At 37.1% G+C, this 72,089-nt stretch overlaps 1 protein-coding gene and 1 non-coding gene across 2 annotated transcripts; one reads left to right on the top strand and one right to left on the bottom strand.

Annotated features, from left to right (window-relative positions):
- The first annotated feature begins 27,952 nt into the window (after positions 1–27,952).
- On the top strand, positions 27,953–28,059 carry LOC135152530 (small nucleolar RNA R71). The gene has a single exon (XR_010291705.1). It is a non-coding gene; the product is annotated as a small nucleolar RNA R71 (small nucleolar RNA).
- A 33,086-nt stretch (positions 28,060–61,145) lies between these two features.
- Positions 61,146–63,053, bottom strand: LOC135152115 (uncharacterized). The gene has a single exon (XM_064091951.1). It carries the CDS (start codon positions 63,051–63,053, stop codon positions 61,146–61,148), a length of 1,908 nt encoding a protein of 635 aa, XP_063948021.1.
- Between the last annotated feature and the right edge of the window lie 9,036 nt (positions 63,054–72,089).

The raw sequence follows: 72,089 nt of genomic DNA, 5'->3' as shown, positions 1-72,089 counted from the left end.
AGGCACATGTTGTTTTCAACTTCAAACGAGTCTGGAATGAAACTACAAGTTGTTTTTAACTTCAAACGAGTCTGGATGAAGCTACAAGTTGTTTCCAACCTCAATCTACCAATAATGAATCTACAAATTGTTTCCGGGCTCAAACGAGTCAAGAATGAAACAACAAGTTGATTCCAATTTCAAACAACCGAAAATGAAACTACAAGTTGTTTTTAACTTCAAACGAGTCTGGAGTGAAGCTACAAGTTGTTTTCAACCTCAATCTACCAATAATGAAGCTACAAGTTGTTTCCGGGCTCAAACGAGTCAAGAATGAAACTACAAGGTTATTACAATTTCAAACAACCGAAAATGAAACTACAAGTTGTTTTTAACTTCAAACGAGTCTGGAGTGAAGCTACAAGTTGTTTCCGGGCTCAAACGAGTCAAGAATGAAACTACAAGTTAATTCCAATTTCAAACAACGGAAAATGAATGTACAAGTTGTTTTCAACTTCAAACGAGTCTGGAATGAGGCTAAAAGTTGTTTCCAACTTCAATCGACCAATAATGAAGCTACAAGTTGTTTCTGGGCTCAAACCCGTCAAGAATGGAACTACAAATTGATTCCAATTTTAAACAACCGAAAATGAAGGCACATGTTGTTTTCAACTTCAAACGAGTCTGGAATGAAACTACAAGTTGTTTTTAACTTCAAACGAGTCTGGATGAAGCTACAAGTTGTTTCCAACCTCAATCTACCAATAATGAATCTACAAATTGTTTCCGGGCTCAAACGAGTCAAGAATGAAACAACAAGTTGATTCCAATTTCAAACAACCGAAAATGAAACTACAAGTTGTTTTTAACTTCAAACGAGTCTGGAGTGAAGCTACACGTTGTTTCCAACTTCAATCTACCAATAATGAAGCTACAAGTTGTTTCCGGGCTCAAACCAGTCAAGAATGAAACTACAAGTTGATTCCAATTTCAAACAACAGAAAATGAATGTACAAGTTGTTTTCAACTTTAAACGAGTCTGGAATGAAGCTAAAAGGTTTTTCCAACTTCAATCTACCAATAATGAAGCTACAAGTTGTTTCCGGGCTCAAACGAGTCAAGAATGAAACTACAAGTTGATTCCAATTTCAAACAACCGAAAATGAATGTACAAGTTGTTTTCAACTTCAAACGAATCTGGAATGAAGCTACAAGTTGTTTCCAACTTCAATCTAGTCAATAATGAAGCTACAAGTTGTTTTCGAGCTCAAACGAGTCAAGAATGAAACTACAAGTTGATTACAATTTCAAACAACCGAAAATGAACCTACAAGTTGTTTTTAACTTCAAACGAGTCTGGAGTGAAGCTACAAGTTGTTTCCAACTTCAATCTACCAATAATGAAGCTACAAGTTGTTTCCGGGCTCAAACGAGTCAAGAATGAAACTACAAGTTGATTCCAATTTCAAACAACGGAAAATGAATGTACAAGTTGTTTTCAACTTCAAACGAGTCTGGAATGAAGCTAAAAGTTGTTTTCAACTTCAATCTACCAATAATGAAGCTACAAGTTGTTTCCGGGCTCAAACGAGTCAAGAATGAAACTACAAGTTGATTCCAATTTCAAACAACCGAAAATGAAGGCACAAGTTGTTTTCAACTTCAAACGAGTCTGGAATGAAGGTACAAGTTGTTTTCAACTTAAAACGAGTCTGGAATGAAGCTACAAGTTGTTTCCAACTTCAATCTAGTCAATAATGAAGCTACAAGTTGTTTCCCGGCTCAGAAGACTCAAGAATGAAACTACAAGTTGATTGCAATCTGAAACAACCGAAAATGAAGCTACAAGTTTTTTTCGAATTGAAACTAGTCTGGAATGAACCTACAAGTTGTTTACAACTTCAATCTAGTCAATAATGAAGCTACAAGTTTTTTCCGTGCTCAAATGAGTCAAGAATGAAACTACAAGTTGATTACAATAACAAACAACCGAAAATGAAGCTACAACTTGTTTTTAACTTTAAACGAGTCTGGAATGAAGCTAAAAGGTTTTTCCAACTTCAATCTACCAATAATGAAGCTACAAGTTGTTTCCGGGCTCAAACGAGTCAAGAATGAAACTACAAGTTGATTCCAATTTCAAACAACCGAAAATGAATGTACAAGTTGTTTTCAACTTCAAACGAATCTGGAATGAAGCTACAAGTTGTTTCCAACTTCAATCTAGTCAATAATGAAGCTACAAGTTGTTTTCGAGCTCAAACGAGTCAAGAATGAAACTACAAGTTGATTACAATTTCAAACAACCGAAAATGAACCTACAAGTTGTTTTTAACTTCAAACGAGTCTGGAGTGAAGCTACAAGTTGTTTCCAACTTCAATCTACCAATAATGAAGCTACAAGTTGTTTCCGGGCTCAAACGAGTCAAGAATGAAACTACAAGTTGATTCCAATTTCAAACAACGGAAAATGAATGTACAAGTTGTTTTCAACTTCAAACGAGTCTGGAATGAAGCTAAAAGTTGTTTTCAACTTCAATCTACCAATAATGAAGCTACAAGTTGTTTACGGGCTCAAACGAGTCAAGAATGAAACTACAAGTTGATTCCAATTTCAAACAACCGAAAATGAATGTACAAGTTGTTTTCAACTTCAAACGAGTCTGGAATGAAGCTACAAGTTGTTTCCAACTTCAATCTAGTCAATAATGAAGCTACAAGTTGTTTTCGAGCTCAAACGAGTCAAGAATGAAACTACAAGTTGATTACAATTTCAAACAACCGAAAATGAAACTACAAGTTGTTTTTAACTTCAAACGAGTCTGGAATGAAGCTACAAGTTGTTTCCAACTTCAATCTAGTCAATAATGAAGTTACAAGTTGTTTCCAACTTCAATCTACCAATAATGAAGCTACAAGCTGTTTCCGGGCTCAAACGAGTAAAGAATGAAACTACAAGTTGATTCCAATTTCAAACAACCGAAAATGAAGGCACAAGTTGTTTTCAACTTCAAACGAGTCTGGAATGAAGCTACAAGTTGTTTTCAACTTAAAACGAGTCTGGAATGAAGCTACAAGTTGTTTCCAACTTCAATCTAGTCAATAATGAAGCTACAAGTTGTTTCCCGGCTCAGAAGACTCAAGAATGAAACTACAAGTTGATTGCAATCTGAAACAACCGAAAATGAAGCTACAAGTTTTTTTCGAATTGAAACTAGTCTGGAATGAACCTATAAGTTGTTTACAACTTCAATCTAGTCAATAATGAAGCTACAAGTTGATTACAATAACAAACAACCGAAAATGAAGCTACAACTTGTTTTTAACTTCAAACGAGTCTGGAATGAAGCTAAAAGTTGTTTCCAACTTCAATCTACCAATCATGAAGCTACAAGTTGTTTCCAGGCTCAAACGAGTCAAGAATGGAACTACAAATTGATTCCAATTTTAAACAACCGAAAATGAAGGCACATGTTGTTTTCAACTTCAAACGAGTCTGGAATGAAGCTACAAGTTGTTTTTAACTTCAAACGAGTCTGGAATGAAGCTACAAGTTGTTTCCAACCTCAATCTACCAATAATGAAGCTACAAGTTGTTTCAGGGCTCAAACGAGTCAAGAATGAAACTAGAAGTTGATTCCAATTTCAAACAATGAAAAATGAATGTACAAGTTGTTTTCAACTTCAAACGAGTCTGGAATGAAGCTAAAAGTTGTTTTCAACTTCAATCTACCAATAATGAAGCTACAAGTTGTTTACGGGCTCAAACGAGTCAAGAATGAAACTACAAGTTGATTCCAATTTCAAACAACCGAAAATGAAGGCACAAGTTGTTTTCAACTTCAAACGAGTCTGAAATGAAACTACAAGTTGTTTTTAACTTCAAACGAGTCTGGAATGAAGCTACAAGTTGTTTTCAACCTCAATCTACCAATAATGAAGCTACAAGTTGTTTCCGGGCTCAAACGAGTCAAGAATGAAACTACAAGGTTATTACAATTTCAAACAACCGAAAATGAAACTACAAGTTGTTTTTAACTTCAAACGAGTCTGGAGTGAAGCTACAAGTTGTTTCCGGGCTCAAACGAGTCAAGAATGAAACTACAAGTTGATTCCAATTTCAAACAACGGAAAATGAATGTACAAGTTGTTTTCAACTTTAAACGAGTCTGGAATGAAGCTAAAAGGTTTTTCCAACTTCAATCTACCAATAATGAAGCTACAAGTTGTTTCCGGGCTCAAATGAGTCAAGAATGAAACTACAAGTTGATTCCAATTTCAAACAACCGAAAATGAATGTACAAGTTGTTTTCAACTTCAAACGAATCTGGAATGAAGCTACAAGTTGTTTCCAACTTCAATCTAGTCAATAATGAAGCTACAAGTTGTTTTCGAGCTCAAACGAGTCAAGAATGAAACTACAAGTTGATTACAATTTCAAACAACCGAAAATGAACCTACAAGTTGTTTTTAACTTCAAACGAGTCTGGAGTGAAGCTACAAGTTGTTTCCAACTTCAATCTACCAATAATGAAGCTACAAGTTGTTTCCGGGCTCAAACGAGTCAAGAATGAAACTACAAGTTGATTCCAATTTCAAACAACGGAAAATGAATGTACAAGTTGTTTTCAACTTCAAACGAATCTGGAATGAAGCTACAAGTTGTTTCCAACTTCAATCTAGTCAATAATGAAGCTACAAGTTGTTTTCGAGCTCAAACGAGTCAAGAATGAAACTACAAGTTGATTACAATTTCAAACAACCGAAAATGAACCTACAAGTTGTTTTTAACTTCAAACGAGTCTGGAGTGAAGCTACAAGTTTTTTCCAACTTCAATCTACCAATAATGAAGCTACAAGTTGTTTCCGGGCTCAAACGAGTCAAGAATGAAACTACAAGTTGATTCCAATTTCAAACAACGGAAAATGAATGTACAAGTTGTTTTCAACTTCAAACGAGTCTGGAATGAAGCTAAAAGTTGTTTTCAACTTCAATCTACCAATAATGAAGCTACAAGTTGTTTACGGGCTCAAACGAGTCAAGAATGAAACTACAAGTTGATTCCAATTTCAAACAACCGAAAATGAATGTACAACTTGTTTTCAACTTCAAACGAGTCTGGAATGAAGCTACAAGTTGTTTCCAACTTCAATCTAGTCAATAATGAAGCTACAAGTTGTTTTTGAGCTCAAACGAGTCAAGAATGAAACTACAAGTTGATTACAATTTCAAACAACCGAAAATGAAACTACAAGTTGTTTTTAACTTCAAACGAGTCTGGAGTGAAGCTACAAGTTGTTTCCAACTTCAATCTACCAATAATGAAGCTACAAGTTGTTTCCGGGCTCAAACGAGTCAAGAATGAAACTACAAGTTGATTCCAATTTCAAACAACCGAAAATGAAGGCACAAGTTGTTTTCAACTTCAAACGAGTCTGGAATGAAGCTACAAGTTGTTTTCAACTTAAAACGAGTCTGGAATGAAGCTACAAGTTGTTTCCAACTTCAATCTAGTCAATAATGAAGCTACAAGTTGTTTCCCGGCTCAGAAGACTCAAGAATGAAACTACAAGTTGATTGCAATCTGAAACAACCGAAAATGAAGCTACAAGTTTTTTTCGAATTGAAACTAGTCTGGAATGAACCTATAAGTTGTTTACAACTTCAATCTAGTCAATAATGAAGCTACAAGTTGATTACAATAACAAACAACCGAAAATGAAGCTACAACTTGTTTTTAACTTCAAACGAGTCTGGAATGAAGCTAAAAGTTGTTTCCAACTTCAATCTACCAATCATGAAGCTACAAGTTGTTTCCAGGCTCAAACGAGTCAAGAATGGAACTACAAATTGATTCCAATTTTAAACAACCGAAAATGAAGGCACATGTTGTTTTCAACTTCAAACGAGTCTGGAATGAAGCTACAAGTTGTTTTTAACTTCAAACGAGTCTGGAATGAAGCTACAAGTTGTTTCCAACCTCAATCTACCAATAATGAAGCTACAAGTTGTTTCAGGGCTCAAACGAGTCAAGAATGAAACTATAAGTTGATTCCAATTTCAAACAACGAAAAATGAATGTACAAGTTGTTTTCAACTTCAAACGAGTCTGGAATGAAGCTAAAAGTTGTTTTCAACTTCAATCTACCAATAATGAAGCTACAAGTTGTTTACGGGCTCAAACGAGTCAAGAATGAAACTACAAGTTGATTCCAATTTCAAACAACCGAAAATGAAGGCACAAGTTGTTTTCAACTTCAAACGAGTCTGAAATGAAACTACAAGTTGTTTTTAACTTCAAACGAGTCTGGAATGAAGCTACAAGTTGTTTTCAACCTCAATCTACCAATAATGAAGCTACAAGTTGTTTCCGGGCTCAAACGAGTCAAGAATGAAACTACAAGGTTATTACAATTTCAAACAACCGAAAATGAAACTACAAGTTGTTTTTAACTTCAAACGAGTCTGGAGTGAAGCTACAAGTTGTTTCCGGGCTCAAACGAGTCAAGAATGAAACTACAAGTTGATTCCAATTTCAAACAACGGAAAATGAATGTACAAGTTGTTTTCAACTTTAAACGAGTCTGGAATGAAGCTAAAAGGTTTTTCCAACTTCAATCTACCAATAATGAAGCTACAAGTTGTTTCCGGGCTCAAATGAGTCAAGAATGAAACTACAAGTTGATTCCAATTTCAAACAACCGAAAATGAATGTACAAGTTGTTTTCAACTTCAAACGAATCTGGAATGAAGCTACAAGTTGTTTCCAACTTCAATCTAGTCAATAATGAAGCTACAAGTTGTTTTCGAGCTCAAACGAGTCAAGAATGAAACTACAAGTTGATTACAATTTCAAACAACCGAAAATGAACCTACAAGTTGTTTTTAACTTCAAACGAGTCTGGAGTGAAGCTACAAGTTGTTTCCAACTTCAATCTACCAATAATGAAGCTACAAGTTGTTTCCGGGCTCAAACGAGTCAAGAATGAAACTACAAGTTGATTCCAATTTCAAACAACGGAAAATGAATGTACAAGTTGTTTTCAACTTCAAACGAGTCTGGAATGAAGCTAAAAGTTGTTTTCAACTTCAATCTACCAATAATGAAGCTACAAGTTGTTTACGGGCTCAAACGAGTCAAGAATGAAACTACAAGTTGATTCCAATTTCAAACAACCGAAAATGAATGTACAACTTGTTTTCAACTTCAAACGAGTCTGGAATGAAGCTACAAGTTGTTTCCAACTTCAATCTAGTCAATAATGAAGCTACAAGTTGTTTTTGAGCTCAAACGAGTCAAGAATGAAACTACAAGTTGATTACAATTTCAAACAACCGAAAATGAAACTACAAGTTGTTTTTAACTTCAAACGAGTCTGGAGTGAAGCTACAAGTTGTTTCCAACTTCAATCTACCAATAATGAAGCTACAAGTTGTTTCCGGGCTCAAACGAGTCAAGAATGAAACTACAAGTTGATTCCAATTTCAAACAACCGAAAATGAAGGCACAAGTTGTTTTCAACTTCAAACGAGTCTGGAATGAAGCTACAAGTTGTTTTCAACTTAAAACGAGTCTGGAATGAAGCTACAAGTTGTTTCCAACTTCAATCTAGTCAATAATGAAGCTACAAGTTGTTTCCCGGCTCAGAAGACTCAAGAATGAAACTACAAGTTGATTGCAATCTGAAACAACCGAAAATGAAGCTACAAGTTTTTTTCGAATTGAAACTAGTCTGGAATGAACCTATAAGTTGTTTACAACTTCAATCTAGTCAATAATGAAGCTACAAGTTGATTACAATAACAAACAACCGAAAATGAAGCTACAACTTGTTTTTAACTTCAAACGAGTCTGGAATGAAGCTAAAAGTTGTTTCCAACTTCAATCTACCAATCATGAAGCTACAAGTTGTTTCCAGGCTCAAACGAGTCAAGAATGGAACTACAAATTGATTCCAATTTTAAACAACCGAAAATGAAGGCACATGTTGTTTTCAACTTCAAACGAGTCTGGAATGAAGCTACAAGTTGTTTTTAACTTCAAACGAGTCTGGAATGAAGCTACAAGTTGTTTCCAACCTCAATCTACCAATAATGAAGCTACAAGTTGTTTCAGGGCTCAAACGAGTCAAGAATGAAACTATAAGTTGATTCCAATTTCAAACAACGAAAAATGAATGTACAAGTTGTTTTCAACTTCAAACGAGTCTGGAATGAAGCTAAAAGTTGTTTTCAACTTCAATCTACCAATAATGAAGCTACAAGTTGTTTACGGGCTCAAACGAGTCAAGAATGAAACTACAAGTTGATTCCAATTTCAAACAACCGAAAATGAAGGCACAAGTTGTTTTCAACTTCAAACGAGTCTGAAATGAAACTACAAGTTGTTTTTAACTTCAAACGAGTCTGGAATGAAGCTACAAGTTGTTTTCAACCTCAATCTACCAATAATGAAGCTACAAGTTGTTTCCGGGCTCAAACGAGTCAAGAATGAAACTACAAGGTTATTACAATTTCAAACAACCGAAAATGAAACTACAAGTTGTTTTTAACTTCAAACGAGTCTGGAGTGAAGCTACAAGTTGTTTCCGGGCTCAAACGAGTCAAGAATGAAACTACAAGTTGATTCCAATTTCAAACAACGGAAAATGAATGTACAAGTTGTTTTCAACTTTAAACGAGTCTGGAATGAAGCTAAAAGGTTTTTCCAACTTCAATCTACCAATAATGAAGCTACAAGTTGTTTCCGGGCTCAAATGAGTCAAGAATGAAACTACAAGTTGATTCCAATTTCAAACAACCGAAAATGAATGTACAAGTTGTTTTCAACTTCAAACGAATCTGGAATGAAGCTACAAGTTGTTTCCAACTTCAATCTAGTCAATAATGAAGCTACAAGTTGTTTTCGAGCTCAAACGAGTCAAGAATGAAACTACAAGTTGATTACAATTTCAAACAACCGAAAATGAACCTACAAGTTGTTTTTAACTTCAAACGAGTCTGGAGTGAAGCTACAAGTTGTTTCCAACTTCAATCTACCAATAATGAAGCTACAAGTTGTTTCCGGGCTCAAACGAGTCAAGAATGAAACTACAAGTTGATTCCAATTTCAAACAACGGAAAATGAATGTACAAGTTGTTTTCAACTTCAAACGAGTCTGGAATGAAGCTAAAAGTTGTTTTCAACTTCAATCTACCAATAATGAAGCTACAAGTTGTTTACGGGCTCAAACGAGTCAAGAATGAAACTACAAGTTGATTCCAATTTCAAACAACCGAAAATGAATGTACAACTTGTTTTCAACTTCAAACGAGTCTGGAATGAAGCTACAAGTTGTTTCCAACTTCAATCTAGTCAATAATGAAGCTACCAGTTGTTTTTGAGCTCAAACGAGTCAAGAATGAAACTACAAGTTGATTACAATTTCAAACAACCGAAAATGAAACTACAAGTTGTTTTTAACTTCAAACGAGTCTGGAGTGAAGCTACAAGTTGTTTCCAACTTCAATCTACCAATAATGAAGCTACAAGTTGTTTCCGGGCTCAAACGAGTCAAGAATGAAACTACAAGTTGATTCCAATTTCAAACAACCGAAAATGAAGGCACAAGTTGTTTTCAACTTCAAACGAGTCTGGAATGAAGCTACAAGTTGTTTTCAACTTAAAACGAGTCTGGAATGAAGCTACAAGTTGTTTCCAACTTCAATCTAGTCAATAATGAAGCTACAAGTTGTTTCCCGGCTCAGAAGACTCAAGAATGAAACTACAAGTTGATTGCAATCTGAAACAACCGAAAATGAAGCTACAAGTTTTTTTCGAATTGAAACTAGTCTGGAATGAACCTATAAGTTGTTTACAACTTCAATCTAGTCAATAATGAAGCTACAAGTTGATTACAATAACAAACAACCGAAAATGAAGCTACAACTTGTTTTTAACTTCAAACGAGTCTGGAATGAAGCTAAAAGTTGTTTCCAACTTCAATCTACCAATCATGAAGCTACAAGTTGTTTCCAGGCTCAAACGAGTCAAGAATGGAACTACAAATTGATTCCAATTTTAAGCAACCGAAAATGAAGGCACATGTTGTTTTCAACTTCAAACGAGTCTGGAATGAAGCTACAAGTTGTTTTTAACTTCAAACGAGTCTGGAATGAAGCTACAAGTTGTTTCCAACCTCAATCTACCAATAATGAAGCTACAAGTTGTTTCAGGGCTCAAACGAGTCAAGAATGAAACTATAAGTTGATTCCAATTTCAAACAACGAAAAATGAATGTACAAGTTGTTTTCAACTTCAAACGAGTCTGGAATGAAGCTAAAAGTTGTTTTCAACTTCAATCTACCAATAATGAAGCTACAAGTTGTTTACGGGCTCAAACGAGTCAAGAATGAAACTACAAGTTGATTCCAATTTCAAACAACCGAAAATGAAGGCACAAGTTGTTTTCAACTTCAAACGAGTCTGAAATGAAACTACAAGTTGTTTTTAACTTCAAACGAGTCTGGAATGAAGCTACAAGTTGTTTTCAACCTCAATCTACCAATAATGAAGCTACAAGTTGTTTCCGGGCTCAAACGAGTCAAGAATGAAACTACAAGGTTATTACAATTTCAAACAACCGAAAATGAAACTACAAGTTGTTTTTAACTTCAAACGAGTCTGGAGTGAAGCTACAAGTTGTTTCCGGGCTCAAACGAGTCAAGAATGAAACTACAAGTTGATTCCAATTTCAAACAACGGAAAATGAATGTACAAGTTGTTTTCAACTTTAAACGAGTCTGGAATGAAGCTAAAAGGTTTTTCCAACTTCAATCTACCAATAATGAAGCTACAAGTTGTTTCCGGGCTCAAATGAGTCAAGAATGAAACTACAAGTTGATTCCAATTTCAAACAACCGAAAATGAATGTACAAGTTGTTTTCAACTTCAAACGAATCTGGAATGAAGCTACAAGTTGTTTCCAACTTCAATCTAGTCAATAATGAAGCTACAAGTTGTTTTCGAGCTCAAACGAGTCAAGAATGAAACTACAAGTTGATTACAATTTCAAACAACCGAAAATGAACCTACAAGTTGTTTTTAACTTCAAACGAGTCTGGAGTGAAGCTACAAGTTGTTTCCAACTTCAATCTACCAATAATGAAGCTACAAGTTGTTTCCGGGCTCAAACGAGTCAAGAATGAAACTACAAGTTGATTCCAATTTCAAACAACGGAAAATGAATGTACAAGTTGTTTTCAACTTCAAACGAGTCTGGAATGAAGCTAAAAGTTGTTTTCAACTTCAATCTACCAATAATGAAGCTACAAGTTGTTTACGGGCTCAAACGAGTCAAGAATGAAACTACAAGTTGATTCCAATTTCAAACAACCGAAAATGAATGTACAACTTGTTTTCAACTTCAAACGAGTCTGGAATGAAGCTACAAGTTGTTTCCAACTTCAATCTAGTCAATAATGAAGCTACCAGTTGTTTTTGAGCTCAAACGAGTCAAGAATGAAACTACAAGTTGATTACAATTTCAAACAACCGAAAATGAAACTACAAGTTGTTTTTAACTTCAAACGAGTCTGGAGTGAAGCTACAAGTTGTTTCCAACTTCAATCTACCAATAATGAAGCTACAAGTTGTTTCCGGGCTCAAACGAGTCAAGAATGAAACTACAAGTTGATTCCAATTTCAAACAACCGAAAATGAAGGCACAAGTTGTTTTCAACTTCAAACGAGTCTAGAATGAAGCTACAAGTTGTTTTCAACTTAAAACGAGTCTGGAATGAAGCTACAAGTTGTTTTCAACTTAAAACGAGTCTGGAATGAAGCTACAAGTTGTTTCCAACTTCAATCTAGTCAATAATGAAGCTACAAGTTGTTTCCCGGCTCAGAAGACTCAAGAATGAAACTACAAGTTGATTGCAATCTGAAACAACCGAAAATGAAGCTACAAGTTTTTTTCGAATTGAAACTAGTCTGGAATGAACCTACAAGTTGTTTACAACTTCAATCTAGTCAATAATGAAGCTACAAGTTTTTTCCGTGCTCAAATGAGTCAAGAATGAAACTACAAGTTGATTACAATAACAAACAACCGAAAATGAAGCTACAACTTGTTTTTAACTTCAAACGAGTCTGGAATGAAGCTAAAAATTGTTTCCAACTTCAATCTACCAATCATGAAGCTACAAGTTGTTTCCAGGCTCAAACGAGTCAAGAATGGAACTACAAATTGATTCCAATTTTAAACAACCAAAAATGAAGGCACATGTTGTTTTCAACTTCAAACGAGTCTGGAATGAAGCTACAAGTTGTTTTTAACTTCAAACGAGTCTGGAATGAAGCTACAAGTTGTTTCCAACCTCAATCTACCAATAATTAATCTACAAATTGTTTCCGGGCTCCAACGAGTCAAGAATGAAACTACAAGTTGATTCCAATTTCAAACAACCGAAAATGAAGGCACAAGTTGTTTTTAACTTCAAACGAGTCTAGAATGAAGCTAAAAGCTATTTCCAACTTCAATCTACCAATAATGAAGCTACAAGTTGTTTCAGGGCTCAAAAGAGTCAAGAATGAATCTACAAGTTGATTACAATTTCACACAACCGAAAATGAATGTACAAGTTGTTTTCAACCTCAAACGAGTCTGGAATGAAGCTAGAAGTTGTTTCCAACTTCAATCTAGTCAATAATGAAGCTACAAGTTGTTTCCGGGCTCAAACGAGTCAAGAATGAAACTACAAGTTGATTACAATTTCAAACAACCGAAAATGAAGCTACAAGTTGTTTTTAACTTCAAACGAGTCTGGAATGAAGCTACAGGTTGTTTCCAACTTCAATCTAGTCAATAATGAAGCTACAAGTTGTTTCCGGGCTCAAACAAGTCAAGAATGAAACTACAAGTTGATTACAATTTCAAAGAACCGAAAATGAAGCTACAAGTTGTTTTTAACTTCAAACGAGTCTGTAATGAAGCTAAATGTTGTTTCCAACTTCAATCTACCAATAATGAAGCTACAAGTTGTTTCCGGGCTCAAACGAGTCAAGAATGGAACTACAAATTGATTCCAATTTTAAACAACCGAAAATAAAGGCACAAGTTGTTTTCAACTTCAAATGAGTCAGGAATGAAGCTACAAGTTGTTTTCAACTTAAAACGAGTCTGGAATGAAGCTACAAGTTGTTTCCTACTTCAATCTAGTCAATAATGAAGCTACAAGTTGTTTCCCGGCTCAGACGAGTCAAGAATGAAACTACAAGTTGATTGCAATTTGAAACAACCGAAAATGAAGCTACAAGTTTTTTTCTAATTCAAACTAGTCTGGAATGAACCTACAAGTTGTTTACAACTTCAATCTAGTCAATAATGAAGCTACAAGTTTTTTCCGTGCTCAAATGAGTCAAGAATGAAACTACAAGTTGATTACAATAACAAACAACCGAAAATGAAACTACAAGTTGTTTTTAACTTCAAACGAGTCTGGAATGAAGCTACAAGTTGTTTCCAGCTTCAATCTACCAACATTATGCCATAAATGGCTTTCAGCAACATTACAAATACGTTGCCAGAGGCCCACAAATTGTTGCAGCGGGCTGGAAATTTGCAATGGCAACGATTTTGGGCTGTTAGTATTTTTGGCGTTGCCTTAGCCTACAAAGGCAATAGTTTTTGCAACATCCGAAATCTGTTGCCAAAAAGGCACAATTTTGCAAAAAAAATGGGACCCACCAAGCACTGCTTGGTGGGTCCCACTGCCACGTGGCACAACTGCCATGTGGCGCCACTGCCATGTGGTGCCACTGCCATGTGGCGCCACTGCCACATGGCTCACTGCCACGTGGGGCCCACTGCTGACTCATCTTTTTGGCAACAGTTTTGGCAACAGTTTATTTAATGATGAGAACAGGTTTTTATATTGTTTACAACATTTTTTTTATAGCTACTGCAACAGTTCTGTAATGACCGATTTGAAATGTACTATTTATATATGACAGCCCAGCACATTATAGTACTTTTTTCCAATCAAAATCATCAAACACAAAAGAATAAACTAAAGATGAACTGCTCCATCTAAACAATTCTAAGTACCAAAATATTACAGTTGCAAATCATGTTCAACTACATAGATAAGTTTTAAGAGCAAACACCTCCGTTCATCAGACTACCATTTTCAACAAAAATAAATATCCATAATAATACTAGATAAACATCGACATCTAATAAATATTAAGTACCAAAAGATCACTTAGTGTACTATGATAACTGCATTGTCGTTATCACTAGAAATGGTGGCACAAAGATCTTCTAAATTAATTTGTAACTTTGGTTTTGCCTCGCTTAACTTTTTTCAGAACCACGTACATCCATCTTTGAGTCTACTTCTTCCTGGACATCTTTTTTTTTTACCTTGGCGTGAATTTCCACTTCGAGAGAAGTGACCCCTGCATAACAGAAAATCATACAAAATCACGTAATGATGTAAACACCTGATATTACATAACCTTGTATTTCAGAAAAGCAGAACAACTTATTTAAATCTCCACCATTACTGTAAGCTTGTACCATCAAAATTTCAATCTTCAAAATAACTATCACGAGGTCTTACTTATGAATATTGGCTCTTACCGACTTAACCGCGTGACAATTATTATGAACTATATGGTGGTCAATTAGTTACCTTTCCAAATGACTTGTTAACGCTAGCATGGAATGCCAGGGTAGGATGTTCCTTTGATAGAACCCTTAGCAAGCTTTTTGTTACCCAAGCAGGAACCATATCACACTAGAAAAAGCAACGCAAAATGGTTCGACACTTTTTCAAAATAAGTTAAACAAGAAACAACACGCCATACTTCTACAACGTCAAAATCACAAGAAATAACCTTATTTAAAAGAAGAATCATGTGTTTGTGCTTGAAATTCCCTTTCAAATATTTTTCCAGGTGATAGCATCTTGTACCCTGAGGATCCCTGGCATCCAAGACATGTGTATTGCAATAGAAAAATATTGGCTTTTCTGTTTTACCCTCCACTGCAAGTAGTTGTAATTTTGATGACACCACCATTTGACAATTAGAAAACGACAAGGGAAATGAGTATATACCAATCAAAAAAAATGTATATGGTTTCCTCAAACCTTGTGGTGTGATACTCTTACCAGTACAACACACAGAGCTGTATCTACAATGTTTTTTCTCACTTCAGTACTTTATCATGTATTCCCGTGCTTAGAATTAAAACAAATTGAGAACTCAGAAACTAGTAACATATTGTTACCATCATTCAATGTATCAATGATGATATAAAAATAGTTAATGGTGGTAAGACTATAATGAAGTGGTGCGTACCAAATTCATAAGCAAGAGCGGTGAAAGAAGAACAACCAGGGCTTCCAGTGATCCAGAGAATAAGAGGATCATTTTCTGGATTAGCCCGGGACTTGACGAAATAATAGAACAACTGCACATCCTCGTCTTCATCCACCCCAACATACCTATAAATTAAAAACAAATGTCACATACCATCTCTCAATAGAAACCAAACAACTTTAGAGTACAATATGAATCATGCAAGTATCAACATTAATCACAACTTTCCTATTTGTGGTAATCTGCATATTGCAACCTAAAAAACAGGCTAACAATTTGGCAGAATATAGTAAATAATCTTACCTATTCAACACCTTTTCAGGACTAAGAAGTATATGTGATTGCACAAGTCCGTTGTGATTCTCAAACAATAATCATTCAAAAGGTATGATACTAATTATAATATTAGGACTCGTTCTTCAAAAATGCATCATATGTGATATTACATAAGACGTGCTAAAATATCTATACTAGGCAGCTCTGGAAAGTATATAATTACCAGAAATTTAGACCATATTTCTGGAAATGGAATTCAAGAACAATGCTTTATTTACACTTCTAACACCACCTCTTGACAATTAAAAGACCTGAGGCTATCCAAATCGATCAAAAGAATATATACCAGATAGTTTATTCTAAAATTTAATCTACAGTATACCAACTAATATATCACGACGCTCCCAACAATGAGAATATAGGAAACATTTGTAGATGGGGGGAAAAGATGACTTAAAAACAGGAAACCTGAATAACAACATCTGATGAATCTGATACTTTGTAAAGCTCTCCTCATATTCGTTTACTTTGACCTTTATCAAACACATTATGCTGAACCAGATCTCTATATCCATCTTCACTTGCTTCAAAGGCACTGGAAGAATAATTCTCTTCGAAAGCATCTAAAGATGACACAAAATGCATCAGTGAAGGGCTCTGTGTCAGGAAGATGAACTCGTGCTTGCTACAAGAACATAGAAAATGGATCACACTCAGCTAATTAACCAAAAGACCTAGAACTAATGTCAAATAACAAGCATTTGGATTATTTAAGTAAAAATGTGTATAATCATAGAGTCACTCCCCTGATGAGCCATCTCAGTGGCACTGATGAGCCATCTATAAGAAAGAGAGAGAGGGACAGAGAGAGAGAGAACGAGAGAGAGAGAGAGGGGGGGGGGAGAGAGAGACATAGAAAGAGACAGAGCGAGAGAGAGAGAGGGAGAGGGAGAGAGACAGAGAGAGAGCGAGAGACAGAGGGAGCGGGAGAGAGAGAGAGTAACAGATCCACATAGGTATACACACAAAATTAACAAATAAAGCAAGTTATACACATACACAGGCATATACATATACAGAGGGAGAGAGACAGAGGGAGCGAGAGAGAGAGAGAGTAACAAGTCCACATAGGTATACACACAAAATTAACAAATAAAGCAAGATATACACATACACAGGCATATACATATACACATACAAGATACAAAATCAAGTAAGAATGTACCTCAAATCAAAGATGAAGATCATATTTAGCCCTAATTGAAGAACTAATAAAGCTTTAACCCTCCCTTAGCTCTGAGCTTGAAGCTTTCTTCCATTTTCCAACTCTCCCTTTGCATCTTTCGAACCCTAATTTTCACCTCTTTCAAACCCTAGTTTTCAGCTCGACTTTGAGAAATGAGGGTCAGTGTTGTGCCTCTTTAAATTGGAGCTACAATTTTCAGAAACGCGCCTATTAGAAACTAAAATTGTTAAATTGTCTTTTGTTTAACTAAAAAGAGATATGTGGTTATATCTAAGTCATGTGAAATAATAAATAACCACACTTGTGGTGTAGTGGTATGTGTTGTATGCTCATCTGTTGGAGGTCATGGGTTCAACTCCCATGACTTTCTAATATATAATCAAGTTTTTACATTTACAGTCACAGCGTGCCACATAAGCAGTAGGGTCCCGTATGGGTGACTCATACGCCACATCAGCGGTAGTGGGTACGGTAGTGGGTCCCTTATGGGTGCCTCATATTCCACATGAGCAGTAGTGCGACACTCATGTGGGACCTGCATATATAAAATACTGATTTCAAATAATTTTTATTTAAAAATATTTTTTTTTGCTTATACAACTTTTTGGCAACAGTTTATTCATACCAATGCTAACATAATGAGAAATTGTTGTAACATCCTAGATTAATGTATAGCTATGGCAACGTCATCTACAGCAACGTTGAGTAAAATTGTTGTCGAAGGCCAGTTATGGTGTAGTGCAATAATGAAGCTACAAGTTGTTTCCGGGCTCAAACGAGTCAAGAATGAAAATACAAGTTGATTCCAATTTCAAACAACCGAAAATGAATGTACAAGTTGTTTTCAACTTCAAACGAGTCTGGAATGAAGCTACAAGTTGTTTCCGGGCTCAAACGAGTCAAGAATGAAACTACAAGTTGATTACAATTTCAAACAACCGAAAATGAAGCTACAAGTTGTTTTTAACTTCAAACGAGTCTGGAATGAAGCTACAAGTTGTTTCCAAATTCAATCTAGTCAATAATGAAGCTACAAGTTGTTTCTAGGCTCAAACGAGTCAAGAATGAAACTACAAGTTGATTACAATTTCAAACAACCGAAAATGAAGCTACAAGTTGTTTTTAACTTCAAACGAGTCTGGAATGAAGCTACAAGTTGTTTCCAACTTCAATCTACCAATAATGAAGCTACAAGTTGTTTTCGGGCTCAAATGAGTCAAGAATGAAACTACAAGTTGATTCCAATTTCAAACAACCGAAAATGAATGTACAAGTTGTTTTCAACTTCAAACGAGTCTGGAATGAAGCTACCAGTTCTTTCCAACTTCAATCTAGTCAATAATGAAGCTACAAGTTGTTTCCGGGCTCAAACGAGTCAAGAATGAAACTACAAGTTGATTACAATTTCAAACAACCGAAAATGAAACTACAAGTTGTTTTTAACTTCAAACGAGTCTGGAGTGAAGCTACAAGTTGTTTCCAACTTTAATCTACCAATAATGAAGCTACAAGTTGTTTCCGGGCTCAAACGAGTCAAGAATTAAACTACAAGTTGATTCCAATTTCAAACAACGGAAAATGAATGTACAAGTTATTTTCAACCTCAAACGAGTCTGGATTGAAGCTAAAAGTTGCTTCCAACTTCAATCTACCAATAATGAAGCTACAAGTTGTTTCCGAGCTCAAACCCGTCAAGAATGGAACTACAATTTGATTCCAATTTTAAACAACCGAAAATGAAGGCACATGTTGTTTTCAACTTCAAACGAGTCTAGAATGAAGCTACAAGTTGTTTTTAACTTCAAACGAGTCTGGAATGAAGCTACAAGTTGTTTCCAACCTCAATCTACCAATAATGAATCTACAAATTGTTTCCGGGCTCAAACGAGTCAAGAATGGAACTACAAATTGATTCCAATTTTAAACAACCGAAAATGAAGGCGCATGTTGTTTTCAACTTCAAACGAGTCTGGAATGAAGCTACAAGTTGTTTTTAACTTCAAACGAGTCTGGAATGAAGCTACAAGTTGTTTCCAACCTCAATCTACCAATAATGAATCTACAAATTGTTTTCGGGCTCAAACGAGTCAAGAATGAATCTACAAGTTGATTACAATTTCAAACAACCGAAAATGAAGCTACAAGTTGTTTTTAACTTCAAACGAGTCTGGAATGAAGCTACAAGTTGTTTCAAACTTCAATCTAGTCAATAATGAAGCTACAAGTTGTTTCCGGGCTCAAACAAGTCAAGAATGAAACTACAAGTTGATTACAATTTCATACAACCGAAAATGAAGCTACAAGTTGTTTTTAACTTCAAACGAGTCTGGAATGAAGCTAAAAGTTGTTTCCAACTTCAATCTACCAATAATGAAGCTACAAGTTGTTTCCGGGCTCAAACGAGTCAAGAATGGAACTACAAATTGATTCCAATTTTAAACAACCGAAAATGAAGGCACAAGTTGTTTTCAACTGCAAACGAGTCTGGAATGAAGCTACAAGTTGTTTTCAACTTAAAACGATTCTGGAATGAAGCTACAAGTTGTTTCCAACTTCAATCTAGTCAATAATGAAGCTACAAGTTGTTTCCCGGCTCAGACGAGTCAAGAATGAAACTACAAGTTGATTGCAATCTGAAACAACCGAAAATGAAGCTAAAAGTCTTTTTCAAATTCAAACTCGTCTGGAATGAACCTACTGTTAGGGTTATACTGAAATATTCATTTGAAGTATATAACAATTATTTGAGAATCTTGAATGCATGTTTTCACATTGTCTGTATATTATATATTGTAGACAATCTAGTATCAAATGGGATAGCAGAAGATTAGATTGTCAGACTCCTTATATAATATAATAAAGGTTCACAGTCGAGGTGGTGTTAGACAAACCACTAGAACGGCTGAAGTATTATTTGGAAATAGTTTATCTTGACTATTGAATAATACTTATCACCACCGCTTAGCCACCATCATAGATCTTGATTCCGGCCACGAACCTCGAATTTTGTTAACTACCAAATTCCTCTGTTAACAACATGGCAGATAGTACTGTACCAGAGATTCAGAGAACCGATCTTGCTAATGTTTTTTGTTTAAAGAGCTTAGGCATTAGTGACGTGTCATAGTTCGACTTCTTGACAATAGTTCTGGGTTGCGACAACAAAAGACAGGGAGTTGGTATGCACGTGTTCGGAGCAAGGAAGTCTGTTCGATTCCGGCAACAGCCATACATGCCTCTGTTAATTCTAAAGTCTCGGAGTAATGGAAAAGTGCAGAGAGCAGAACTTGGTCGTGATCATAATCATGAATAACCAAGCTCATACGGGAGATAAGTTTTTCTTTTTTATTTATTATATACTTACAATTATGTATATACATGTATGTGTTGTCGTGTGAGGGCAGAATCCACCGGTGCGAGGCATACAAGCGACAACAATACGTTAATATGTATGGAAGTATTGTAAATATGCGTAGGAAACAGGTCCACGTACATACTTTATTTGACAAAAGAATACGGCAAAGAAAGAGGAGTAGTACAGTAAGATGAAGAACCCACATTAAGCCCGAGAACCATAAGAAGCTAGCTTCACGAAGGTAGAAGTTTGGAAATTATAATCAACATTGACTTGAGAATTACAAAGGCTCCTCCGAAAAAAAGAAAGAAAAGATAAGTCTTCTTTTACCCTTGTGTTTATTTAGTTAATTTTAATTAATGTTACATGGGTTTAAAATTTATATTATGACCGTTTATACTGATCTATTGACTTTGCATTAAAAATTATATATGCATATAGAATTTGTGGTAGATATGTGCAGAACGCAAGATCACAGGAATAAACGAGTGAGGTGGACTAGCAAAGGGCTACTAACAATTTACAGTTTGCATGGGGAAAACGGCTTGATTATATAGGAGCAGTTGACAACATTTTTAAAACGCAAAAAAGAGCAGCAGCGGATGGAAATAATACGAAAGTCAGGCCCCAGATTTAAAAAAAGGCCGGCCACGTTTAAAGATAAGAGATAGCAAGTCAGCAAGATAGCAAGGTACATAAATTAATGAAGGTGAGGACGAGCACAGGATGACGAAAAGAAAGCCAATAAGTTATCTGGGTGATACAGAGCAAAGTATGACTACAGTCCTTGTTTGGTTCAAAAAGATTTGGCTCGGTACAAAATTAAGATAAGTGTTTCTTTTCTTATTTATTATATTAATTCTCATAATTACTTAGATAATGAAACCAGTATTGAGATATGCCAGGTACGAAAGATATTATGTATCATCGAGATCCCAAGTGAGGTACAATTATTTAATATTTCGAATAATTTAGTATTAATGTATTTTATGCAGTGACATGTTAAATATATCTTTAAAGTCATGCGTCAATTGTGTCACTAGTTTTTACGTATAAAATAGTTTATTGGCATAAAGGGCGCATGTCTAGAACTTGTTATAATTACTATTATACATGTTTTAATTTTTATTCATGATTATTGATTTTAATATTTATTGATGACTAACCTGGCTAGACTAATATCAATATGTGCAGAAGATTCTTGATTTATATATATGCAGGTTCTGTCGGTGGTGATTTATGCACCGATTAACTGACGATTGTACGCCGGATTAAAGAGTAATCTATAACATGAGGAGAATTAAATCAATCTAACTGCAGCCCAAAGATAAAAGCTAAGTCGTCTTTCTCTTTCTTTTAGATTTTTTAATTACACATCCGTATGTCATGCACAAAAATTATTTGTATATTATAAAATTAGGTGAAGCTTATACCTTATATTTTTAAAAAAATGTATTTTCTAATAAAAAGTGTTGTATGCATTTTTATATTTATTAATATGCATGAATCATGTTAACATTATGTATGTATGTAACATTTACAACTTGGACATGAACTAATAGATTTCATAGACACAGTCGCATCCGTAGGAACTAATATTTTGCAGGGAAAGAAAATCTTGATGACCGCAGAGGACATGGAATACCACCATTAGGGAAGATGATGGGGTCGAAGAAATTTGATGGTATATTCTCATATAATTTAGATCAAGAGAAGGCTGGCACACAAGCTAGCTATATAGCCCAGTCGCATAATTATAAAACTCTGGCTAAAGATAAGTTTTTCTTAATTTCTATTTTATTTTTCATAGTATATTAATTTAAGCTCATGCATAGGATTTTGTTATGTGACATATATTATTATATTAATTATTGTGTGATACACGTACGTGATTAAATTAATTTGGTACTAAAAGATGTACGCGGAGACTTTTGAATTGTGATACGTGCAGATAGGGCAGGTGAAAGCATGGAATCTTTTCGAATATATGTTTCCGAACTTGACACAATGAAGATAAGTTTCCTACTTTTTTCTTTTAATTTATCTACTTTGCAATTTTATATAAATTTATGCCATGCATTATTATGTTATAAATGTATTGTTGCTTTATATATTCTACAAATTCATATAAATTATTGATAATTAAGATATATCGTGTCTCTGCATTTAACCCCTAATATTTTATTTATAATAACTTGCTCTTAGCATAAAAGTGCAGGTTTCCCAACATGAGTTGCTTAGAGGTGCTACCTAATATTTAGGATACCAGTGGTTTCAATTGATTGTTTTGCAGAGAAGAAATTTCTAAATGGACGTGTTTCTAAGTATTAACTAGTATTTTAATTCTAATATACTCGTTAGTTGAAAGTTTTGTAGGATGAAAATAATGTGAATGGATAAGGAATAGGATATTTACAAGACGTGTCTTCCCTTAACAGGGCACGTCACGAGGTAAGTACTAAAACTCTTACTATTTTGTATTACAATTTTCTGTATGTGTAAAGTTTTATGCAGGTCCTCTTGAAATTCTCGAGAGCCGCACCTTCCCCTAACAGGGCGCGTCATAAGCACTGTATTCTCCAACCTGCATCTTCAAGTCAAGCTCATACTCCGAAACTGGGGGGTGATCATACAGATTAGAAGAAGGATTTGGATAAGAAGGGCGCGCCTCATCCTCATCTAAGACGTGGTAGAAGGCACGTTCTTCTACTTCATCCTCGGCTTCCGTGGCCTCATTTCTCCTTCAGCCTTGGCTTCTGCGGCCTCATCTCTCCTTCAATCTTGGCTTCCGCGGCCTGTTCGCAAAAATCTACATGCAAGCGCACGTGATCATAAGTAATATATTTGTTCGTTCCCACAGAGACTGGTGAATTAAGAATACGCACCTATGCAACAATGTATGAGTAATTTTCACTGCCAAGACAATTAACAAGGATGCGTTCTTTTATACTAATAACTAAATTTACTAATCAAATTCAGAATAGGAAAACACATGGGATTCTAACTTCATTATCGAATTCGTCTAGAATTGAAATTACTGATTAACATGCGACTGTTGATCCTAATCAGACAACACGAAAGTAATACATGCCAACTCTCGTTGCACACATATCATACCAATCAAAATCCGCAATTAAGACAGAAATCTCATGGACACCAACAAAGCTCAGACCCTATATCTCTATAGCGGTAGTGTAAGCAGAGAGGTTTAATAACAGGTCGTCTATCGTGATTACACAGGGTGATAAAAATAGTTCAAGTCTACCACAAATTATGTTTCATTCACATAATCCTATGTTTACATGGCATAGTTCTAAATTCAATCATCCACTCTCGCTTCAGAAAGAATTAACAAACAACTTAGAAGTTAGCTACGCTCCTAAGAAGAATAAGCACGGCTCATGCAAAGAAATCAACGTACGTCACAAAATCAGCAATTAATATTCTTTACTAGACTACATCGATAAATCCATTAGATTCCCATGAAGGCGGTTAGTTCATAATCGAACTAATCGACATCATGGGTTCTAATGAAAACATGATAAATAAAAGACGAGAATTAAGCGGAATAAAAGTACTTGAATTAATAATAAAGAACACAACGTTACAGATTTGATGTTCACGATCTCGCTCGAAACTGTCACTTCCTCGCGAAGAACGATCCAATACAAAACTGATAATGTGCTTGATTACAAGAGAAAAACTGATAAAACTATAATCCGATATTCTACGAAAAAAACTACTTGGAGGCTAGGGTTTTTCACATGAGAAATTAAAATACATTGACCAAGTCAACCGGGCCTCGACCGCTGCTAAAATCCATCAGAAAAGCTTCAAAAATCGGCCCGGGACACTTCTGCTGGGCGCGGCCGCGCTAAACTAGCGCAGGCGCGCTAGTGGGGACAGTAGCTAGCGCGGGCGCGCTAAGCTTTAGCGCGGGCGCGCTACTGTCTGCCACTGGCAGCCCGTTTCTTCGTTTTTTAGCTCGTTCTCGCGTGCATGCCCTTCCTCGCTCTAGTACCACTTCCGTAGGTGATCACGGTTGCATTTAGCACATGCAACAAGCCCTTTAAACCCCTAGATAGCTCTAGTGGACGAGTGTGTTCTCGTGAGGGTTTGTAGAAGATGTACCCACAAAATCCCAAGTCGTGATGAATCCACAATTCTCTATTCTTGCAAATAATGCACCAAAAACAACCTAAAATGATAGAAAATCACTTCATCACCTCAACTCGTGACCTGCACAGAAAAACACTAAAAACACATCAAAAGACACTAAACACTTAAGTACAACCAACCAATTTAAGTGGAAATGAAGGCCTATAAGTGTGTATAAATACCACTTATCACACCCCCAAACTTAAACTGATGCTTGTCCTCAAGCGTCAACGACACTATACAATAATACAATGCAATGCATGAATGCAACTACGTGATGAATGAGTGAACTATGAAGTAATTGCCTTGCCAATTATAATACCTCAGATTGTGCTAATGTTCTCGAATTTCATCTCTCTCGCTACTAAGTCAATTACTCCTCTATTTACAAGTGTGGAGTGCCAGTGTGTGCAAGCATGCTCTTTTATTGAGACAAGACAAAAACTACTACTTCCACAGAATCCCCATCAAGAATCGTAAAAGTTTAGAACTAACACCCCGTCACTCAAGTCCAACTAAAAGCCAAGGTCCCAAAGAATGTCCACACCCTTCTATTTTATTCACTATTTTTTTTTCTTTTTATTTTTTTTATTGGTGATTAATTGCTCGGTCTAAGGTCAGAGCGCTTCGCAGTGTAAATGCGTTACGAACACCACAAGACTTCACACACCAATTATTCACTCTATTCTAGTGGTTTATTTAACCGTGCAATGGTTGAGATCCCTAAAGAATTATGCACTAGTACCCATGTAGCGAGTGTTGGGTCAACAATCCCAAACCACGAAGGGCTTTAGGTTGTTAGGCACAAAGTCCCCTCAGACTTAATTACTCGAGTACTAATGAGCTCAACCTAGTTAATTCTACCACTTATTTTTCTAGTGAATTTTATTTACTACTATTTTTTTTTTATTTTTTTTTCTAGAAAGGTATATCTACTCCTCAGTTCCCCCAAACTTAAGATTTACAGGCCTAAGCTGAAGGGTGCTCAATTCAATCCTAGAATTCATGGAATTTCGTCTAAATCCTATCTCAAGAACATATGTGAATTACAATTTCCAACACAAGCAATTTCCAAGTACTAACCTAGCATTGCAATTGAAATTACTAATCAAGAACTACGCACATAACTCATCATAGGCAATTAACTTGGCTTAACTTCATAATTCATGCAAATGCTCGTGATACTAACTACAACAATTACTACTAAACATGTAAAATAAAAAAAATTGAGAAAAATAGAAAAAAACGTGAGAAATAATCAAAACAAAATAAAAAAAACGTGAACTACATGTACTAACTAACACATGCAATAATAAACAAAATTACAATAACATGCTCTTCCTTAGATTACCACCCCCAAACTTAAAATTTTCAATGTCCCCATTGAAGGTGATAAAAAGGATCGAATGTACCTAGAAGTCGGGAGGATCACCCTCCTCGGGTGGAGGATCAGGCGGTCGAGACACCATGCCATCTCCAAACACTGGCCAATCAACCTCAACACCAATGGCTCGAAAAGCACTCCCAAGAGCTTGAGTCAAATTCTCTGCAAAACGGCGGTGAATGTCATGCATGTCATCTATGCGCCGTGACAACCTTCTAAACTGCACCTCACTTAAGAGATCCGGTGGTAGTTTGAGTTCGAGATTAGGAGCTTCTTCAATAGATGGTTTAAGATGCTCCTGAAAATTTTTAAACTCTACTAATCCACGAGACTCGAATCGCATATCGAACCTCCTTTTCCATGGGGATGCATTCAAGAACTGAAGTTTCTCTACTTCCTCTTCATCTCCGAATTCAGCTTCACCTGTTAGAACCCTTTCCAAGATGTCAGTTTTCGGCCTCTGGTCAATTTTCGAATGAGCTGCAGCTTTTATTGGCTCCACCTTAAAGCATTCTTCTTCGTCAGTTGGAAATTTCATTGCGTTGAACACTTTAAAAGTGACACTCTGATCTTGAACTCTCATTGTAAGCTCTCCTTTTTTCACATCGATCGAAGTTTGGCCTGTAGCTAAGAATGGCCTTCCCAAGATAATGGGAATCTTCTCATCCTCCTCGAAGTCTAGAATGACAAAATCAGCAGGGAAGATGAGCTTATCCACCTTAACCAAGACATCTTCCACTATACCTCTCGGGTATGTGATGGACCGATCAGCCAGTTGTAAGTACATGGTTGTAGGTTTTGGCTCCGGCAAACCAAGTTTCTTGAAGACAGATAATGGCATCAGATTAATGCTAGCTCCCAAGTCACATAAACACTTGTCGAATGACCATGGTCCAATGGTACACGGGATTGTGAAACTTCCCGGATCTTTCAGCTTCGGAGGCAATTTCTGCTGCAGCACCGCACTACACTCCTCGGTCAAAGCCACAGTCTCCAATTCCTCAAGTTTGAGTTTCCGAGATAGAATACCTTTCATAAATTTAGCATAACTCGGCATTTGTTCTAGAGCCTCCGCAAAAGGTATGTTGATTTGTAGTTTCTTGAAAACCTCTAGAAATTTAGCGAATTGTTTGTCGAGCTTATGCTTCTGAAGTCTCTTCGGAAAAGGTGGAGGTGGATATACTTGCTTGACCCCAGTATCAGTTTTCGGGCTAGACTTTTCGGCTGACTCCTTGCTTGCTTCCTCGTTGATTTTGTTCTTGTCAGCTTCAACAACAGTTTTTCCACTATCAGACTCAGATGAGAGCACGGGTGTTTCAACCCGTCGATCACTCTCTTCTTTGCTTCGCTCTGTTGCTGATTCTTTATCCTTCGTAACCTTTCCGGACCTCAAGGTGACAGCCTGTACCTGTTCCTTCATCTCTTTCTTACCCGGATTGGCCTCGGGAATACTAGGAAGGGTTCCTTGTGGTCTGTTTATCAACGCATTAGCAATTTGCCCAATCTGATTCTCCAAAGTCTTGATTGACACCGCTTGGCTTTTAAACATTAACCTCAATTCTTCCAATTCAGATCTTTCATTGGAAGACTGTCCAGCCACCCCTTGATTTTGTTGCTGGAATCCGGATGGATGAAATTGCTGCTTCGGTGCAAACTGTTGTTGAAAACCAGAAGGATTGAAAGGTCTAGCTCCTTGCTGCTGAAATTGATGTTGCGGGTGTGGCATGAAGTTCTGATTGTTGCTCCAGCCGAAAGTTGGATGATTCTGATTAATCGGGTGATAAGTAGCCTGAGCTGGCTACGGAGATCTCTGAAAATTGCTCACAAACTGAGCGGATTCACTAGATATAGCACACTGATCAGAAGAATGTGCACCCGCACAAAGCTCGCAAGCAATAGGCGGTGGCTGAACTCCCAAGTTAGCTAAGGAATCCACCTTCATAGTAAGAGCCTTAAGTTGAGCAATCAAGGCTGTAGTAGCATCAACATCTAGAATTCTTGTTGCCTTGCCCTGATGAAAACGCTGAGTAGGATTCTGATATTCGTTCGCAGCCATCATCTCGATCAACTCATAAGCCTCATCATAGTTCTTAGCCCATAGAGCTCTACCTGATGCTGCATCGAGCATTGGCCTCGATTGAGGTCCCAAGCCATTATAGAAACAATTTATCACCATCCAATCAGGCATCCCATGATGTGGGCACTTTCGAAGCATCTCCTTGTAGCGTTCCCAAGCTTCACATAAAGTTTCACCCGACAACTGAGAGAATTGAGTGATAGCATTCCTGATTGCAGCTGTTTTGGCCATAGGGAAGAACTTAGTAAGAAATTTCTGAGCCAGATCTTCCCATGTCGTAATAGATCCTGCAGGAAGAGAATGCAACCATCCCTTAGCTTTATCCCTTAGAGAAAATGGGAACAGCCTCAATTTGATGGCATCGTCAGTAACACCATTGAACTTGAAAGTGTCGCAGATCTCAATGAAATCCCGAATATGCATATTAGGATCCTCTGTCGGAGAACCCCCAAACTGTACTGAGTTCTGGACCATTTGAATAGTTCCTGGTTTGATTTCAAAGGCATTGGCTGCGATTGCAGGCCTGACAATGCTTGACTGGATATCATCGATCTTTGGCATAGAGAAATCCTTCAATGCCTTACTGTCTGGTTGTGCTTCAGGTTCTGTCATTGTTTCAGAATCAGAAGAAGAAGAAGAAGATGAATCAATTGCTTCCTTACGAGCTTTAGAACGTGTTAGCATAAACGCGACCCAAGTACCTGAAATAACGAAAAGAAGAAAAGTGAGAAGAGAATAGAATCCTAGTCAGTGAATTTTAATGCACACTGATGACAAGTACATAAACTAATTAATTAACACCGAGTCCCCGGCAGCGGCGCCAAAAACTTGTTCGCAAAAATCTACACGCAAGCGCACGTGATCATAAGTAATATATTTGTTCGTTCCCACAGAGACTGGTGAATTAAGCATACGCACCTATGCAACAATGTATGAGTAATTTTCACTGCCAAGACAATTAACAAGGATGTGTTCTTTTATACTAATAACTAAATTTACTAATCAAATTCAGAATAGGAAAACACATGGGATTCTAACTTCATTATCGAATTCATCTAGAATTGAAATTACTGATTAACATGCGACTATTGATCCCAATCAGACAACACGAAAGTAATACATGCCAACTCTCGTTGCACACATATCATACCAATCAAAATCCGCAATTAAGACAGAAATCTCATGGACACCAACAAAGCTCAGACCCTATATCTCTATAGCGGTAGTGTAAGCAGAGAGGTTTAATAACAGGTCGTCTATCGTGATTACACAGGGTGATAAAAATAGTTCAAGTCTACCACAAATTATGTTTCATTCACATAATCCTATGTTTACATGGCATAGTTCTAAATTCAATCATCCACTCTCGCTTCAGAAAGAATTAACAAACAACTTAGAAGTTAGCTACGCTCCTAAGAAGAATAAGCACGGCTCATGCAAAGAAATCAACGTACGTCACAAAATCAGCAATTAATATTCTTTACTAGACTACATCGATAAATCCATTAGAATCCCATGAAGGCGGTTAGTTCATAATCGAACTAATCGACATCATGGGTTCTAATGAAAACATGATAAATAAAAGACGAGAATTAAGCGGAATAAAAGTACTTGAATTAATAATAAAGAACACAACGTTACAGATTTGATGTTCACGATCTCGCTCGAAACTGTCACTTCCTCGCGAAGAACGATCCAATACAAAACTGATAATGTGCTTGATTACAAGAGAAAAACTGATAAAACTATAATCCGATATTCTACGAAAAAAAACTACTTGGAGGCTAGGGTTTTTCACATGAGAAATTAAAATACATTGACCAAGTCAACCGGGCCTCGACCGCTGCTAAAATCCATCAGAAAAGCTTCAAAAATCGGCCCGGGACACTTCTGCTGGGCGCGGCCGCGCTAAACTAGCGCAGGCGCGCTAGTGGGGACAGTAGCTAGCGCGGGCGCGCTAAGCTTTAGCGCGGGCACGCTACTGTCTGCCACTGGCAGCCCGTTTCTTAGTTTTTTAGCTCGTTCTCGCGTGCATGCCCTTCCTCGCTCTAGTACCACTTCCGTAGGTGATCACGGTTGCATTTAGCACATGCAACAAGCCCTTTAAACCCCTAGATAGCTCTAGTGGACGAGTGTGTTCTCGTGAGGGTTTGTAGAAGATGTACCCACAAAATCCCAAGTCGTGATGAATCCACAATTCTCTATTCTTGCAAATAATGCACCAAAAACAACCTAAAATGATAGAAAATCACTTCATCACCTCAACTCGTGACCTGCACAGAAAAACACTAAAAACACATCAAAAGACACTAAACACTTAAGTACAACCAACCAATTTAAGTGGAAATGAAGGCCTATAAGTGTGTATAAATACCACTTATCACGGCCTCTCCTTCAGCCTCGGCTTCCGCGGCCTCATCTTCATCAACTCAATCTTGGCTTCCGCGGCCTCTCCTTTAGCCTCGGCTTCCGCAGCCTCATCTTCATCAACTCAGCCTCGGCTTCCGCGGCCTCTTCCTCAGCAACCTCGTCATTGTCTCTATCAAGCAAACACTGCCTTCACTTCCGTTAGGCAGAATCATTGTCATCTTCAAACAACTTCTTCAACATCGGATTCAGAGGAAATTTCTTCAACATATAGCGCCTATTTAAAGAACATCAACATCTTCTCCATCAACAAAGAACAACCAAGATAGGACATCTCAGGGGATGAAGGACATCAAGATCTCGTGGACATCTTCAATGCCACCAAGATCTGGGGGGTAGTTGTTATACGCAAAAATCACCATGAAGACCCGGCCCATAAAAGAAGACTATGATGGGCTCAGGAGTGGACCAAGCCCAAGCTAGCCATGTCAGTCAGAAGAGACCACTTCAAGAAGATTGGGCGCGCCTTATATTCAGGGCGCGCCAAGTTGAAGCTTACAGAGAAAGATCGTCATTTGAAGGGCAGAAGTGGACATATTTTACCTAGGGGGACGCCCTTGGGTGTGTATAGATCCTACTGTTAACTTGTCGAAGACTCTACCTTGTAGTCTGAGGAGTTGCCCTCCTTGGGAGATAGAGAATGAAGATTAGAGGAGGCCTTGCTCTGTAGTCTGGCGAGTTGTCCTTGTCGGGGAGCTTGTGGAACCTTCTTGAAGATACACCCTGGAAGGCTCTATCTCTGTAGTCTGGCGGGTTGTCCCTGTCGGGGAGTAGAGAAGCGTCCTTGCATTTGGGGTAAGTCTTGGGTGCTCGAGAGTCTACAAGGCCCAAGACTAGGCCTCATCGTATTGGGCCCCTTTCAGGAGGAAGATAGCAGAAGAGGAAGCCTTATCCTATTAGGTTTAGGTTTTTTAAGGAGAAAAGAACTACGTACTGGCTTGATCCCCTATAAATATAGGGGTACGTAGGCAAATTAGGGGGAAACGAGTTGGGAGCACATGGAGGCAACTCGAAACCCTAATCTCAGCCACCCCTAAAATTCATCGCCACCACTCAGCCACCATTATAGATCTTGATTCCGGCCACGAACCTCAAATTTTGTTAACTACCAAATTCCTCCGTTAACAAGTACAAAATAAATAAGTACACATATATTTAAATACACATACAACTCACAATTCCACGACATATATTTAAATGTGTAAAGTATCTGGTACAACCATATGTTTAAATTTTTTTTATGTATATATATTATAATATTATGCATTATTTATGTGAACTCTATTCGCTGAAAAATCTTGTTACTCATTATGATTAAGCTAATATAATAATTTTGTGAGAAGATCAACCAATCTTATGTTACGCAGATGTGAAGAAGTTTAAAAAATAGTTGAATCACAAAAGTGAAGATGGAAATATTCTAAAATTAAAATTCAAGAAGTTCATGATATTGGAGAAGTTCTAATTTGAGAAGTCAGTGCAAATCTTGAATAAGTAAAAAATAATCTTATTTGAGGAGTTTAAGATTGAAAAAGTTTGCAATACTATTTCAAGAAATTTGGGAACATAGAAGCCTACCATTTGAATGAGTAGTCTAGGATAAGAGAAGTCTACAATCCTTAATATGAAAAATCTTAGATTAACTAATTCAATAAGTTAAGGAGTGGAGAAGGGAAACACACTAAACCAAGAAGCTTGTATAAAGAAATGAAATTAAATTAAGAAATTGAAAACTCCAATAACTAATCTCAAAATTATTGAACAAATGACTTTAATAAAATTTTAATCAATCAGCAGGTAAACCAATAAAATATTATATAAAGAAATAATCAATAAATTATGTATATGGTGGTCCAAATTATGTATTTATTTGATGAATACAAATTACACAACGTAGAAAAGAAAATATAATATTCACTTAATGATTTAACTTACCAATATTACGCAAATTAGTAACATTTTATATATAAATCATACACATTAATAGTTGATTAACATATATAACTTATATTCAACAATATAGTGAATACCATATAAATATACGTAAAAAATATTTCTAGAGAATTACCCGTGCCTTGCACGGGACGTTAACTTCAAAACATAAATGTTGATATTAACTACCATATATTTGATTTATTCCAAATTTGGTGTTTAAATATACAATATATTTAAAAAAGAATAAAAATATATTTACGTTTAGAGTATTCTTATTATGCATGACTAAAAAACATATTTTCACGACAGGATTTAAACAACATATGTATGGATTTGTGGTTATATATTTTGAGAATCTTATATAACTTATTCATTTTCTAAAAACAAATAAATCAATAATCATGATAACTCAGTTCATGTAAACTCATGCATCTGATTAATAGAATTCTTTAGCATGTCATCTGCATACTTGGTGAAAAATATCAATTAACGTGCAAACCGCATACTTGTAGAAAAATATTAAACAACATATACAAATAAACCCGATCTCACTAAAAAGATATTGTCAAACCAACACACATTCATACTCAATGATAATAACTGTTAGGAATCAATAATTTTTGATGATAACATAAACATTTTGTAACATGTCTTACTTAGAATCTTTATCAAATTTCAGTTGTAATTGTTATATTTCTTGTCTTTGGGAATTATCAACGGATGGGTAGAATAGGATGACTAATTGTAAATATCCAATGCCATGTAATTTTATCTAAGTGAAGTGATGTGCTAAAAATCGCAAGTGCACGATCCCGTTTTAGTAATATAAGATTCGTTCCAAGGACTAAAGTTATTTTCGCGAAAACTTAATTTTTAACTTAATCAAATTAGACCATAAGATTTTGAGGAGATTGACTTTTCTAAAATTTAATTTAAAATCTAAAATATACTATGATAATTAAAAACAGATTAGAAAAACCTAAGATTTAAATAAAATAAAACTAAAAACAGAAACTAAGTGCGCGACAAGTAAAATAAACAGACAGGGGACGAGACTGTTTAGTCGTGAAAACCAGAAGAAATGTGAAGGTGAGTGTGACTGTGTGGGGCTCGCAGGGTCAAAAAACAAACCAACCATTACCTTAATCTACCCACGCGCGATGTTTAAAAAAAAAACTGATTATAATAAAAAACAGATTGCGACGCGAGGTTAACCGGACAGACAGTAAGCAGCACGACACAGTTATATAGCATATCATCGGAATCAATGGAGATTGCCCGGAATAACTTAAATCTCGCCGGAAAATTGATTTCACCGGAAAATCTAACTATTCCGAGTATAACAAATAAAAGCCCACTAACCTCTAAACCAAATTTAACACTAAGTTCTACACTAAATAACCCCTAAACTACCCATTTCTTACCAAAACAAGACCCAAATCAAGCCAAAACAACTCCAAAATACACCAAACTTTAAATCTAGCCTATATAAAATATAACTAACCAAAACCCACTAACCTCAATTCAAAATCATAAACTAAAATTTACACCAAAAAGCCCCAAAATCAAGAACAAAGAGAAACACCAAAGCATACCAAACTAACTCCAAATCACACAAAACTTCAAAACTAGCTTATCTACCAAGTCTCTAACAAAACCCCATCAAACTACAAGCTAAAATCAAAATCTAGAATACTAAACCATTGAACCCACTAATAATATTGAGAATTAAAAGGGGCTCAATTTAAATACTAAAAAATGCAAGCTTAAAACATATAGTTAGGCTCCTTCCAATCTACAAACAAATTTGAACCTTTTGTAGTTAGAGGAAGATTTCATAGCCAAAGTAAACATAAAGAACAAGAATGTAAGAACAAAAGATAAAACTTTGCATTAAAATATTAAAGTGTTTACAAAATGAGAAGAGAGCATACAAATTAAAACTAGATCTAGACTATAAAAGAGAGGCTACTAAAAATATGAAATCCTAGGTTGCTAGGTTACTCCTTACAAGTAAAGATAAGGGGGTATTTATAACTAAAGAATTAGGGTTTAGGGGTAGGGTGGCTCAATCTTGACCATCCATGTGCCTTGTGTGTTGGGAAGATTGTGGCCCTCCATGTGTCCCTTAGTTGCCAACTCTTTTTTTCTTCTTTTCTTTTCCCTTTTCTTCTTTTTCTTGCATTTTCTCTTCTTTCTTTATTTACCTACAATTTCCTGAAATAAAATAAATAAGTGATTAATACTACGAAAATAAACAAAAAATAGGCACTTAAATATGCAAAAATATGGACTAATCAAACTTCCCCATACCAATCTTTTGCTCGTCCTCGAGTAAAAATCAAAAGAAAATAAAATAAACTAAGAAAACTAGATGCGATTCCTAGGCTCCTTTTCGTAGGCGTGACGGGTGATTTTAGGTTCACCAACCCGTTAAACTCGTAGACGATCTCTACAAGAGGAGTTTTGTCTCCTAAGGGTTTACAGAAGATATACCCATAAAATCTTCGAGACATTCTAGCAAGTGTCTACTCGACTCTACTCTAATTTCGTTGGTGTTAACAAAAAGCGTTTTTAAGGAAAATACGACTCAAAGACTCATCTACTAATAATCAAGATACAATTGCCTCTAATCCACTTGAATCGACACAAAAATTTACTAGAAATCCAAGGTGTGTAAGTAATTTAAGGCCTTTGATGGATCCTAATTGTCTAAGAACATTTTCTCTTTTTCAACCAATATCGAACTGACCCAATCTCTATCGAAACAAATATCTAGCCAAACTTCACAAACTCTTATTCTTCTCTTTTTTTTTTTTTTTTTTTTTTTTTTTTTTGCTTGACTTTATTTTGTCCGTTTTCTTAGGCAAACAATGTTACCCATGTAGCGAGCTTTGGGTCAGTGACTCCCAAACCAAACGGTCTTAGGGCACTAGGTTTTGAAATCCCCCGACGGACTTAATTGCTCGAGTAACAAAGGCCAAAAAACGAGACTAGCCAATCTACTTTTGCCCATTTATCTAAAGATTTTATCTATAAAGAACAATGGGTATTGAAGTAGTTATTCCTTTTTCTCTTTTTTTTTTTTCTTTTTTTCTATATTTCTTTTCTCTTCTTTTTTTTTTTTTTATTCGCAAAGGTTCGATTCGACATTGTTTCAACATGTGGGTTCTCTCTCAGGTATCGAATAATATCACTAGACAATCTCTCCATCAAAGGTCTTGTGCAAAGTGTGTGTCATCTTGGAATTTAGAGTACAAATCGGTCGATACAAGTTTCAAAAAAAAACAACCTTACTTAACTACGTTCAAATTATCTAAAAGACACTACATATATATACTTTTCGAAAACATGCTAAACACCAACTACTCCTAAAGTTTGAGTGAGGGAAAGACAACTTAGCTAAAAGAATCTCTATTTTTGGATTTTCTAATTTTTTAATTTTTAGGGTTTTTCATTATTTAGAATTACACTAAAGCCCTCCCCATACCTAAATCATGCATTGTCCTCAATGTATGCAAAAGAGAGAATGAGAGAGTAAATAGGAAAAATACCTGAAATGGATATGAAGGGGATTTTTATTTACGAATGAACACTTACATTACTCACACATTTCCTTCCCCATACCTGAATTTCACGGGGGAAGGTTCTAAGACGGAAGCGAATCAGCCAATTCCGGAAGGAAAGATGGGAGGAAGCTTCGAGAAAGAGTCAAAATGTGTATGAAAATTTTTAGGCACAAAGACTTTCTCTAGCATGTGACCATCGTTTACCCTTATAGGACAAGTATCACTAATGTTCTTCCTAAACCAACTTAATGCTTCTTTATTATCAAGCAAATTAGAGATTATGCAATTTTGGTCATAGGATAAATCACTAGGAACGATGTAAGAAACGACGTCATCCTTCCCTAAGGCGCTATGCGAATGATGGAACAACGAGTCAAATGTCGGTGATTCACCTACATGACTCTCTAAATTGGGCCTAGGGTCAACACGCACAATCTCGGGCGGAGTTTCCCATTTTGAACAAATGTCGTTCAATTCTCCTAACAACTCCTCCGAGGTCAACTCTTTCAACGACTCATGATATTTCCTATTGTTCTCGTTGTTGACTTTGAAATCCTCGTTGAGAAGAGACTCAATCTCACTATCCTCAAAACTAGACCATGTGACAAACTTGTTGACCACGTTAACCCCTATAGGTTGCTCATAAAGCTCATTGGGTTCTTTTCCTACATTGAAAATGTTTAAGTCTATGGTCATGTTTCCAAATGTGAGCTTCATAGAACCATTCCTACAATTGATTAAGGCATTGGATGTGGCAAGAAAAGGTCGTCCTAAAATGATAGGAATTTGGTTCTTAGGATTTGAGACGGGTTGAGTCTCGAGAACAACAAAGTCAACGGGAAAGATAAAATCACCGATTTTTATCAACACGTCCTCAATAATCCCCTTTGGCATTTTAATGGAGCGATCGGCAAGTTGAAGGGTCATATTGGTGGTTTTGAGATCGCCTAAATCTAGGGCTTGATAGATCGAGAAAGGAAGAAGATTCACACTCGCTCCTAAATCAAGTAAAGCTTTATCCACAAATTTATCGCCTATGACACAAGAAATTGTAGGACAACCGGGGTCCTTATATTTCACAGGAATTTGATTCGAGAGAATCGAGCTTACTTGCGAGGTCAAAAAGGCTTTCTTAGGAACATGGGTGGTTCTCTTATGGGTACACAAATCTTTTAGACACTTAGCATAAGAAGGAACTTGATGAATGGCATCTAAAAGAGGAATGTTTATCTTGACTTGTTTAAAAACTTCTAAGATTTGTTCCATTTGGGCCGATTGTTTAGGGCGAATGAGTCTTTGTGGGTAAGGAACCTTTGGCTTATACACTTCTTCGTTGGGCTTATGAGAAATGGGCCCAGGACTAGGTTCACTCATAGACTCACGGACTTTTGAACATTCGGGCTTATCATAAACATGGCTTGACAAAGAAGGATTTGTTTTAGGAATCGACTCCTCATTTTCATTAACGTTTGCACCAACTTTGTTATCCACTTGGTTTCCCGACCTTAGAGAGATAATCGCATTAACATTCTCGGGAGGTCTTTGATTGAGAGGAAACTTAGGATTGACCTCGGGTTGACTTGGGAATTTGTTTTTCTCTCGCTCACACAATGCGCTAGCTAATTGACTCAATTGGGCCTCTAACTTAGACACGGCTTGCACATTAGAATGCAAAATTTGCCTATCTTGGGTTAGGGTTGTCATGAAGGTTTGTTGAGATTGAGTCAAATTAGTTTGCGATTTAACTAAGGCTTCCAAACTCTTTTCTAAAGAATTAAGACGTTTATCCGAATCATTAAAACCGGGAGGATTCAAAGGAGTTTGAATTGGGTTATGACATGAATTTGGACCTTGATTTGGGTAAGAGTTTGGGTTGGGCCTTTGTTGAAAATTTGGTTGAGGAGTTGGAAAAGAATTTGGCCCTTGATTTTGAAAAATTTGACCTTGGGTCCATGAGAAATTTGGGTGATTTCTCCACCCGGGATTATAAGTGGGTGCAAACGCATCATTCCTAGGATTTCGAAACATCGCATTTACTTGTTCAAACTCGTGCAAGGGTTGAGTTGCGGGATTTTGAAAATTATAACTAGGGTGCATCGATATTTGTGTGGGAGGTTTACTAGTTTCTAAAGCTTCAAGTCTCCTAGTTAGGGTAGCTAATTTGGCATCGGTTGCCACATTGTTTCCTATCGAGTGCAAACCCCTAGCACTAGACGACTGAATTGACTTTTTGGGCTCCCTAGTTGACTCCCACATCATAGTCTTTTCCGCTAAATCCTCAAAAAATTCCCACCCTTGGTCCTCATCTTTTTCCATGAATTTACCTTGGCACATAGACTCTAATAACGCAGTGGTTTGACTATCTAAGGCCTCATAAATTATCTTGCAAAGTCTCCATTTTTCTATTCCGTGGTGGGGGCATTGTGAAAGAAGATTTTTGAAGCGGTCAAAGAAAATCCAAAAAGACTCGTTTTCCTTTTGATGAAATTGATTTATTTCATTTGTAATTCGAGTAGTCTTATGATTTGGAAAATACTTTTTAAGAAACACCACAACGAACCCCTCCCACGTGGAGATAGAATTAACGGGAAGACTATATAGCCATTTTTTAGCATTCTCCTTAAGCGCAAAATTAATGAGCCTAAGTCTAATTGAATCTTCCGTTAATTGGTGGAGCTTTTGGAGGGAACAAACTTCCTCGAATTCTTGAATGAAAAGATAAGGATCCTCACCTTCATTCCCTAAAAACTTAGGCAACATGCTAATGTGATGTGCCTTAATTTCGAAATTATTCCCATTAACGGGAGGAAGGGTGATGCACGAAGGTTGAGCGGAACGGGACGGGTAACAACGGTCTTTAAGAGACAACGCCATGCTAACTATCGGTTCTGGAACTTCTAAGGTTTCGGACTCGGAAGAGGATGAAGACGGAATCTCGATTATCGGTCTTACTAATCTAGATGCTTCGTTCCTAACCCAAGTAGTTCGCATAAACGATAAACATGTAGCAAATAAGTGCGAAAAAGTAAAACACACAAAATAAAGGGTGTAAAAGAGAAAGAAAAACTTAAGTCTAGGGTTCCCTAATAAAATGAACTAGACCTTGCTCCTAACGTTAAGGACCACCAAAAACTCGATAAATCCAAAATTATTCGGACCGGTCTGGCCAGTTTGGAGCAGGCATTGCCAAGAGGCCAATCTCCGCGCTTAGACACCAAACCTTAATCGGCCAGGTAAGCTTTCGCTTGCCTTAGACACCGAAGAGTCGGAATAATTAAAGATTACCTCGTTCTTTAGGTACCTTCCTAATTGAGCGCGAAACCTATGGGCTAATGTCTAATTCAATTTTATTAAAAGGCTAGGGAAATGCAAAATGTTGAAATTAGTTGTTGTGGGCCAAGGAAAGAGTGATGAAATCCCTCCCCTTATCTTGTGATTGGGTTTTGCCCTTAAATTTTATTTAAAATGATGCTCCACACAACGATATAATTAAAGCTATAAACAATTATGGATGCTCTAAACTACGTGTTTTAATCTAAAGAAAAGAAAGAAATTAACGCACCTTGGGGTCCTCCAGCGATCACCACAAATATAGGTACGAAAATTTAAAAACAAAAAATTAAAATCTAAATGATGTGCCCCTAAGTGTTAAAATGCATGATGCAACAAATATGTATTTCTAACTAATATTTTTGGATTTTAATTTTATTATTTTTTTTTTGTGAGTTTCAATTTTTAAATTTTTTTGTGATTTTCTAAATAAAATAAATTGAAATAGGAGAGAGATACAAGTTACCCAAGCAAGCTTCCAATACTCCAAGAATATTCTCCACTTATTCCAAGCTAGCTCATACTCTTCCAATTTCCTAAAATTCAACAAAAAAAGAAGTGAGAGAATATAAAAAAAACTAATCCGAAAAATTAAAAATTAAGGCGCGAAAATTAATTTTAGTCCCCGGCAGCGGCGCCAAAAACTTGATGTGCTAAAAATCGCAAGTGCACGATCCCGTTTTAGTAATATAAGATTCGTTCCAAGGACTAAAGTTATTTTCGCGAAAACTTAATTTTTAACTTAATCAAATTAGACCATAAGATTTTGAGGAGATTGACTTTTCTAAAATTTAATTTAAAATCTAAAATATTCTATGATAATTAAAAACAGATTAGAAAAACCTAAGATTTAAATAAAATAGAACTAAAAACAGAAACTAAGTGCGCGACAAGTAAAATAAACAGACAGGGGACGAGACTGTTTAGTCGTGAAAACCAGAAGAAATGTGAAGGTGAGTGTGACTGTGTGGGGCTCGCAGGGTCAAAAAACAAACCAACCATTACCTTAATCTACCCACGCGCGATGTTTAAAAAAAAAACTGATTATAATAAAAAACAGATTGCGACGCGAGGTTAACCGGACAGACAGTAAGCAGCACGACACAGTTATATAGCATATCATCGGAATCAATGGAGATTGCCCGGAATAACTTAAATCTCGCCGGAAAATTGATTTCACCGGAAAATCTAACTATTCCGAGTATAACAAATAAAAGCCCACTAACCTCTAAACCAAATTTAACACTAAGTTCTACACTAAATAACCCCTAAACTACCCATTTCTTACCAAAACAAGACTCAAATCAAGCCAAAACAACTCCAAAATACACCAAACTTTAAATCTAGCCTATATAAAATATAACTAACCAAAACCCACTAACCTCAATTCAAAATCATAAACTAAAATTTACACCAAAAAGCCCCAAAATCAAGAACAAAGAGAAACACCAAAGCATACCAAACTAACTCCAAATCACACAAAACTTCAAAACTAGCTTATCTACCAAGTCTCTAACAAAACCCCATCAAACTACAAGCTAAAATCAAAATCTAGAATACTAAACCATTGAACCCACTAATAATATTGAGAATTAAAAGGGGCTCAATTTAAATACTAAAAAATGCAAGCTTAAAACATATAGTTAGGCTCCTTCCAATCTACAAACAAATTTGAACCTTTTGTAGTTAGAGGAAGATTTCATAGCCAAAGTAAACATAAAGAACAAGAATGTAAGAACAAAAGATAAAACTTTGCATTAAAATATTAAAGTGTTTACAAAATGAGAAGAGAGCATACAAATTAAAACTAGATCTAGACTATAAAAGAGAGGCTACTAAAAATATGAAATCCTAGGTTGCTAGGTTACTCCTTACAAGTAAAGATAAGGGGGTATTTATAACTAAAGAATTAGGGTTTAGGGGTAGGGTGGCTCAATCTTGACCATCCATGTGCCTTGTGTGTTGGGAAGATTGTGGCCCTCCATGTGTCCCTTAGTTGCCAACTCTTTTTTTCTTCTTTTCTTTTCCCTTTTCTTCTTTTTCTTGCATTTTCTCTTCTTTCTTTATTTACCTACAATTTCCTGAAATAAAATAAATAAGTGATTAATACTACGAAAATAAACAAAAAATAGGCACTTAAATATGCAAAAATATGGACTAATCATGAAGGATATTCAACTGATGAGATGTAACTATTCAACTGATGAAGACTGGATGATGTTTCAACTGATGAAAATCAAGCATTCAACTGAAGACAAAGTGTTCAACTGATGATGTTGAGGAATTCAACTGATGAGACTGGAACAACATTCAACTGATGGAGTTTGTAATTCATTCAACTGATGAGCCGGGCATTCAACTGATAAAGTCAAGAGCAGTTGAAAGAAACCAGAACTTTCAACTGATGAAGCAAAGAGCAGTTGAAAGTGACTAGAGCTTAAGTCTGACAAATCACATGGATCGAATTACACTAAAATAGACATGGAAGCCTAATTAGGAAAATAAAGAAGAAGCAGAAACATACTTATCTCATGCAGTGCAATCTGGATCAAATCAAGATGATGGTCAAAGATGAAGACATCTCAGAAAGCATGCATAAGACAAAGTTGTGCAGCATTGTTTTTAGATTAGAGTGCATTTTGTAATCTAGCTAAAAGCTTTGTAAAACTTGAGTATATAACCAAGTTAGTAGCATCAGTTGAACTTGTTCAAATTACTTGAGAGAAAAATCTGAGAGTTAGAACTTGTTTGAGTGATGAACCAGCAGCTGTGCGAATTGTAAACAATCCACAGATTCTTCAATATAAAATCTCACGGGTGGATCATTCAATCCACCCGTATTTTTAATACTTGGTGTTTTTCTGTTTACTGTGTTCTTAGTATATTATTCTTGAATCTTTTAAATTTGTAAAAGATTGTATTCAACCCCCCCCCTTCTACAATCTTTCTCTTAGTTGGTGTAAAATAACAATTGGTATCAGAGCGAGGTTCCCAACAAACAGGGAAAAAGATCAACACTGCTAGAGAAAGATGGGAAAGAAGGATGCTGGAGTGAAGATTCCTGTTCTTGACAAAGACAACTATTTTCACTGGAAAGTGAGAATGCATCTGCATCTGTTGTCCATTGATGAAAGCTATGTGAACTGCATTGAAAAAGGGCCTCATGTCCCCATGAAGGTCTGCACAAGTATGGGAGCTGATGGTGAAGACATGGTAGGTAAGATGATTCCAAAACCTATCCATGAATATTCTCAAGAAGATACTGAAGAAGTGCACAAGGACAAGAAAACCATGAATCTTATGTTCAATGGTTTGGATCAAGAAATGATTGATAGTGTTATCAGCTGCACAAGTGCCAAAGAAGTTTGGGACACCATCAGGACCATCTGTGAAGGGAATGAGCAAGTGAGAGAGAACAAAATGCAGCTTCTGATTCAACAATATGAGTCATTTCATTTCAAGGCTGGTGAAAGTTTGAGTGATACATTTAACAGATTTCAAAAACTGTTAAATGGTCTAAAGCTCTTTGGAAGAGTATATCAAGTTAAGGATTCAAACTTGAAATTCTTAAGAGCTCTTCCCAAAGAATGGAAACCCATGACAGTCTCTCTCAGAAATACACAAGAATTTAAAGACTACACTCTAGAGAGACTGTATGGAACCTTAAAAACTTATGAGCTTGAAATGGAACAAGATGAAGAGATTGAGAAAAGCCAAAAGAAAGGGCATTCATCTGTGGCTCTAGTTGCATCTCTAGAGGATACTGTCAAGGACAAGGGAAAGTCTCAAGTTGAAGAAACTGAGAAGTTGGTCAAAGAGGAGAGCTCAGAGTCAAGCAAAGGAAGAAGAAAAGAGAAAGAAGTAGCTGATTCTGGTGAAGAAAGTGATGGAATTGATGAGCATCTAGCCTTCCTGTCAAGAAGATTCTCCAAACTGAAATTCAAAAAGAATTTTAATTCTGCAAAATCTTTTAAAGGCAATCCCAAGTCTGATAGAAGCATGGTAGACAGATCAAAATTCAAGTGCTTCAACTGTGGGAATGCAGGTCACTTTGCAAATGAGTGCAGAAAGCCTAAAGTTGAGAAGAAGTCAAGTGAAAACATTGACTACAAAAAGAAATATTATGAACTTCTCAAACAAAAGGAAAGAGCATTCATCACAAAGGATGATTGGGCAGCTGGAGATGATTCTGATGAAGAGGAGGAGTTTGTCAATCTAGCTCTAATGGCCAACTCCACAGATCAAGAAGAAAACACTGGAAGCAGTAGTCAGGTATTCACTACAAATCTAGTTGAGTTAACTAAAGATGAATGCAATGCTACCATTAATGAAATGTCTACAGAATTGTATCATTTGCATGTTTCTTTAAAATCTCTTACTAAGGAAAATAGTAGAATTAAGGAAGCTAACACCTTTCTTAGTGATAGAAACAGTGTCTTAGAAGCTCAATTTATTGAGTTTGAGAAGCTGAAAATTGAGTGTCAGACAGCCAAGGATGATCTCTTGGTTGTTCTGAAAAGAGAAGAGATCATAAGAAAGCAGCTTGATAAGGAACAAGAGATTATTGCCAAATGGAAATCTGGTAGGGATGTTTCCACCAATATCATTAACATGCAAGGTAGAGAGACCTTTGTAGAGAATGAATGGAAGAGGAATAAGAAAGTGCTTGAGATATTTGAGAACAGTTCAGGTGATGAGAATACTGATGATGATCATCAGTTGAAAAACAAAGTCTCAACTGATGAGAGTCATCAGTTGAACAAAAACTCATCAGTTGACAAGAGTGTTCTCAAGAAGCTTAACAAGAAATATGGTCCTGTTAAAAAGAATTTTGTTAAAGGTGAGAATAGTTCTTCTGAGACCAGTGATAGTGTTCATAACACTCTTAATTCCAGTAACAAGAACAAGAAGAAGTTGGATACCAGTGAGCATAAATCTGAGGAGACTAAAAAGAAGAAAGGAAATAGAAATGGCAAAATAGGAGTTAACAAGCACACCAATTACACTCCCAATGCTAGTGCTCTTAGGAAAACCTGCAGTAAGTGTGGTAGTGTAAATCATTTATCTGCTAATTGTAAAACTGTGATTGCTCCTAATTTATCTTTGCCTATTCCTATGACATCTGTTCCTCACATGAATTTATCTGCTATGAATATGATGCCTGGTTTATTGCCTCACAATCCTTATTCTCAGCCTAACATGCCATATATGTTCAATCCCTATTTTAATGCCTTTAACATGCCTCAATTTCATTCAAATTTGAATGGAATGAACAATGTATGCATGCCTCAAAGGCCTGTGTTTGAAAACAGAGTTGATATTCCAATCTCTCAACCAAAACCAAAGATTGAATCAATTCAATCCAAGGTAAAGGTTGAGAAAGTGGAAAAGATTGCTAAGACTAACAAATCTGGACCCAAAGCAATTTGGGTACCAAAATCAACTTGATCTGTTTGTAAAATGTGTGCAGGGAAACCACAAGAAGAATTTGTGGTACTTGGATAGTGGATGCTCCAGGCACATGACTGGTGATTCCTCCCTGCTCACAAAGTTTGTGGAGAAAGCTGGCCCTAGCATTACCTTTGGAGATGACAGCAAAGGATATACTATGGGATATGGCTTGATTGCAAAAGAGAATGTCATCATTGATGAAGTTGCATTGGTGTCTGGTCTTAAGCACAACTTGCTTAGCATCAGTCAGCTCTGTGACAAAGGTTACAAAGTTAGTTTCACTCCTGCAGCCTGTGTTGTCACCAAAGGAGATGACAACAATGTGGTTCTGATTGGACAAAGGAAAGGAAATGTATATGTAGCTGACTTTAATTCTGTAAAGTCTGAATCTATCACTTGCCTTCTCAGCAAAGCAAGCTCAGATGACAGTTGGCTATGGCATAAGAGAATGTCTCATCTAAATTTCAAAACCTTGAATGAGTTAGTAAAGAAGGACTTGGTAAGAGGTCTACCCAAGCTGGAATTCTCCAAAGATGGATTATGTGGAGCCTGTCAGCTAGGAAAGCAAAAGAGAAGCTCCTTCAAAAGCAAATCTCTTTCATCAATTGTGAAGCCCCTTCAGCTTTTGCATATGGATTTATTTGGACGAGTCAATATAATGTCCATTTCTAAGAAGAAATATTGCTTAGTGATTGTTGATGATTTTTCAAAATTTACTTGGACTTTCTTCCTGCATTCTAAGGATGAAGCTGGGAAAATCATCATCAATCATATCAAGGCATTAAACAACAATCCAGATGTCAAAGTTGGAAGGATAAGAAGTGACAATGGAACAAAATTCAAGAACTCTGTGATGAAAGAATTTTGTGAAGAAGAGGGAATTATTCATGAGTTCTCTGCACCAAGAACTCCACAACAAAATGGTGTTGTTGAAAGGAAGAATAGAACTCTTATTGAACCTGCAAGAACCATGATTAATGAAGCTCAACTTCCAACCTATTTTTGGGCTGAAGCTGTGAACACTGCTTGCTTCACTCAAAACATTTCACTAATTACCAAACCTCATAATCTAACTCCCTTCCAACTCTTCAAAGGAAAGAAGCCAACAATTAGCTTTCTTCATGTATTTGGATGCAAGTGTTATGTTCTAAGAAATCAAGGTGAAAATCTTGGAAAATTTGAGGCCAAGGCAGATGAAGCTATTTTTGTTGGATACTCTGATGGAAAATCATTTAGAGTATATAATCTGAGAACCAACATTGTTATGGAATCAATCCATGTAGTTTTTGATGATAAGAAGATTCAAGGATTCTCAGATGAAGGATTTCATGATAATCTCAGATTTGAAAATGAAGGTGAAGGTGATCTGTATGATAGTGATGATGATGATGATGTTATTCAAAATGTTGGACTTAATCCTGGAATTAATATTCCAACTGATGACTCTATGGTGCAAGAAACAACTGCAATTGGAAATTCAACTGAAGCATCAGTTGAAACTACATTGGAGGGATCAGTTGAAACACCTCAAGGATCATCAGTTGAAAGAATGTCTCAAAGTTTCAATCAGTCTAGAAATAATGAGATGTCAAATTTAGGGGGAGCTTTCCAACATGGAAACCTGAACTTCAATAATGAAGCCACATCATCAAGACAATCACTTCCACCACAAAGAAAGTGGACAAGGGATCACCCTTTTGAGCTAATTATTGGAGATGCAAATGCATCTGTACAAACAAGAAGAGCAACTCAAGATGAGTGTTTGTACAGTGCATTCCTTTCACAGGATGAACCTAAAGTCATAGAAGATGCTCTCAAAGATGCTGATTGGGTTCTTGCTATGCAAGAAGAATTAAATCAATTTGAGAGAAACAATGTATGGAAGCTGGTACCCAAGCCTAAAAACAGAACAATTGTAGGAACAAGGTGGGTATTCAGAAACAAGGTGGATGAGAATGGAGTTGTCACCAGAAACAAGGCAAGGCTTGTTGCTAAAGGATACTCTCAATCTGAAGGAATTGATTTTGATGAGACCTTTGCACCAGTTGCAAGACTAGAAGCAATAAGAATCTTCCTGGCCTATGCTGCTCATGCAAACTTTAAAGTTTATCAAATGGATGTCAAGAGTGCTTTTCTAAATGGTGAACTGGAAGAGGAGGTATATGTCAGTCAGCCTCCTGGTTTTGAAGATCTAGAATTTCCAGAGTATGTTTACTTCTTATTAAAAGCACTCTATGGACGAAAGCAAGCACCAAGGGCATGGTATGACACTCTGTCTCAATTCTTGTTAGATAATCATTTTTCCAGAGGAACTGTGGATAAAACACTATTTTACAGAAATGTAAATGGTGCCTTTATTCTGGTTCAAATTTATGTAGATGATATAATTTTTGGTTCTACAGATGAGAAACTTTGCAAGAAGTTTGCTAATCTTATGAAAAGTCAGTATGAAATGAGCATGATGGGAGAGCTCACCTACTTTCTTGGTTTACAAGTTAAACAAGTAAAGGAAGGTATATTCATAAATCAAACTAAGTACATTTATGATCTACTTAAAAAGTTTGATTTATTGGATTGCAAAGAAGCTAAGACTCCCATGCCAACAGCCACCAAATTAGAGTTAAGTCCTAATGAGAAATCTGTGGACATCTCTAATTATAGAGGCATGGTTGGTTCTCTTTTATATTTGACAGCTAGTAGACCAGATATTATGTTTTCTACATGCCTCTGTGCTAGATTTCAATCTGATCCTAAAGAATCACATCTTATTGCTATAAAAAGAATATTCAGATATCTTAAGGGAACACCAAATCTTGGTATTTGGTACCCTAAAGACTCTGGATTTGATCTAATTGGATATTCAGATGCTGATTTTGCAGGATGCAAAATTGATAGAAAAAGTACAACAGGCACCTGTCAATTTCTTGGTGACAGATTGATTTCTTGGTTTAGCAAAAAGCAAAATTCTGTATCAACCTCTACAGCTGAGGCTGAGTACATTGCAGCTGGAAGCTGTTGTGCACAATTATTGTGGATGAGAAATCAATTACTTGATTATGGATTAAATCTCTCAAAAATCCCAATATTTTGTGACAACACCAGTGCTATTGCTATAACTGAAAATCCAGTACAACACTCAAGAACCAAGCACATTGACATCAAATACCACTTCATAAGAGAACATGTGATGGCTGGTACTGTGGAAATGCATTTTGTTCCAAGTGAAGAACAGATTGCAGATATTTTCACAAAGCCTCTTGATGAATCCACATTCACAAGGTTGGTAAGTAAATTAGGTATGTTAAATTTCTCCTAATTTAGAGTGAATTTTTCTGTAATTTGGCAGCCAGAATTTGATTAATTTTGATTTATCAAAATTGAATTAGTTATAATTCTGGATAAAGTCTATAATATTTCAACTGATGAACTAGTGAAATTGTTTCAACTGATGTTTGAAACAATATCCTCTTGCTTTGTTTTTCATTCAACTGATGATACCAGTTGAAGACGCTTTCAACTGATCTTCATCAGTTGAATAGGAAGTTTAAAGAGGCGCTTATTTCATCCGTTGAAAGTATTATCAGATCTGAGCCGTTGAAATTTCTTTTGTCTCTCTCCTACTTTATACACACGATCGTGTGTGTAATTTTTGTAGAGTTCAATAAGAGTAATTTCTTCTCAACGGTAATTTCTCAGCCAATCACAGCAATTTCCTGAGAAAGTATTTAAGTGTTTTAATTTATTTTCATTTCTTTTCATCTCACTCTTTCGAATTCTCAAAGCTCTCTTCTCTCTCTGTGCAAAAACAAGTTCTAATTTCTCTTCAAGCTTTCTCTGTAACTGCAATGGCACCAATGAAGAAGTATACTGCACCAAGTGGGTTCATTTATGAGAAGAACAACTTCGCATCATTTGTGGATACCAAGGCAGTAGAGGAGAAGGAGTATCACAGGATGATGGAGTTCATCAAGTCAAGCCAGCTCTCTTATGCTATGCTTGAAGCTCCTACCATCTACCATGAAATAGTGGAGGAGATGTGGACCTCTGCAGAGTTTAATAGTGAGCATGAAACTCTAACCTTCTCTGTCAATAATGAAATTCATTCTGTCAATGCAGATGTTATGAAAGCATGTTTTAAGATTCCTGAAGATACTGTTTTATCTTTGCCTAGTGATAATCAGTTGGTTAATTTACTTTATGCCATGAATTATGTTTTGCCAACTGATGCCTTAGGTAAAATAGAAAGAAGGGGTCTTAGGAGAGAATGGAGTTATTTATGTGATGCTTTTATTAAGGCATTTTCTGGTAAAATTAGTAATTTCAATGCACTTACTTCCCAGATTTTACAAATGCTTTACATGTACCTGACTAATGAATATTTCAACTTTGGTGGTTTGATGATCGAAGAAATTGGGGAGAAACTAGGTGATAAAACTGGTAGACCTAGGAATATTTATTATGTCAGATTTCTCATGATGCTAGCTAATCATCTCAACAAAAAGCTAGTTATTACTAACAAGGAAGCCAAGCTTCCTAGTTTTGTGCAGGAAAAGAGAGTCTTTAAAGACCTCTTTAGGATGAATTTATACCCCTCCTTCGAGGTGGTGTACCTGCCAATAATGGAGGCTGGAAAAGAAAAGGAGGTACATGGCTTTCCTACTACTCTCTCTCAACCCTCAACTTCTTTGCTTTCTGCCATCAGGGCTGTTGAAGAGGCCCATCAACAGTCCACACAAGTGGCAAAACCTTCTAAAACCAAGTCTTCTAAACCAACCTCAGATGCCTCCCAAAAGGCATCTGTTGTAAAATCCAAGAAACACAAACCTGAGGGGAGTGTGATTGGAGGATGTGAGGGGGAGGGAAAGGGTGAACATAAAAGAAGCCCTAAGAATAAGGATGGAGAGATGTGTGTTGACCAGCCTGGCCACTCTGCAGTCTCCCAAAAGACTGTAGATGTTAATATGGAATTAAACTCATCCCTAGCAGCATCCTCCCAAAAGGATGTTGCTATTGAAAATAGTCCTCAACCAGGGACACAGTTAAAAAGGGGGAGGGACACCACTTCTTCACCAATAAAAGCTTATGGGAGAAAGAAGATGAGAAGTGACAAAGTTAAGCACTCTACACACACACAGGCATCCATTCTGGATTTTATGCCTTTAACTTCTCAAAGTCAGATTGATGTGACTCCAATAAATGTGGAGTCACAGCCCCCTTCTTCATCTCAACAAATCACCCATATTTATGATCTTACCATCTCTACTACTCAAACACAATCCCCAACCTCTTCTGTGGATGTGGAATTAATTCACACCACACTTGTAAATTCTCCATCTTTGGATTTCATGGAGAAGCCCCCATCTGAGATTGATCATCATCATTTTGATGATTTGTTGGATCTTTCTCTTCCATTTCCTTCTTCTGTGACAGTGTGTTCTGTGGATTTTCCTTTAAAATCAATCACCACAGACTCAACTATCACAGCTTCTAAACCTATTTCTTCATTTTCTTCAACTGATCTCCCTCATCAGTTGAACAGTGTTTGTCCTTCAACTGATCTGCTTAACAGCTCTCATCAGTTGAATGCAACCTCTACTCATGTTTCAACTGATGTCCCTCATCAGTTGACAACTGCTGCTACTTCAATTAATTTACCTTTTTATACAGCAGTTGATCACATGGTAGCACAAACACTTCTAGGATTGAGTGGAGTGAGCTATGGAGTGGAGAGGCAGCCTAGTGAGCTGGCAAAAGGAGAGGGTGTGGAGAGTCTGGCATTTTCTTCTAGCCAGGAAAAAGGAGAGGATAAGAGTGACCCTTTAGTAAGGGTAAGTGAGGGAGAGGTAAGTGGTGTGGTGAGCCAAGGGGAGCCCTTGATGCAAGAAAAGAGAGAAATTGAGAGAAATGCAGGTGTCAATGAAGGGTTTAGTGAACAAGAGTTTCAAGCTGAATACAGATCCATATTGGATAGTGTTTCACTAGACCCTGAGACTTTTACTCATGGGATGTCCTCCATTCAAGAATTTGCCAGATTGGACAATCAAGCAGCTGAGAGGCACCTCAATCTGATTCACACTACATCTTCTATGCTTAGAGCAAAGGAGGCATTTACAGCTCTGCCTGCCAATGCTGGAGATGATTTTCATTATGATGATAGTGATGAAGACCTCAATGATGCTCTTGAGGAATCCCTTGTTGGACAACCTTCAACTTCTCTTCCTTCATGGCTCTCCATGCAGTCTGCCAATGCCACTGTTGTTAGCATGGAGCTGGAAAGGCAAGCCTCCACCATTCTTCAATCACAATCTGGAAGCTCATCCTCCTCTCCAGCCATCTCTGCCACCATTGCCAGTCAAGCTCTGGACAATCTCAAGCTTCACAAATATCAATCTCTCCATTTTCAGCATGAGATAGAGCATCTCAATTCTCTCATTGCCTCTGTTAAGACTGATCTGACCAAACAAATTGATGAAAAGCTTCCAGCTCAGGTTAAATCAGCTCTTTCTGAATCTGAGAAAAAACAACTCCAATTGGAAAAGCAAGTGGAAGCTCTGGAAGGAAATGTCTATATCTTAAACTCTAGAATGGATGAGATGTTGCAGCATCAAAGAATTCAGACTGGACTTCTTCAACATCTTCTTCTTGCCTCTGGTGTTTCACTTCCCAGTCCATCCCCTACACTTGCTGCTAACAAAAAGGGGGAGAAAGAATTACCAACTCCTGCAGAATTGATAAGTCAAATTCCTCCTCCTTTCCACACTGAAAGAGAAAAGCAAAAGATTGCAAAGATGAAAGAATTAGACTCTATTGCAAAGAGAGTGGCTCAGTTAGGCAAGAAACCTTCTACAGCCACTACAGCTCAAATCTCCTTTCCAACCACAACTACAATTCTCAGGGTGATTACACCTGAGATTGTTATTCCTTCCAAGACAGAGAAGGGTGAGCCATCATTTTTGAATGAGTTCAAGGCCATTCTATCTCCAGTCAATTGTGGTTACTCCAAGCCTGGAAAAGATTCAAGCTCAATCTACTTTCCACTAGCCAGGCCTGACAAAAATGAATACAAGCTCTTGGGCCAAGAGATCAAAAGTTACAAAGACTGTACAGATGTGGCTTTAAAAGCTCATTTTGCCATCATCTACAGAGAAGGCCAGAAGCTGTTTATTGGAACTGGCCATCCTCACTATTCATTTGCAAAAGCTGAAGAGGTGGCCAGAGAATGTGAAAAAGAGGAGTTTGAATCTCAACTCTCTTTGAATCAAATAGAGGTTGATGAAAGGTATGCTATTGAGTTGGAAGAGGAGTTGGCAGCTGAGCTTTTAAATGAGGAAAGATTGCCTCTTGAATCTTCTCCAAAGAAAAAGAGAGTCAAATCTAAAACTAAGATGCCTGAGGCAGCCAAGAGAAGAGAAGAAGTGCCAGAAAAGCCTATCTCAAAGCCTTCCTATCCAATCAAGGACACCACAGTGGTACATCCAGATGTCAACTTCCATGATGAGCCAATAATGCCAAAGGAGGAGCCAATTGACTTGGAAGATATCCCAATTCCAGCTTTTCTTGTTCAAGAGTCTTCCAAGCCAAAGAAGAAAGTCAAGTCTGTGGCTAAGAGGATGGCCAACCCTCCTAAACCTCCAAAAGAACCTGAAAACCCTGATGACTATCTCATTATTGCTAACATTGAAGAAATTTCTGAGTTGGAGCTGGAGCTGGATGATCTTCAAGAAGTAAGAGGAATAGAAGCAACTTCAAAATTACCTGAAAGATTGGTATTCTCTTACAAAAACAAGGGTGATGTCATCTGGCCTCTTCACAGAGTTCTGAATTTTGAGGGATTCAGTTCTCTAACAAAAATATATGGATCTATGAAGAGGACTGGAGGATTTACACCACCTGCAAAGCAAATGGTACTAAAGAGAATCCTTGAGATCAGGAAGGAATGGAACTCAGATGCTAGTCTACAAAGAAGGCTGAAAATTCCCTACACTGGAAAGAAAATTCATCATGAACCTACTCCAGTCATGGAATTTAGGGACAATCAAGGTGTTAAGAGATTTTTCAGACCTAAAGATCAACTCAAGGTTGCTAGCTTGAATACTCTGAAGACTCTCCAATCCAAGCTCAACAGACAAGACAGTGATGAAGAATGGTTCTACAGGATCTTTCAGAAACAGATCAATATTCTTGAAGAAAAACTTAAGTCCAGAAGAAGAAGATCTTCTAGGAACAAGTAACTGCTCAGTCTAGAGGAGCATAATTATCTGTAAACTTTTCTAACTCTTGTATTTAAATTCTGCATTTTATTTTATTAATGTTTTGTTATCATCAAGTGTAGAATTTATGTCTGCATCTTCTCCAGTCATAAATTGGGGGAGATTGTTAGGAATCAATAATTTTTGATGATAACATAAACATTTTGTAACATGTCTTACTTAGAATCTTTATCAAATTTCAGTTGTAATTGTTATATTTCTTGTCTTTGGGAATTATCAACGGATGGGTAGAATAGGATGGCTAATTGTAAATATCCAATGCCATGTAATTTTATCTAAGTGAAGGATATTCAACTGATGAGATGTAACTATTCAACTGATGAAGACTGGATGATGTTTCAACTGATGAAAATCAAGCATTCAACTGAAGACAGAGTGTTCAACTGATGATGCTGAGGAATTCAACTGATGAGACTGGAACAACATTCAACTGATGGAGTTTGTAATTCATTCAACTGATGAGCCGGACATTCAACTGATAAAGTCAAGAGCAGTTGAAAGAAACCAGAACTTTCAACTGATGAAGCAAAGAGCAGTTGAAAGTGACTAGAGCTTAAGTCTGACAAATCACATGGATCGAATTACACTAAAATAGACATGGAAGCCTAATTAGGAAAATAAAGAAGAAGCAGAAACATACTTATCTCATGCAGTGCAATCTGGATCAAATCAAGATGATGGTCAAAGATGAAGACATCTCAGAAAGCATGCATAAGACAAAGTTGTGCAGCATTGTTTTTAGATTAGAGTGCATTTTGTAATCTAGCTAAAAGCTTTGTAAAACTTGGAGTATATAACCAAGTTAGTAGCATCAGTTGAACTTGTTCAAATTACTTGAGAGAAAAATCTGAGAGTTAGAACTTGTTTGAGTGATGAACCAGCAGCTGTGCGAATTGTAAACAATCCACAGATTCTTCAATATAAAATCTCACGGATGGATCATTCAATCCACCCGTATTTTTAATACTTGGTGTTTTTCTGTTTACTGTGTTTTTAGTATATTATTCTTGAATCTTTTAAATTTGTAAAAGATTGTATTCAACCCCCCCCCCCTTCTACAATCTTTCTCTTAGTTGGTGTAAAATAACAATAACTATAACATTCAAACCTATACAACACTTGAAAGTTAAATCTCTAACAAACATCATCCATTATCACAATAAATTTATATATATAATGGAAAATATGTATCTTTTGACACAATATATATATATATATTAATATTTTAATATTTTTTAGAAAATATATAATTTTTTTAATTATAAAAATCTAGGGCATGCCCGTGCCTTCACGGGCTATAAAGCTAGTTACATGGAACCGGAAGGACGACCCGACTAATAACAACAGGTAACAAAGATCGCCGGAAAACGGTTACGAGAGCAGCAGGAGACGACCAACGGAAACATCAATGACACTCTTTCTCTTCTCTTGATCTTATCTTCTAATTACAATTTATGCCATCCCCGCACCCCCTTTCCCGCACCCCCACACACTGAATCAGTAAAATACGGGGACACGCCAGGTGGCGAATCCCGTACGTGTCTGGCCGCACCCCACGCACCCTAACATATCGGGTGCGCAGTACGCTGGGTTAGTGCCGCACCCCAGCTTCACAGATTTATAGACTTTTCTTATTTTTGGGGAATTTAAATTAGGATTATGATTAGTGAATAAAACAAGTAATTGATGGTTTGAGCGTACTTGATATTGTATACTACTCTTATGTATTGCAGCTTAACTCAATTTGTTAAGTTACTTTGGACTGGATTGCTTTTGATCATACTAATTGTGACACCCCTAGATCTGGGGTTAGCAATCTAGGTTGTTACAATCACCATAATTCCCAATTAATGATACTTATCTCCATATGTCCACTTATCACAGTTATAACCCCATCAATACGTATGCCAACAGATTATAGTTCTCAGAAACAACAATACATATTTTAAGTTGTGAAAACATCAGAATAGAAATCATTACAAACCAAGTTAAATCCTTCCCTAGGATAGAGGCTAATACCTTTCCTACGTGGAACAGTATTAGACACAAAAGGTTCTTAGTATTTTAAAGGTTACATGTCCAAAATGATTCAACCCTAACTGTCCACACCTACTACCTGGGGTGGAATGCTCGCGAACATCCTATGGAATAGCTGTGCGTTTCCCACGCGCTTCCTGGGGGTAAGCTTTGTCGGGGCCATGCTGCTGATCTGTTGTGTTGTGATATATATATATATATATATATATATATATATATATATATATATATATATGCAGAAAAACAAGAATGAGCGATATAGCTCAGCAGTAGCATAATAACATACAGCATAATCTCAGTTCATTAAAATATAAAAAGGAACTGTCCGGTTATAATCGTACCGTATTCTTTTACTTATTGAGGAACTAAAGTTCTCTGCTTAAACTTAGTTCGTTTTACCCTCTCGATAGTACGTCAAGGATTTCGTAATTCACTGATCACACACTATCGGTAATTCAGCACCTAGGCTTTCATTACAGTGCGTATCACAATTCCAAATGGAATAAAGGGACTTTACGGGAGTATACCCCGATACTTGCTGATCAGGCATCGTATCGTCAATTCAATCTTTTCTACTAGTAGATGGACGACTTCCTTTTCGGTTATCACCCAGACCGCATATGGGTCATTTATGCTTTTCGGGCATCTATTTCATTGCCGAGCAGATATTATGCTTTTCGGGCATCTATTTCACTGCCTAACATAATAATATTTTACACAAGTACTTCCAGTCCCGAGATGATTCTACCTTATAACTGGATCGACAAGAATCATCGTTCCCCGAGTAATTATCCACTCGTTGGTAGATTATCTATCATATTAAACCTACCTCCGGAATTATTAAGGGAGGTAGTAGGTACTTGTGTGTTGACTTTAGTCAACTGATAGAGTAAGCGTTTTAACTTAGAAGTTAGGATTTGGGAGTGGGTCGGAATTTGATTTGAAATATCAATGTAAAGAGGGAACCTTATTAAGGTGTACAATATTTGAAGTCAGAGTGATGTAAGAAGCTTATTGTTCGCTCCTTTGCTTGCAGCTATAGTGTTAAATATTCTTTGAGAACTCCTTTTATAAAGAAAAGGGCTTAAGAAAACTGAGGTTTGTCTAGACAATCGCATACCTCTTTTGATTCCTTTTTAAAACGGTTTTATGATTTTTAAATCACTCGTACAATATGTATTCATTTCTTAAGTCACTGAAAATATTTAATCATAGGTTAAATTAGCTTTAACCTCGTGGTTTGGAAAGCTTTTATAAATCGATGAATGTTTTGAAATTCTTATTTGAAACCCATGTTTGATAATATATCTTTGATTCATAAAATACTTAATGGAAATACTTGAGTTTATTTAATAGTTCCAAAAAGCGTTCATATCCAGTTATTCGAATACTTATTATCATTATATGAAAATATACTGTCTCCGGTGCTTTCCGGGTTTTTGGATGACAAATTTAAAGGACATTCCAACTCCCATTTGATATTTGGATAATGGTACATACTCTTCTACCCTTGGCCTTGTATGCCTTGGGCCATCTTGGTATGTACAGATATATATATTTATGTACACCATGTCGTTACGTCTCAATTGCATAATCGTTGCGCTTTAATGCAAATTCAATTAGCAGTTATGCATATAATTATATCACAACAACAACAGTTATCAAAATATCCATATGTAGGGATTTTCAAGTTTGGAAAATTTGCCTGGGGATCTCGAGGTGGGGTGATTCCGGGATTTGGGACGAAAATCTAGAATAATCAATATCGTTCGATTAGTCCCTTAACAAGGATTACTATCACATTTTACGACTCTCAAGATTTATTAATCGTACGAAGTTTACTCATCCTAGACCTTGGATCTGCTTAACATATTTACTATGTATTCAAGTGTCGATCACATTGACCATTAATACCTTAACGCATTAATCATTACGTACTTAAGTTTTTATTATTCGAGCGATTCTCTTCTCGTGACTTCACTGCGCAGCCCCTACTCAATCATTTTTATAAAATCGAAATTTCAACGTTTTCAATCAATTCTTTTTGGGTTGTTTTCTACACTCCAAGGGCCTTCTTCACAAAAATCACCAATGTCTAGTTCACTGTTTAAGTAGCCCGAATTCAGTAGCAAAATCACTAAACCGTTGTGATTTTTATCACGTGTGCTTGCTAGACTAAAACGGCCATAACTTTTTAACCACAAATCCAATCAAGATGATCCTTATATGCTTAGAAACTAAACAACAAGACCTTTACTGTCATGGGCAGTGGTATTTAAGGTATCACATTTTTCTGTCCGAAGATGGGGAGCAAACAGCCCCTTGGTCAACAAACCCATCACACATGCTCCTACTTAACATGCTTCTTAACTTCAAGCCAAATCATTTAATCACATGGACATTCCATAATCACTAACAACACTTAATCTACATATTTTGAACCATATTAGTTCAAGCTCATGACAACCACAATGTAGCCTAGCAATCATCTAGCAAAATCTTGGCCAAGAACACAACCATTACATCAAAACTCATGCTACTAACACCACTTACAAATCATTCAAAAACCTTGCCATAACTTGAAAGATGGAAGAGTATTATACCTTTCTTGGAATGGTGTTAACACTAACTAAGGGTTTGCGAGCTTGGATGAACCTTGATCTCTTACTAACTAGCTTGAAACTCCATGAGAACACAAGAAAAACATAGTTAGTTACTATTCACCAAGACACTAGCTCATTTATTTGACATGGCTATACTTGGTGGGTTGCCACGAAATTAAAATCTCACCTTAGTTATACCTTAAGGAAGCTTGGGATAAATTTTGAGGATTTATGGAGCTTGGATGGGTGGAGAAAATTTTTCTCCTTCACCCTTTTCTTGCTAGGGCCGAGAGCAAGCTTTAGTGGGGGGGGGGGGGTGTTCTTGCTTGGTGCTTGCTTGCTTGTGCTAGATACTTGGTTAAACACTTGCTTGCATGTGTTCCTCTCATCATTACAAGTACCCAATGCTTGCACCAACACTTCACTCCAAGCTTGCAATTGTCAAAGCAAATCCCATGAATTTAGGAAGCATGTGCACTAGTTACTATTCTAGTTTAGTTAATGTAATGCTAGTTCATTTTCCAAGTATCTTGGTTAGCTTCCTAACTAGCTAGTTGCATGGCATTTGCATGGGGTTTGCATGGGGTTTCAAGATGTCTTGCCAACTTATGAATTTCTCAATTCTTCGCTATAATGTTAGTGCGACGTTTATTCTTGAATATTCCGTTGCGTTGGAATTCCTGATATCTTTCTTGATCATCTCATCGTTTCGTCTTTTGTTCCATAATAATATACAATCTCTTACTTAAAGAATGATTACCATACCATAATCCAACACATGCATATTTATAGCTGTTGCAATCGCGATAAAATTACTCCTCCTGATTTATCTGAAATCTTTATATTGCTAACAAGGTCTTACATGAACCCTCTTGAGTTACACCATCTCATTTAATCAAATAAGGTTTTAAAATATTACAAATTTTGGGGTTCTTATAGTCTCCCTTCCTTAAAAGGATTCCGTCTCGGAATCAGGTTGAGAACAAGTAAGGGTATCTTTCTTGCATGGCGCTTTCTAGCTCCCAAGTTGACTCTTCCATGTTGTGATATCTCCATAAGATTCTCACCAGTTTGACGACCTTGTTCCGGAGCACTTGTTCCTTTCGATCCATGATCTCGACTGGCTGCTCAATGTAGGACAGGTCTGGCTGGAGATCTACTTGATCGTATTCTACTATGTGCTTAGCATCTGCATTATTTTTCCTCATCATTGACACATGGAATACATTATGAACTTGCTGTAGGTTTGGTGGTAGTGCTAGCTCATAGGCGACGGGTCCTATGCGCCTTAGGATCTCAAACGGTCCGATGAACCTCGGACTGAGTTTCCCCTTCTTCCCGAATCTCATCAATCCTTTCCAAGGGGATACCTTCAAAAACACCATGTCCCCCACTTCATATTCCTTATCTTTTCGTTTCGGGTCCGCATATTTGCACTGTCTATCCTGGGCGGCAACCAAGCGCCCTCTAACTAACTTTATGATATCTTTTGTCCTTTGAACTGGATCATGACCTAGTATCTTCTTTTCCCCGACCTCGTCCCAACACAAGGGAGAGCGACATCGTCGCCCATACAAGGCTTCGTACGGAGGCACGCCGATACTAGCGTGGTAACTATTGTTATAAGCGAACTCTATCAGTGATAGGTGCTCATCCCATGATCCTTTGAAGTCTATGACACAGACTCTAAGCATGTCTTCTAAGGTTTGAATGGTTCTCTCACTTTGCCCATCCGTTTGGGGGTGGTAGGCGGTGCTCATGTTGAGTTTTGTCCCCACACATGTCTGGAAACTTCTCCAAAATCTTGAATTGAATCGAGGGTCCCTATCTGACACTATGGCAACAGGTACCCCGTGTCGGACCACAATCTCCTTCAGATATATGTCTACCAATCTGTCGACGGTATAGGTTTCCTTGATTGGAAGGAAGTGCGCTGACTTGGTTAGTCGGTCTATGATTACCCATATAGCGTCGTAATTCGTCTTTGTCATTGGTAATCCTACCACAAAATCCATGGCTATGTGTTCCTACTTCTATTCAGGAATTTCCAATGGTTGTATGAGTCCACTGGGTCGTTGATGCTCTGCTTTCACTCTCTGACAGGTCAAACATTTACTCACCCATTCTGCCACGTCCTTTTTCATATTGGGCCACCAGTAATACTTCTTCAGATCCCTATACATCTTGGTGCTCCCTGGGTGAACGGTGTATCTGGAATTATGCCCTTCGTGCAAGATCTCATCCTTTAATTCCTGGACGTTTGGAACCCAAATTCTATAGGTATACCTTACGATCCCGTCCTTATCCTTTTCGCACGCTGCTTCCTCTCCTGTCATAAATGATCTCCCTTCGCTCCTTATTCTCTCTTGGCACAACTTAAGCTTCTCCAGTAATTCTGGTTGTAACACAATCTCATACAGTCCCTCAGTGCCCTTTCCAGACATCTTGACATCAATTTCTAGCTTTTCAAATTCTCGAGCTAACTCCTCAGATGTCGTGACCACTTTGAGTCTCTCCTTCCTACTGAGGGCATCGGCCACCACATTGGCCTTACCCGGATGGTACAGGATTTTGCAGTCATAATCTTTTATCAACTCTAGCCACCTTCTTTGTCTCATATTCAACTCTTTCTGGGTAAAGATGTACTTAAGGCTCTTATGGTCCGCATAGATTTCACATTTTTCTCCATATAGATAGTGCCTCCACATCTTCAAAGCGAACACTACGGCTGCTAATTCTAAGTCATGGGTGGGATACCTTATCTCATATTCCTTCAACTGTCTGGACGCGTACGCGATTACTTTTCCGTGCTGCATTAGCACGCAACCTAAACCCATATGCGACGCGTCGCTGTAGATCACAAAATCCCCTTTTTCATCCGGTAGGGCTAACACCGGAGCTGTTACCAACCTTTCCTTCAGTTTCTGAAAACTCTCCTCGCACTTATCTGTCCAGACGAACTTTTCTGTCTTTCGAGTGAGCCGAGTCAATGGTCCTGCTATTTTCGCAAAGTCTTTAACAAATCTTCGATAATACCCGGCTAGTCCTATGAAGCTTCTAACTTCGGTGGGCGTAGTTGGTCTTTCCCAATTTGATACCGCTTCTATCTTGGCGGGGTCAACTAGTATACCTTCCTTGTTAATGACATGGCCTAAGAATTGCACTTCTTCTAGCCAAAATTCGCATTTGGAGAATTTAGCATACATCTTCTCTTTTCGAAGAATCTCTAGAACCACTCGCAAGTTATTTGTGTGTTCTTCTTCCGTTCTTGAATAAATCAGGATGTCATCGATAAAAACTATCACGCATACGTCCAGGTATTGTTTGAATACCCGATTCATTAGGTCCATGAAAGCTGCGGGCGCATTTGTTAATACGAAAGACATTACTAAGAACTCATAGTGCCCGTATCTAGTACGGAATGCCGTTTTTGGGATATCTTCAGATTTAATCTTTAACTGGTGGTAACCTGTTCTTAGGTCGATTTTTGAAAAGTGTACAACATCTTTTAATTGATCAAACAGATCATCAATCCTAGGCAACGGGTACCTATTCTTAATAGTTAGTTTGTTCAACTCCCGATAATCTATGCACAGTCTCATACTGCCGTCCTTTTTCTTTACAAATAACACCGGAGCACCCCAGGGTGAAACACTGGGTCTAATCATCCCCTTATCTAACTATTCTTGTAGCTGAGTGGCTAACTCCTTCATCTCCACGGGAGCTAGTCGATACGGGGCCTTAGAGACAGGTGCAGTTCCTGGAGCTAAGTCAATTGCAAACTCTATCTCTCGGTCAGGGGGTAATCTGGGAAGGTCAGTTGGGAATACATCCTCGAATTCGTTTACCACGAGAATATCTTGAATTTTAGGGAACTCTCTTTTGGTATCGATCACATGAGCTAGGTAAGCCTCACACCCTCTTCGTAGTAACCGATTTGTTTGTGCCATGGTTAGATATTTCTTGTTTTGCCTTTGTCCCTTAAACACTATCTTCTTCTTTTCGGACTTTTTCAAATAAATCTTTTTCTTTTCGCAATCTATATGTGCTCCATTTCTGGCTAGCCAATCCATTCCTAGAATGACATCAAATTCTCCTAGTTTGAAAGGGATCAAGTTTACCTGAAAATTTTCTCCTTCTATCTCTAGGTTGCAATCTAGATGTATTTGACTGACAGGAATTAATTCCTGATTAGCTATCTCTACCGTTAATGACTCTTTTAACAATTCAGCTTTAAGGTTTAATCTAGATGCAAAATCCCTAGATATGAAAGACCTGGTAGCTCCAGAGTCAAATAATTTATTTGCACGAGTCGAATTTAGCAAGAGAGTACCTGCTATCACATCTGTGTGCCTCACAGCATCTTGCACCGTCATGTTGAAGGTCCTAGCAGTTGGGGGTCTGTTAGAGGCGGCCCCGCTGATTCTCGAGCCGGCAGGATTTGCTGAGGGGCAGTTCTTCTTCATGTGCCCCATCTTTCCGCATTCAAAACACTTGGGTCCCCCTTGGGGGCAGTTGTTTGAGTAATGCCCAGTCTTGTTACACTTGTAGCACGCCACAGATTTTAGGGTGCATTCGCCCAGGTGTCTTTTGCCACAAGTTTTACAATCAGGGAGCGGAGGTCGGGACTGACTAAAGTGAGACATCCCTCCCTGCCTGCCACTCTGGCCCACGCTTACGCTCTCAGCTCTCCTGAATCCCGTGTTCTTTGTTGGTTGTGACACCGTCCCTCTTGCCATCTTACTAGAAAAACTCCCACCAAAAGAACTTTTTCCCCGGCTATCAAACTTCCTTTTCTTTACTTCCTTGTTCTTCAGCGATTGCTCACTACCAGCTTCCACAATCGATGCCTTCTGCACTAGGGTGGCGTAGTCATTAATCTCAAGCATCGACACCCTATTCTGGATCCACTGCTTTAAACCTAGTTGAAACCTTCGAGCTCGCTTGGCCTCAGTATTGACAAATTCAGGCACAAACCTTGATAGTTCCGTAAACTTGGCCTCATACTCAGCCACCGACATATTTTCTTGTTTCAGTTCAAGGAACTTGAGCTCCATCTGGGACTCCATGAACCTTGGGAAGTATTTTTCCAAGAACAATTCGGTGAACCTTTCCCAAGTTACTACTCCGGCTGGTTCCATACCCCTTTTGGCTTCCCACCAATAGTTGGCCTCCCCTTTCAGTAGGTAGGTGGCAAAGATGGTCTTTTGGGCGGCTCCAGTGCCCATTAACTCAAAGAATTTCTCCATTTCTTTTAACCAGGCTTTTGCCTCGACTGGGTCTGCAGTCCCTAGCAACTCTGGGGGCTTAAGGGATTTGAAAGCCTTAAAGGCATTTGCTACTGCCATGTTAGGTCCAGGTGGTGGGTGTGGTTGAGGTGGCTGGGCGAGATTCTGTCGGAGCAAGTTCATGAATTGCTCCATAGGGTTTGCCCCTGGGGCTCCTTCTACTGGGGTTTCCTCCGCCTCTTCCTCTTCGTAGTTCTCATGGTCGAACTCATTGGGGTCAGTCCGCTCTTGGTTATTACTGCTTTGGCTACCTGATTCGGTTGGGTGGCCTCTAGTACCTACTCTCCGTCGCGGAGGCATCTTTCTGGTAGCATAATAACACTCATGTTAGTCCTTACAAATTTAAATCGTTTCTTTACCACAATCAATTATTGCTCAATTATTCATCGATGTAAGGTTCTAAATTATCTCATCACATCATTTTGCCCATTTAGTACACATATATGTATGCAGAAATTTAAAGGTAGAGATAAAATGAAACGTAACTTAATATTATACAATAACGTACCCCATACTTGGGTCCATCCGAATAAGTTCTTAAAAGACAACGTACATTAACGGAATACAAAGGAATAAAACCAACATTCGGTTACAGGTCCTTCCAGTCAGTGGAACACAAACTATAAGCTAGGCTATTGCCTTACAACAAAACCACTAATCATCACATGACTGGGAGAACTACTGCCCATCCCTCAACGGCCTCGGACTCGGGTAGCATCCCTGACTCGTCGCATCGCGTCTGATATGATCCTAGCGACGTCTACACGGTCCACTAGTCCACGAGGAGGCATCAAACGACGAACCCTAGTAAGGGCCCTCTCCTCGATCCGGCGCATAACACCCCTCATCCTATGGGTGCTCCCATTCACTGTTCTGCCTTGGAACATAAGCCTCGACTCCCTCTCTGCTATGAGCTGCAGCCTCAGCTCGGCTGCCCGATCCTCTGCCGCAGTTAGGTACACTGCATACTGATCAGCCATCCAATTGTACAGGACCAGGGGTACCACTGCCACCGGGGCTGGTGGTGGGGTGGGGTCATCGTCAGCACTCATCTCCATGCCTACTGGTGCCGTCTCCTCACTAGCCTCATCCTCGAGGGGTAGGGGGCTCATAGGGACTGGAGGTGGGGTGGGGGTCCTCTCAGCACGGGGAGTATGAATATCAGTGTACTCCTCTTCGGGCTCCTCAGGGTCTGTCTCAGTATCATCTTCTGAGTCATCATCAGATATGTCTATGGGTTCCTCCCTAGGAGCGTCCTCTCGGGCTAGCAGTGCCTCATCATGCTCTCTCTCGAACTCCTCTAGGTCCTCTAGCTCAGCTACCTACAAGTCAAGTCACAAACGTGTTACTAGGTTCATCACTAAATTCCTTTTTAGGTTCTAATTGTCGTGACTACCCCTAGTAGCTCGACTATAACTCGATGTGAGTCTGTTACGATTTATTATCTATTGTTTCTGAGACTTATAATCTAACGCTCTGATACCATTTCTGTGACACCCCTAGATCTGGGGTTAGCAATCTAGGTTGTTACAATCACCATAATTCCCAATTAATGATACTTATCTCCATATGTCCACTTATCACAGTTATAACCCCATCAATACGTATGCCAACAGATTATAGTTCTCAGAAACAACAATACATATTTTAAGTTGTGAAAACATCAGAATAGAAATCATTACAAACCAAGTTAAATCCTTCCCTAGGATAGAGGCTTATACCTCTCCTACGTGGAACAGTATTAGACACAAAAGGTTCTTAGTATTTTAAAGGTTACATGTCCAAAATGATTCAACCCTAACTGTCCACACCTACTACCTGGGGTGGAATGCTCGCGAACATCCTATGGAATAGCTGTGCGTTTCCCACGCGCTTCCTGGGGGTAAGCTTTGTCGGGGCCATGCTGCTGATCTGTTGTGTTGTGATATATATATATATATAGATATGCAGAAAAACAAGAATGAGCGATATAGCTCAGCAGTAGCATAATAACATACAGCATAATCTCAGTTCATTAAAATATAAAAAGGAACTGTCCGGTTATAATCGTACCGTATTCTTTTACTTATTGAGGAACTAAAGTTCTCTGCTTAAACTTAGTTCGTTTTACCCTCTCGATAGTACGTCAAGGATTTCATAATTCACTGATCACAGGTAATTCAGCACCTAGGCTTTCATTACAGTGCGTATCACAATTCCAAATGGAATAAAGGGACTTTACGGGAGTATACCCCGATACTTGCTGATCAGGCATCGTATCGTCAATTCAATCTTTTATACTAGTAGATGGACGACTTCCTTTTCGGTTATCACCCAGACCGCATATGGGTCATTTATGCTTTTCGGGCATCTATTTCATTGCCGAGCAGATATTATGCTTTTCGGGCATCTATTTCACTGCCTAACATAATAATATTTTACACAAGTACTTCCAGTCCCGAGATGATTCTACCTTATAACTGGATCGACAAGAATTATCGTTCCCCGAGTAATTATCCACTCGTTGGTAGATTGTCTATCATATTAAACCTACCTCCGGAATTATTAAGGGAGTTATAGATACTTGTGTGTTGACTTTAGTCAACTGATAGAGTAAGCGTTTTAACTTAGAAGTTAGGATTTGGGAGTGGGTCGGAATTTGATTTGAAATATCAATGTAAAGAGGGAACCTTATTAAGGTGTACAATATTTGAAGTCAGAGTGATGTAAGAAGCTTATTGTTCGCTCCTTTGCTTGCAGCTATAGTGTTAAATATTCTTTGAGAACTCCTTTTATAAAGAAAAGGGCTTAGGAAAACTGAGGTTTGTCTAGACAATCGCATACCTCTTTTGATTCCTTTTTAAAACGGTTTTATGATTTTTAAATCACTCGTACAATATGTATTCATTTCTTAAGTCACTGAAAATATTTAATCATAGGTTAAATTAGCTTTAACCTCGTGGTTTGGAAAGCTTTTATAAATCGATGAATGTTTTGAAATTCGTATTTGAAACCCATGTTTGATAATATATCTTTGATTCATAAATTACTTAATGGAAATACTTGAGTTTATTTAATAGTTCCAAAAAGCGTTCATATCCAGTTATTCGAATACTTATTATCATTATATGAAAATATACTGTCTCCGGTGCTTTCCGGGTTTTTGGATGACAAATTTAAAGGACATTCCAACTCCCATTTGATATTTGAATAATGGTACATACTCTTCTACCCTTGGCCTTGTATGCCTTGGGCCATCTTGGTATGTACAGATATATATATTTATGTACACCATGTCGTTACGTCTCAATTGCATAATCGTTGCGCTTTAATGCAAATTCAATTAGCAGTTATGCATATAATTATATCACAACAACAACAGTTATCAAAATATCCATATGTAGGGATTTTCAAGTTTGGAAAACTTGCCTGGGGATCTCGAGGTGGGGTGATTCCGGGATTCGGGACGAAAATCTAGAATAATCAATATCGTTCGATTAGTCCCTTAACAAGGATTACTATCACATTTTACGACTCTCGAGATTTATTAATCGTACGAAGTTGACTCATCCTAGACCTTGGATCTACTTAACATATTTACTACGTATTCAAGTGTCGATCACATTGACCATTAATACCTTAACGCATTAATCATTACGTACTTAAGTTTTTATTATTCGAGCGATTCTCTTCTCGTGACTTCACTGCGCAGCCCCTACTCAATCATTTTTATAAAATCGAAATTTCAACATTTTCAATCAATTCATTTTGGGTTGTTTTCTACACTCAAAGGGCCTTCTTCACAAAAATCACCAATGTCTAGTTCACTGTTTAAGTAGCCCGAATTCAGTAGCAAAATCACTAAACTGTTGCGATTTTTATCGCGTGTGCTTGATAGACTAAAACGGCCATAACTTTTTAACCACAACTCCAATCAAGATGATCCTTATATGCTTAGAAACCAAAAAACAATACCTTTACTGTCATGGGCAGTGGTATTTAAGGTATCACATTTTTCTGTCCGAAGATGGGGAGCAAACAGCCCCTTGGTCAACAAACCCATCACACATGCTCCTACTTAACATGCTTCTTAACTTCAAGCCAAATCATTTAATCACATGGACATTCCATAATCACTAAAAACACTTAATCTACATATTTTGAACCATATTAGTTCAAGCTCATGACAACCACAATGTAGCCTAGCAATCATCTAGCAAAATCTTGGCCAAGAACACAACCATTACATCAAAACTCATGCTACTAACACCACTTACAAATCATTCAAAAACCTTGCCATAACTTGAAAGATGGAAGAGTATTATACCTTTCTTGGAATGGTGTTAACACTAACTAAGGGTTTGCGAGCTTGGATGAACCTTGATCTCTTACTAACTAGCTTGAAACTCCATGAAAACACAAGAAAAACATAGTTAGTTACTATTCACCAAGACACTAGCTCATTTATTTGACATGGCTATACTTGGTGGGCTGCCACGAAATTAAAATCTCACCTTAGTTATACCTTAAGGAAGCTTGGGATAAATTTTGAGGATTTATGGAGCTTGGATGGGTGGAGAAAATTTTTCTCCTTCACCTTTTTCTTGCTAGGGCCGAGAGCAAGCTTTTGTGGGGGGGGGGGGGGGGGTTCTTGCTTGCTTGTGCTAGATACTTGGTTAAACACTTGCTTGCATGTGTTCCTCTCATCATTACAAGTACCCAATGCTTGCACCAACACTTCACTCCAAGCTTGCAATTGTCAAAGCAAATCCCATGAATTTAGGAAGCATGTTCACTAGTTACTATTCTAGTTTAGTTAATGTAATGCTAGTTCATTTTCCAAGTATCTTGGTTAGCTTCCTAACTAGCTAGTTGCATGGCATTTGCATGGGGTTTGCATGGGGTTTCAAGATGTCTTGCCAACTTATGAATTTATCAATCCTTCGCTATAATGTTAGTGCGACGTTTATTCTTGAATATTCCGTTGCGTTGGAATTCCTGATATCGTTCTTGATCATCTCATCGTTTCGTCTTTTGTTCCATAATAATATACAATCTCTTACTTAAAGAATCATTACCATACCATAATCCAACACATGCATATTTATAGCTGTTGCAATCGCGATGAAATTGCTCCTCCTGATTTATCCGAAATCTTTATATTGCTAACAAGGTCTTACATGAACCCTCTTGAGTTACACCATCTCATTTAATCAAATAATTTTTTAAAATATTACAAATTTTGGGGTTCTTACACTAATTAAGTTTGCGTAATTTGGATTATAGGTGATTAGTCCATATTTTTGCATATTTAAGTGCCTATTTTTTGTTTATTTTCGTAGTATTAATCGCTTATTTATTTTATTTCAGGAAATTGTAGATAAATAAAGAAAGAAGAGAAAATGCAAGAAAAAGAAGAAAAGGGAAAAGAAAAGAAGAAAAAAAAGAGTTGGCAACTAAGGGACACATGGAGGGCCACAATCTTCCCAACACACAAGGCACATGGATGGTCAAGATTGAGCCACCCTACCCCTAAACCCTAATTCTTTAGTTATAAATACCCCCTTCTCTTTACTTGTAATGACCAACCTACCAACCTAGTAACCTAGCCACCTACCCACCTTTTCTACCTAGTCATTTCTATAGTTAGTATCTTAGATAGATTTACACTTTGCTAGCCCCAATTTCCTTTCCAAGCTTGTATACACTTTTTAATTTCTATGCAAATCTTTTTATCTTAATCTTGTATTGTCTTTTTAATTTATGTTCTCCAAGATTGAATGACTCTTCTAAGTACCACCACATGCTTTTAAGCTTTTGGGAAATGAAGAATCATTGATCTTGTGATTATTGTAGATCTCTTAATTTTTAGTTTTAATTTTTAAGAAGAAAGTAAAACTCTAGCACAAAAGATGATTTGTGCCCGGGGTTGAATATTTTTAGATTTGAGGTTACAAACTAATTTAGTTACTTCGGCAAATTAGCAGCCCTTTCTGTGTTCATTTATTCAACCGTTTTTATGATGTTTCTATTTTGTTTATTTTAAAACAAACCCAGTACTCCTCCTCTGTTTTTTCTTGAATCTCCCTTCCCCTGCTTGCTTCGTTTTATTAAATTAACCAAATCATTTTTCTGTTTTCTTTTCACCGAACTTAGCTGTTAGATTTCTTTCGTTTTTAACTGGGTTTTGCTTTGCAATCGCGAAGTTACTGCTGTGTTTTGTAGTGCTTTCCGAGTTTTAATCGAGTCATTAGGCTGAGTTTCGTTCTTAGTTTTTTTTTATGCTGAGTTTTAGTCTGGTGCTTTGTCGAGTTTTGCAGCTGGTCTCAGTCGAGTCTTTTGTTTTGGGTTGTGTTTAATCGAGTCTTTAGACGTGTGTTGAGATGAGTTTAGCGTTCTGTTTTCGATGCCAAGTTCGTGCTCTGTTCCGAGTTCAGATTACCGAGTTTAGAGTCTCGTTTTGTGCTTTTGTTGTCATTTCCATTGCTTGCTTTTGCTGAGTTTAGAGTTGAGTTTGGAGTCCTGCATTTGAGTCGCGACCCAACTTGCGAGTTGCCGAGTTCTGGTTTTCAGTTGGCTGAGTCACGAGTTCGAGTTCTGAATCGCTGGGTTTCTGAATCCTTGTGTTCCATATTTATGAGTTTCTGTTTTGCTTTCGCTGAGTTCGCTGTTGTTTCCGAGTCCATTTTCAAGTCTGTTTTGATGCGTTTTTCAGCCCTGTTTTCGCTTCAGAGTTGCGTTGCCGAGTCTGGTTTGTTTTTAGTCATAGAAATCGAGTCAGTTCTTTTTCTCTAAGTTTATACAGCTTACTTTTGTGTCCAGTTAATTGATTCGGTTGAGTCTGTAGCCGAGTTTTAGTTTGATCTTGTTTGCCTGAGTTCGAGTCTGCAGGATGAGTCGACTGTTCCGAGTCGAGTTAAGTTGCCGAGCTGCTGGGTTTTCGTTTGTTTTCGCTATTTTGCTGTGCTGAGTTTTGTAATTTCCGTTTCGGTTTTAGTTGTTTTGAGTTCTGGTTTCTGCTAATCGTGTAATTGGTTAGCATGGTTTCTTGGATTCAATATACAGTATTCAGTTAAGTCGCCAAGTGGCTTAAAGTTTGTAACATGATTCCGCAGAGTTGGTTTCTTTCATTTATGTTATTTTATTTGGTTGTGATTGTCATTTGCTGTTTAATACGCGTCAAGTAGTTTACTGATTTGGTGGAATTTTCTTGTCGTTCTTATAACATTAGTTGCAGTAGTAGTTTTCCTTTTGATTTTGTTTTATCTTTTAATTCTGGATTTCGTAAGTTAGAGTTTTGCACAAGTTTAGTTAATATATTTTTGGGTTTAATATCCTGATTTTAAATTAGTACTTTATTTTCCCTTTTTGTTAATTAATTGATAATATTTCAAAATTCCAAATTAATTGTTCTAATTCGCCTAGGTTAATTATTAAAGGATTGCGGAAAAAATTTTAATCTCTGTGGATCGAATCATAAATATTAAAACGGTGATCGTGCGCTTGCGATTATTTTTAAATCTCTTTTCGAGCACATCAATAGGTTTCATGGAATTGTATACCTTGTTTGTTTCACAGGGATATAGTGCCTAAAGAAAGGGTGATTTTGAATTATTCCGAAATTATACTTGAACAGAAACACAACTTGTTTATAAGAATATTTTTTTGATAAAATTAGTAGTAATTAGCAAAAATTATATAATGTTGTCGTATTGATGTTGTAATTAGTGATTCTGGAATTCGTTGGCTGAAGAAATAAAAAATCAAGAAGAAAAGGGACAATTATGAGGATTGTAGGATTGACCAGAGGAATAGGGTGCGCACCCCCGCACCTATCGGGTGCGCAGTACGCTGGGTTAGTGCCACACCCCTGCTTCACATATTCTAACTGAACCCTTTCAGTTGTCGGATTACTTGAGAAAAAAAATTTGAGTAGTATAAGTATAAATTGCAGTTTGGTGAAGGCTGATGTGATAATTAGGTTTAATGTATTTTAGTACTATGATTCAAATTTGGCCGTTATTGAATTCCTGTACAGAGGCTTTGTGTTAGAGTGTTTAGTTGAATGCTTGTGCTTACTATATAGCATACCAGCTTACTTGATGCTGCTATTATAGTCGAGTTAGCCGAAAGTAAATTCGGCAATATGAATCTTATAGTTGTTTTATGTATTAAGCAATTAAAGTTTATGTTATGCTATTTCAGAACAATCACTCGAGATTCCATTTCAAGTGATTGATCTATGTACTTATACAACTATATTTACTTAACTGTTTTGATGGATAAAATTTATGTTACTTGGCTCGTAAATTATATATGTTTTGAAGTTAGTACAAAATGAAGATAATGAGGCAAGCAGCTGAAGAATTTTCTACGAAGACCGTGATATATTGTAGTTGTCAAATGTATAGTAATAAGCTGTTAAGGGATTGTATTTTCAATTATGGCTTGTAATTATATATATATATAGAGAGAGAGAGTGTATGTTCAAAATATTCATAGGAGTTCTGGAAAAGCTATCGTGGGACAATATAATTCCGAATCAGTAGCTGCAGACTAAGATAAGAATTTTAACTTTGTTCTTCGGTAAAACTTCTATCTTTTCTTGAAATATCCATTTCTGGAATCATTTATCCTATTGTGCAAAGATTTAAAGAAACCTTGTTTATTTTTGACTTATGTTGATTCTTCAAACACCAGAAATTGTGGCATGTGAATAACTTTGTGATCCAACCAATCCTGAACAAGCCCCTAATCCTCAACAAGCCTACCCCTTAAGATAAACAAGCATTCCCCTAAAGATGACAAAGCTGACCTCTAAAAATGAACAAACCTGTCCATGAAGCTAAAAACACCTGACAACCCTGCCCCTTCTAAAATAATGCTTGCCCCTACGTGACATATATATATATAGACATATATATATATATATATATATATATATATATATATATATATATATATATATATATATCACTATGATGTGCACAAAATATGATTTTAATCGCAAGTGCACGATCCCGTTTTAATAATATAAGATTCGTTCCAAGGACTAAATTTATTTTCGCGAAAACTTAATTTCTAACTTAATCAAATTAGACCACTTGATTTGGAGATATTTTGTTAATCTGAATTAATAATAAAAAAAAACTTTAATTTAAAGTTAAACTAATTAATCGATTAACAAAGCTAATATAGAAATGAAGAAAAAACAAATATATAAAGGTTCAAAACCAAAGTAACAAAATCAGAAAGGAAAAGAAAAAAAACGATTAATAAAAACAAACAACTGGCGTAATTAATTCATAACATAAGGGAGCACGGAAATGGTCACTGGTCTGGCCGTGTAAAACAAAA

This window comes from Daucus carota, chromosome 4, assembly GCF_001625215.2.
Source record: "Daucus carota subsp. sativus chromosome 4, DH1 v3.0, whole genome shotgun sequence".
NCBI classification, from domain to species: Eukaryota; Viridiplantae; Streptophyta; class Magnoliopsida; order Apiales; family Apiaceae; genus Daucus; species Daucus carota.
This window is presented reverse-complemented; position numbering and strand designations above follow the sequence as displayed.

What these genes read in the sequence shown, in the direction of transcription:
- LOC135152115 (XM_064091951.1), bottom strand. Translation starts at nt 63,053, where the DNA reads ATGCCTCCGCGACGGAGAGTAGGTACTAGAGGCCACCCAACCGAATCA.